General features: G+C 37.1%; 5 protein-coding genes across 5 annotated transcripts; 3 read left to right on the top strand and 2 right to left on the bottom strand.

The window, feature by feature from the left end:
- Window positions 1-9476: 9476 nt before the first annotated feature.
- On the top strand, window positions 9477-12968 carry LOC126793708 (AT-hook motif nuclear-localized protein 13). The gene is made up of 5 exons (XM_050520307.1): window positions 9477-10050; window positions 10136-10188; window positions 11343-11474; window positions 12043-12204; window positions 12391-12968. Exons 1-5 carry the CDS (start codon window positions 9504-9506, stop codon window positions 12664-12666), a joined length of 1170 nt encoding a protein of 389 aa, XP_050376264.1. The 5' UTR covers window positions 9477-9503; the 3' UTR covers window positions 12667-12968.
- Window positions 12969-13955: 987 nt separating this feature from the next.
- LOC126795106 (uncharacterized) lies at window positions 13956-15027 on the top strand. Its single transcript, XM_050521926.1, has one exon. It carries the CDS (start codon window positions 14450-14452, stop codon window positions 14840-14842), a length of 393 nt encoding a protein of 130 aa, XP_050377883.1. The 5' UTR covers window positions 13956-14449; the 3' UTR covers window positions 14843-15027.
- Window positions 15028-19643: 4616 nt separating this feature from the next.
- On the bottom strand, window positions 19644-21050 carry LOC126793545 (AT-hook motif nuclear-localized protein 23). Its single transcript, XM_050520096.1, has one exon. The coding sequence runs from the start codon at window positions 20859-20861 to the stop codon at window positions 19992-19994; it is 870 nt and encodes a 289-aa protein (XP_050376053.1). The 5' UTR covers window positions 20862-21050; the 3' UTR covers window positions 19644-19991.
- A 28535-nt stretch (window positions 21051-49585) lies between these two features.
- On the bottom strand, window positions 49586-57384 carry LOC126793193 (DExH-box ATP-dependent RNA helicase DExH12-like). The gene is made up of 4 exons (XM_050519646.1): window positions 57272-57384; window positions 54077-57051; window positions 53109-53498; window positions 49586-52919 (listed from the first exon to the last, which is right to left on the bottom strand). The coding sequence occupies exons 2-4, from the start codon at window positions 57029-57031 to the stop codon at window positions 49752-49754; spliced, it is 6513 nt and encodes a 2170-aa protein (XP_050375603.1). The 5' UTR covers window positions 57032-57051; window positions 57272-57384; the 3' UTR covers window positions 49586-49751.
- Window positions 57385-62237: 4853 nt separating this feature from the next.
- On the top strand, window positions 62238-62963 carry LOC126795536 (transcriptional regulator SUPERMAN). The gene has a single exon (XM_050522357.1). The coding sequence runs from the start codon at window positions 62238-62240 to the stop codon at window positions 62961-62963; it is 726 nt and encodes a 241-aa protein (XP_050378314.1).
- Window positions 62964-65238: the final 2275 nt, after the last annotated feature.

The raw sequence follows: 65238 nt of genomic DNA, 5'->3' as shown, positions 1-65238 counted from the left end.
CTTGTCAAGTAACAAAAAACCCAGTGGGAGAAAATAAAACATTGGTTGAGGAGAAAAGAACACAATGCACCTATTACATTTTGAGATATGTGTTAGACTCCCCATGTCGTATGCATCTCCCCCTGATATTTACATTAATCATATGAGACTTGATAACTTTTGCATATTAAATTATGTGTTTCATTTGGTTCGTATTTTTTTACGCCAAATATGCAACGACATGAATAGTATACATTCTCTTCATGTCGTTTTCTCTTTTCTTTATATATAGGGACTATAAACCTAAACCTTTAGGTATTTTTGTTGCATGGGCGCTAAGCTATACAACGAATGAGAGGTCGAGTCAAGTATATTGTGTTAAGTGCAATAATGCGTCTTTGCACTTGTATAAGGAATTTCATTTCCTAACACTTATTTGTCATCTTCCATTTAGATGAAACCGATCTAATTTTAAAGACTTCGACTAATCATGAGAGTTATAGATGCCTCACTTTTAACTTGAGTGCCTAAGCCGATTGGTGATCAATCATCAACTTTACAGTTCTCAAGATCTGTATCGAGACTGTATCTTCCCAAAGATCTTTTTCATTCTTGACTTCGGATTTACAATACATATTGACATCTCTTTAGTTCATTAAGAGACTATGTAAATCCATTGAATTTGCGATGTCAAAATTCATCTGATCCTAATCTCTTATTTCTCATACGCATCCTAATAAAGACATATGATAGGGTTTACACTTGCGATGTCAGCTTCACATGCCCAAATACCTATCTCTTTGTTAGTGCACATTGATTCATGCTGGATCACTTCTTTGCATTAGGCCAAAATTACTACGTTGGTATTTCTCAACGAAGCATGGTTCGATATCAAAACTCAAGATCATATATCCTCATGTGGTTTGTATTTGTAGAGATCTCTATATTTTCAAGGATTTGTTCCAACATCTGAGACATCCCCCAGTGTTAACCAAAATCTAGAAATTCTCATGAGGCAGATTTGAGATTATAGATGAATAGATCTAATTGTGCTAAACTCGCATTATTCCTTCAATCAAGTATATATCGAACTTAAGGTGATCTCCCACTCTTCCTTGGATAGCTACGGTCTATGACACCATGTATGCCACTTTATGGCGTCACCATGACACCATATATGGTGGCAACAGAATGCCCAATTCCTCCTTGGGTAGCGTCATGTCCTCTTTTTAGGACATTGAACCTTACAAGCATATTTACAGCTAATATCTGTGATCTCATCACTTTGTGCAATAGTGTGGATCAATATGAAACATAGTGGGGACAGACCACGACAATTCATGTCGTTCCACTTGAATATCCTTTGTTTTTATGTCCCCTTAATGACGAGAAAACTGTCTCATCAAAGTAATATTCCGTATATCTAGCAGAAAAAAAGATCGTTTGTCAAGGTTGTAATATGACGGACTATTAGGATGCTCGTTTCCAATAGCAACACTTATTCACATTAATTGGCTTCACTATTATGGGATGTGGTGTCGCGATTTGGCATGTAGGTTAATCTAGTTGAGCTTAAAGATTGTATATCTCTGTCAATCCTGGAAAGCTCAAGGATTTTGATCCTTTGATGTCATGGATTGTAATTCATTTAACAATGATGATGGTGATGGATGGTCAGTAGTGAATAAGAGGTTGTGTATGCAAAAATTATATTACCCTAAATGAAAATTTTAGTGCGCATTACCACTATTAAGACTATTACTATAGTCATTTTCCGTACGACTATATGGGTTTGTAACTAGCATAATTAGGATTAGTTTGAGTATTACATAGTGTGATGACACGTGACCAGCGTGTCGACACATAAACGAACACCATAAAATATTTAAAATATCCGCAAGTTGGTTGAATTAATCCACATAATTTTCGTTGGATTCAATCTTTGAACATAATGAAAATACATGTCCTTTGCATAGGATGATCTCAATCCAAATTTCTTTAAGAGATAAGCTTTGAATGATTAGCTTTACATACGTAATCATAATCGATATAAGAAGCATAATATTATGTTAGTGCATATATTTCTGCATCAAACATTTCATAGTTCCATCTGAGGGGAGCGACGAAATATGAGGATGAAATTACATCTTCAATTCCTCCATAAAAATAAATTTTAAGGATTTGTACAGCTTTTTATTTCTTTTGTTCTTGCTTGTATTTATCCAAAATATGAGTGTCCATATGTAATTCCTTAAATATACAGATGCACATATCACGACCTGGGTATCATAGTGAATCGTATCAAAGCCCAAATATGTCAAAATCTGAAAGGTCAAGTTCTTTTGATGTTATTGGATTCATTAAATAGTTACATTTAAGGACTAGATAGATATAAAAAATTCTCTATTACTCGGTTACATCCGCAGTCATTAGAGATAATGCAAAGGAAATCAATTGTAATCTCACTAGTTCTTTTCACATTAATCGTCGTTGACATAAATATTTAAAATATATGAGGGTTCGATTGTCTCTTATTGGTTCTTGTTACATAAAGTGCCAATGATGTATATAGTTAGGACATAAAAATGAAATATAAACCCAAATTCTTTAGAGTAATTTGATAGAATCGCAAAACGATACTTCCATCCCATAAGTTATGAACATTGTGAATCCCAAAGGAGTAGAGATATAGTACTATTATTCTTCATTACTATTACTGTGGAGATCACATGATGTGTTTCTTTACATTCAGTTATTCTGTCATACTAATATTCTGTGAAGTTACTTTATTTTATGTGGTACTTTGCAAAGTCAAAATATTAAAAATTAAACCACGTATATCTCGATTAATATTCGAATATTCTCAATTCATTGAGAAAAAATCATAATCTTAGTTATGTGTCAACGATTGTTTCAAGGTGTCGTCCGACCCAAAAAATACTTCAATACCGAAGTCTAATGAAATTTTAAGCATATATAATAATCATTACAATTATAATTTGAAACATTAGTGGCAGACTGTAACTGAAGTCTGAAACATTATGTCGTTCTTAAAATTGAGGAGCTTTCTCATTGTAGTTTGATATTAAATATACTTTTTCAAATCGTCATACTCTCATTATTCTATACTCTTTTTATAAGGGCGTTCCATTGCTCATGTCATATCCCCCATGCATTTTTCAAACCGTACATTATTATCAATTGTCATCGATCGGTTTGTATGAACCTACATGTTCATAGTATTTGTCATTTGCTTTAGGGTTATTACTTCTACATTATCCATAATTTGTTATGAGAAAATTTCTTTGCCTGAGAGACATTTCTTTGGCATTCAAAATTTTAAATATGCTTCCAAGCTACGTACAGGAAAACATGTTTGCATAATTCGATCATGGTTGAGCCTTGGTTGGCTTGTAAGGGAGGGTAGTACTCAAATTCTTCAGTCTAATATATGAAAGTCATGTTGTGTTGATTTAACCAATTATAGATAGAGTACAAGACGTATTAGTTTCGCTGTCGAGAACTCTTAAAAAACATTCGCGAAAACTAAACACACCAAGGTACATTATGGCTAGTTTGGAGCTCTGTGAAGTGACATCATCACATTAAATATATACAATTTAATTAGTTTTTCAGAAATACAAATCGGATTGCAAGACCAAAAATTGAAATAGTCGTATTTTTTGATGTTTCATGAAAATACTTTATCACATGAATATGTTTGTCAATTGTTTCATATAATGCTCATGAAATTTCGTTATCATAGCAATGCATATTGCATATAACATGCTAAGTCCAATTTATTTAGTGACCATTTTAAAATTTCATCCAATTCGGATCTCGTTTGACCGTCGGAATTTCCGGTAAACAAAAAACAACACGAAATATGCTATAAAGAGGGACTCGTTACCAAAATACGAATGCGGAAAGCTGTTTACATATTTCAAATCACCTAATTTTTGTCACCGATCATGTGTGGTCGTAACGAAGAAACCCAATTGGCAAAGTCTCGGTCAATGAGGTTTTATTATGGCAAAACGACTTTTTTTTGGTTGACCATATATACGGACGGTCAAATCATGTTTAAAACTGATGAAATTTGTACAAGGTCCCTAGAAATATATATATATATATATATATATATATATATATATATATATCGATCACATCTACTGATGTCGATCGACAATATTTTGAAACTATAATTTATTTGTGACTTTTTTTATATAATGTTTTATAATAATTCTTTTATTGTTTCAAACCCTTAAATTAGAATATTATGTTTTTTTAATACAAGCCCGTAAAACCCGGTTCGGCCCGCGAAAGCCCATAAGACCCGCTTTAAGTGGGTGAACTTGAATTTTCATATTTGTAAAAATACTCGGTCCGGCCCGTTGACGAGCCCTACTCAGTTCGGAAGGCTCAACCATGAGACATATTTAGGAACAATACACCGGGTCCTATAACAACACTCATATGAAACATAGTCGGTCCCAATTCCAAAACATTACTCAAAACTTTGGCCTAATTAGTTGAGCTATATTAGAGATAGTGAAGTTAACAATGAAGATTACGTTTCAATTTTATGCTACAAAGACAAATTAAAGTACACGTGGAACATCTCTTTCTTAAAGAAAATATACAAAAATAAAAATAAAAGACAACTTCATACTAGAAGATCATTACCTTCTTCTAAAAGTCAATTTAGGATTGTTGCAATATAAAAAACAATAAAAACAGAAAAATTGTTGGCCATATAAACAGTTATTCTAATGGCAGGGTTGGTTACTTAGCTAGTGGCGGCGACGGGCTTGGTGATGGTAGGTTTGTATGGCTTCCAACATTAGGATAATTTAATTGGTTAATCCGTTCTCTCTCTTCTGCCATTGTGGAGAAGAAATTATAAATGTGTTTGGCGCAGCTGTGACTTATAAGAAAAGCTGACTTATGCTTATTTCTGAATATAAGTTGCTGATAAGTAAAATAACTGAGTGTTTAGTAAACTGACTTTTTATAAGTGACTTTTAATGACAGATGTTGTGTCAAAGTATCTGGTAAACTCAAACTGACTTATATTTATATTCGTGAAATGACCTATTTGAACATCAAATAATTTTATGTCTTATTAACTTCATATATACAAATCCCATAACGTTAATCAATCCAAGTAGAAGAAATCATAGACAAACAAATACAATGAATATGAACATATTAGTAAAACGATTCACCTCCTTGAAATGTTTGGGAAGAACTCAATTAACCTAAATATAAGAAGGATTCATTCTCAAACCATTATTAGAAATAAACCCACTGTAAAACAGCTGGACAATCTGCAAAATTCTCAAACATGCAAATTTCTACAGGTTCCACAAGACTGTTTAACAAATGCAAACTATACAATCAATTTCACCACTCAGTTGAAATTATGTATACTTCCAATCCAAAGGAAACCTGTCAGATTCCAGTTCTAAAGGTCAGTATGCAAGATTTAAGTAAAAATTCCTATTGTATATCAATCAGCAGTCATAATTATGCATTAGAATTTAGAACCCACAAACTGGTTTCATTCAATTGGAGAACACATTCAATACAAATCTACTAATTAATACAAAATAATTAGAGGCTTAGAGCAATTGATCAAGATGGCGGAGACCCAATAATGTTAGCTCTGTCTTATTACATTCATATCATCCAAAATCAAACAATATTAGTAGAAGGGAGTCATAATTATCAGATTTTAACATTTGCTGAAAAGCTTTAGGATACAAGAACACCCAGAGAAATTAACTGAGATGAAAAAAGAAAAGGATATTGTTGGGTGTACATATGAAATCATATTCATAAACAACTCGTAACCCAATCTGGGTGGCCTCCATGATGAAGATGACACCACTATGGAGGTACGACGTCGGTGGAGAAGACACCGAATTGAAGAGGTGTAACGACCCCAATATTTTAAGCTTAAAAACTCAAAATTTCAAAGTCGTTAAACACTAAACAATCTCGATAAAATCGAAATCATTTAAAATGCCACAGCGGATCATCTCTGAGTTCAAAATACAACTCAGTCAAACCGATTATTACAAACCAAATTATAATTCAACATTATAACAAATGGAAATGTATAATCCTCACAACAACCTCACAAGATAGTCACACAAAATCCTCACACAAGCTGGAGATAAATAACTTCAAGTCCTCTGAGCGGTCAGTCAACTCCCGCTAATCCACACCTGCGGAGTTATCCACTACACCATCGAATTGGTGCACCGGGATTGTAAGCACAAACCCGGTAAGCTTTACAGCTCGTATGAGTAAAATGAAATTATAACTCGTATATTAATATATATATATATATACGAAAATCCACAAATTAAACAAATATAAATGCACTCATGAGTCAATGGACGGCCCATCTGGTTGTCCCAAAGAAATATGAAAAGAAGCGCTCATGAGAAATTAAGTAACCCTTCTGGTTACCCAAATGCATTTATAATACGGGTACCAAGAACGCTGGTACACATCTGTTACCCCTCTCGTAATACACCGCCGATATTGGATAGCCACCCGCTACCCAACATCCAAAACAATCTGAGTACCCATGAGCAGATAACCACCCGTTACCTCACATGCAGTACTACGGCAGACAGACTAGAGCTCTAACTGTATCGTAACTTTCGCCCGGCCAAAGGCTAGGTTCCGACTTGCCAAACACGTACAATAATCTCACATCATATTGTACCAAATCAAGTCCGAAGACAAATCAACATTTTAACAATCTCAATGTTAAAATCACGTACAATAATCTCACATCATATTGTACCAAAAATCAAGTCCGAAGACAAATCAACATTTTAACAATCTCCATGTTAAAATCACGTACAATAATCTCACATCATATTGTACAAATCAAAATCACATGCTCGATATATAAATCTCGTCATCAAAATGACATAAATCACGATAAAATCATAACAGTACATTATATAGCAAACTATATATATATGTACATATTTACCATTTAGACAATATATATATATATAATCCATTATATCATATACATGTCATATTTCATAAACACGTACGAAGACAAAACTCATTCGAAAACAAAACTCGTCCGAAGACAAAACGTTTTAACAAACACCATGTTAAAACCACGTACAATAATCACACCTCATATTGTACAAATTAAATCACATGCTCAATATTTAATTCTCGTCATCGAAATGACAAATCCCAATGAATTTATAACAGTATATAATATAGCAAACTATATATATATGTACTTATTACCATTTATACAATATATATGTAATTCACTATATCGTATACATGTCGTAATTCAATATTAAAAACTCTTGTAAAATCTTGAATCTCCGCAAGGGTAGATTCGTAAATATGTGAGATTTTACTCAACTTCTTTCCTGCGTGCAACTTCCACGACCCTGAAAGTAATTTCCTCACTGGTTTCGTCAGTCACCTAATAGCACGATAAATGCTTAGAAAATGATACTTAAAATATCAGGTGACGAATTCAGCACAACTAAATGTTTTTCATAAAACATTGTTCACGGAACACTGTTCGTGTCCACTAACCACTGTTCACAGTTACTGTTTTGCCAAAAACACTGTTCACAGTACTGTTTTACCCTGACACTGTTCACATTACTGTTACAAATCACTATTCACAGTTACTGTTACAGATTACTATTCATAGTTATTATTCGTGCGGAGTTACTATTCACATTTGATATTCATGCGGCGTTACTGTTCACCAACCGCCACCAATCATCACCAAATTTCACCACCACAACCTAAACAACATTTCCAACAACTTTCTAGTTGACATCAAGGTCTAAATCCGAGCCTAAACAGTCAAAACAACGAAGAACATAAAATCGGCACTATTCACAAACCCTAGAAATTAAAATTTTGATTCGGGTACTTACACTTCGATTTGGCTCGATTCCTTTTGTGGGAATGTTGTTGGGACTGAGACAAGCAAAACCTCCCAAGAATCTCGAGCCATGGTGGCCGGAGGAGGCGGCGCCGCCACAGCAGTAACTTCCGGCGGTTGCTACACCGTGTTTGGTTGTCGCCGGAGTGCAAGGCGTAGCCCAAAAGATGGAGCTCGTCGAGCCCGTCAGTTTGATAGGTGGCACGACACGAGGCGACGTCGGATGGTGGAGAAATCGGCCGGAGAAGGTTTTTGGGTTGGGTGAACAGTACCCGAGCTGATTTTTAGAAAAAAATCTGATTTTCTGATTTTTATTCTCATCTCCTTCCTTTTATACTATTTCCAAAATCGGAAACGAACTTCCGACGTTAATAACTTTCGCGTCCGACGTCCGATTCAAACGCATGACGTGTCCACGAATTCGTATCGATGAGCTCTACAACTTTCGTGAAGGAAGTTTTCGCAACCGAGCGACGGAATAAAAGTCGATCTATACGTTGCGGTAACGTTACGTTTTCTAATTAAACGATCCGATAACGTTTCCGTTTTCGTTTCGAAATGTCGCAAACCTCCAATTGTCGTATTGAATTAATTTCACAAGTTTAACACTTTGAAAATACTCGACATTTATTTTCTAAAAATTCGGGTTATTACAAGAGGAGAAGTCTCTTTGACTTCGAGGTAGACGTGTAATTTCTAAGCTTTCATGAGGGCACCCAAAGTCATTACAAAAATATCATTTAATCGCGATCGTCTCCGTGTTTCTATCGACTTACTTATTTTGAAAGGAAGTCATTGCTAACTTCTACTTATAGCTCAAAAACAGTCTTGGCTTATAAGAAAAGTACATTTTCATGTGCTTACCAAACACTCATATCACCTTAACTTATAAGAAAAGCAGCATATAAGCTGCACCAAACACGCACTATGTCTGGCTACATTGTTGATGTTCTTGGGGACACAAAACGCTAATTTGATCAATGTTGGTTTAGGGCCGGCTTCTCCTTGGATGGCAAACAATCTTTGTGGCGATATTGGTGGTGTATGTCGAGTCCTCAATCTTTGACACCGAAGACTGTTTTGGAACCCTAACAACATCCAATGTCGCACAATTGTCTTTAGAGCAGACAGACTCAGGGGCCATTGAATATGTGACGTATCGTTGATATTTTCAAATAAATAAATATCATTGTCTTATTTACCAACCACTATGTAAATCCTAAAAGTTCATGTAAAAGCTAAATATACCAATGTATGAAACAGTAATTTAGTACGGGCTCATAATACTCGATCCATCCCTAAACTTTACTAACCCAAATCCAAATTAGATCTCTATAATAATAACAACTCTAAACCCTAGCAAAAATCAAAACCCTTTACACTTTATATAATAAACCAACGGGGCCCCCATTTTTCTTTTTAACAAAAGTTAAGAGTTTTTAATTCCACCTCTCTCTCTCTCTCTCTCTCTCATTAAAACAAACTAGGTCTCAACTCCCTCTCTCAGCTCCACACTCCCCTCCCTCCCTCCATCCTTCCCTTGATCTCTTCCCCCCACCACCCCTTAATGGATTCACGGGAAGCCCCACCTCCGCCGCAGCAACAGCAACAGCAACAGCCCAACATCATGGTGGGCCCCAATTCCTACTCCTCCCCCATCCCCAACGCCCCCTCCATAAACCCCAACAACACCACCTCCGCCGCCAACAACAACAACAGCAGCAGCAATAACAATAACAACAGCTCCTCCGCGATGATGGGTGGGCCCAATTCGGGTCGGTACCCTTTCAACCCGGTGGCCCAACAGCCGCCATCGAAGCCACTCGATTCCATGAGCCCCAGCCCCTTCGACGGATCGCTGCGGCCGTCCGGCAGCGGCGGGTTTAGCATCGACTCTTCTTCGACTGCCTCCGCCGGGAAGAAGAAGCGCGGGAGGCCCAGGAAGTACTCTCCCGACGGCAACATTGCCTTGGGATTGGCGCCAGCTCAGGTTTCTGCGTCTGCTCCGGTCGTCGTTCATGGAGAGTCCAGCGCCACGATGTCGTCGGATCCCCCTGCCAAGAAGAACAGGGGAAGGCCGCCGGGCTCCGGAAAGAAGCAGCTGGACGCTTTGGGTGAGTGGCATTCTTGAATCTGTATTGTGTTTTTGAAATTCGGTGGTTGTAATGTGCATTGTGTGTTTTGTTTCCGGGTGTGAAGGAGCTGGTGGAGTTGGGTTCACGCCTCATGTCATTATGGTGCAACAAGGGGAGGTAGGTAACTTCATTGATATCAGGTCTTAAATGAGTGATTTGTGATACATGTTATTTTTTATCCAATGCTTCTTGTGGACTGCGATCAAGTGCGAGTTATTGTACTTCTCAATGGGGGTAGTCCATATATCTATTTATGTTGTTACTTGTTAGGATATAGAATGGGAAATTGGTGATGTGTGATTGCCCCATTGTTGGTTGAATAGTTGAAGTGGGTATTGATTTGCCCTGCAAGGAGCTCACTTGTAGTGTAGTCCCCCCATGGTGTTTGATGTCCCAAATGTCAATGTGTTAAAATGAAAATAAAAAGAAATGAGGTTATGAAAGTCAGAATCATTGAAACTTTGTTTGATCTAGCCGATTTTATATATCTATTTTGGTAGTAAATTTGTATAGCTTTATACCATTCGTTGATTACCAAATGAAGATTCCTCCTACATAGTAGTTTTTAAGAATGATGGTTTGTAAGAATGATTTATTATCCATACATTTTCCTTCAGTGGTTTGTGATTTTTTTTTCTGGAAATTCACTTTCTCACTGTGTGTGTGTGTGTGTGTGTGTATTTATTCTAGGCAATGTCTTTTGACATGAAGTTTGTTTAGCTAAAGTTTTCGTCTTTTCCCCAAAGTTGTAAGCTTTTCTGCATGCACATTGACCTTTGTTGTTTACAGGAATACTTCCTTCACTTAGAGTAGTTGTGTTAACATAAGTAAATAAACAGTACAGATATATGTTTTATCATCATTCCTTTCAACTTGTTTGCCCAATTATCTACTTTAGACTGGGTTGGTTCGTGATGTGCGAGATAGGTCTTCGCTCAAGTTGGAGTGCAATTGACTTAGTGATATAGAACATGAGCAATAAGACATGGCTTCATTTGGTATGCAAATTTTAACCTTACCCTTGCTTGGGATTAGTTGATATCTCCAATGATGTTTATCGATTAGAGTACTAGCAGAAGTTAAGTAATAGGATCCGCATGCATGATGCAAGTGGAAGTACCCCCAGAGGTAAGACATTGCTGTCTGCCTCCTGACAGAATCTGCCTAGATTGTTTATGTAAAATTTGCTGTCTGCATTTTGAAAATATTGAATATATGGGTTCAATGATGGTAGCCTGATATTCTAATTTGTATGTCCTTATGGTTTGCAGGATATAGCAAATAAGGTTATGAACTTTTCGCAGCAAGGACCTCGCACAGTTTGTATCCTTTCTGCAAATGGTCCAATCAGCAATGTTACCCTTCGCCAGCCAGCAATGTCCGGTGGTACAGTCACATATGAGGTAGCTTCAATATAGTTAACTGGATTCAAACTCTTTCGTGGATTTCAACATGGATTTGGCTATATATGTACATACTGTTATTGCAGTGCATCTAACATATATGAGTTCGATAGGGTTCTCAGAGATATGCAAGGGCAAACTTGTCATCATTATGTTCTTATCTCCTTCTCCTATTTTCACGTTTTAGCAATATGACACCCAATTTAGCAAAGAAAATACAAGTGAATGTGATGTCGTGCTGACCATTGAACTGGAAAAAAATATATCATGAAGCTTACGTTTATGTTATTCAACCCCAACCCCTCCAAATGTTTTTGTTTATTAGTTTAAGTCAATATGGGCACTTCTGTCTTGTAGAATGGGAACAGAATCTTCTATATGTATGACTGTAAGACATGAATAACATGCCACTTTAAAATAGAGTGAAGTAATAATTATGATGTATAGGAGTTAAATACATGGTACTACAAAAGTGATACTTGTTGTGCCTGTAATCTGCCATCTACACTATTTTGTATAAACATTTAAGTGATGCTTAAATCTGCTGTGTTTATTTTTCCTTTTACAGGGTCGATTTGAGATTATTTCACTGTCAGGCTCCTACTTGTTCTCCGAAAATAATGGTAACCGCAGCAGAACTGGTGGTTTGAGTGTGTCCCTAGCAGGTTCTGATGGTTCAGTGCTGGGTGGTGGAGTTGCAGGCATGCTATTGGCAGCAGGCCCGGTACAGGTACCACTGCTCTGAATTTCCTCATGTGTCAGATATGAATATGATGATATGTTCAACATCTTTTCTTGTTAAAAAGATTTGTGGGAAATATATATATTATAGAACTGTATTGTGAAGTTTCAACAAAAGCAACATCAATAAATGTATTCCAGATTGTAACATAACTTATTATTAATGGAATCCCAGGTAATTGTGGGTAGTTTTATTGCGGAAGGGAAAAAATCTAGCTCCAATCTGCTAAAATCCGGACCTTCTTCCCCACCACCAGCTCAAATGTTGAACTTTGCTGCACCTATGACAGCAGCTAGCCCTTCCTCTCAAGGAGGAGGCTCAACTGAGTCGTCGGATGAGAATGGTAGTAGCCCGCTTAACAAGACACCGCCTGTGCTTTACAGTAACCCTAGTCAACCCATGCATAGTATGCAGATGTATCAACTATGGACCAGCCAAACTCAACAGTGAAGATCCTGCTTCTCAGTTAAATTAGTACAGCGCATTGGAGTATTTGAGTGTTTGACTTCATTATTCTTAGTGGATGTAGCGGTCAGAGTCGAAATGCTAACATGCATTGCCCAAAATAATTCAGACGGGTGTTTATGCAAGTTCTTCTAGATTGGTTTTTTCTTGATGTCGTTCGAGGTAGTTAACACTTTTTCTTCCCTCCATATGATGGTTAAAACATGGCTATGTTGATAGCTGACAATATGCCACCTGTCACTTAGGTTCTCTTGAGTTCAAATTGCTTCATTGTTGAGTTCCTAATTTTTCTTTGCCCATTCCTTTGTTTCTTGGAGTATCTGGACTTGATGTGTAAGATTGTCGGAAGTATGAGATTACCTAGCAATCTTCAATAGATTTGATTGGGTTCCAACTTTTACAAGTTCCCTTAAGTTTCAGATGCCATGAGCCAGGTTCAACCGCTGTCTCTTATCTTACAGATGTAAATTGTTGCCGAGATGGTTTGGTAGGAGATATAGATCTTCGTTGGTGATTCTTGATTTGTTATATGTAGCATATTTAGATATGATTTGATGATGATCAGAGAGAAGCAAAAGCCGGTTGAATTGCATTAGAACTTTCAGTTGAGGGCAAGTTCAAAGCTTCATTTAATGTATCATCTATAATGGTTGACCATCAATGTTAATAATGGTTGTTCGGGCATATGATTAGTCTGCTTAGAACAAATACATTTGCTGATTTCTTGGGATAGAAGTAGCATCTGCACCACATGGAGAACCTTGATGATCACCTTGTACAAGACTTCCTTTCTCACTCGAGGCGAGTGGGATTCTGCATGTCGTTTTATTAAGGGTACGAAGAACAGAGATGATGGCATTGACATTACTTTCTAATGGATCTATATTAGAAAGTGTGTCCAACATTAGTGTTATCGACACCTTTATCCAAACTAAATTAAAACCACTAGAAGGTTAACCTTTTTCTCATTCACAACTCAAAAAAAAAGGTATACTTTCGCTGGCATACAAATTGCGCTTAGGAAGTAGGAAGAGTTGCTGGGGTCAGATAATTTTCTCGGTCACTTGCGAAGGTGAAAATTTCAACTTGGAGGGACCCGTCTATAATTCATATCTAATTAGCATAATATCGATATTATCTCAACATAATAACTACTAGATATCAAATTCTAGTTCAACACACATCTATTATATACTTAGTGTTAAAAATGCAAATCGAGACATGGAATTCTACGCTCTCCAACAAAAGTAATTCACCGCCATTTCTCTTGTCGACACGGCGTCACGCGTCAACAGCCAAAGGCCAGCAGTTTGAGATCGAAGGAGCCTTCTCTCCTCATTCGGCAGTCACAATCCAAATATCTAATATCCCTACCACCACCAATACATTATTCTTCCAACGGCTATTTTGCCAGCAACAAGGCCATGAGCTTCACCCAACTACATAATACACGCACACAACTACAAAATTTATCTTTTCTTATTACACAATAAACTCTCTCTCTCTCTCTCTAGCCGTTGGCTGGCCTATTTATTCAATCCTACTCCATCATCAGGCTCTTCTCTCATAAATTCCTTGCCTTTCACTCCCAAATCATCAACTACATCTCATCTTAATACACACACATCTCTCGCAAACCCAAAGAACCATCCTCAATACACAACCATATCGCTGCTATATATATATCGATACCCACTACACACATACTCTCATCTGGCTCATATATACTTCCTTTGCTTTCTTGCACCATTTCATTTCTGTCATTTCCATGGCCTGCTGCTTACCCCTGCAGATTTCCATGGTCCGAAAGAGGTGCATGGGGTCGCGGCTAGGCTACAGGCCCTTAACTGAAGAGGGGTTCGGCGAGAGGGAGAGTCCGGTGACGGTGGTGGTCGGGAAGGAGAAGAGGGAGTTCCTGGTCGATCCTTTTGTGCTGGAAGAGAGCCCTTTTCGGGTTTTGATCGAGACGATGAACAAGAACAGCGAGGTGGCGAACTTTAGTGATCGTCGACCGGTAGTCTATGGCAAGGAGAGGGTGGTTTTTGTGGATGTCGATGCTATTTTGTTTGAGCATATGTTGTGGTTGTTGTATAATGATTGCTCTTCCTTGTTTAAGCTCAATCTCAAAGAGATTATCGACTTCTATACTCAAGATTATTAAAGAGAGATAGAGGAAGAGACAGAGACCAGAGGTAGCCACATGAAATTGAGGTACCCTGCTCACTCTAATGCGAGCCCATCAGCCATAGCTGTAGTTCTTGCTGTAAAGGAAATAATTCACATGAAGATACATATATTTATACATGTCACATAATAAATTATTGTCTCTTAATCTTTTATCTATAAGTTGAACCTTCCATTCCATTTTCTTTTTTATTAATCTTCATCATCATCACTACTCGCTCCATTTTAGGATTTTAAGGACTAATGGCTCAAGGTCGCAAAATCAATTAACAGCTCGGCCAAGTATCACTAGTTTCCGGGAACTTTTTTCAGATCGATCATTTGCTTTTTTGTTCAAGAAATTTCAAAAATTATCTTCTAATAAGTTCTAACCAATAATGGAACAGCGTGTCACATATGTCGGTGCACCGTGCATATCCGAAGCGAGGTATCACTACATAATTTACATGATGTACCCATTTAATGTTATTAATTTTTTTTTCTATGTTTGTTTCTAATTGTTTATTCATATTCAAAATATTATTCACCACCTGCATATTTATCATTGGTTGTGTACACCACGTTGCACTATCATGTGTGTTCCGGATACACAGAATAATTCTTTAACTTTTTGAACGTGAACTTTGATTTGTGTAACGGAAACTTCTTAAACTATGGATAACGTGCTTATGTTTATTATGAAATGAAAAAAAAGTGTATAGGAAGGCATAAACTACATTACATTAGATCTGAGTGAAGAACAAGCATATATAAGCTAGGGGACCTTAATTGACCGCATGTCCTGTCAAAATTAACTTCTTTTACTCATCAAAGAAATTAAAGTTATGTAAGTTTTCATTCATGAATGATATTGAAAGAGTCTGATATTGCTTAGCTTCTGGGTAAATAATGAAAATTTCATTTAACCTTCATAGATTGAAAAAGTCAGTGTGATTGGAAACATCGATCTTTTGTTTAATTTCCAATTGACAAAGTTTATCATATTTCACTATCACAAACACTGCATAATGTTAGACTTATTGTCACTCCTTGATACAACAATAACGCGTAGCATTAGCTTTTTTGTAACATCTTACTGTCATCATGGTTGAAGACTTAAATATTACATTTGTCTATTCGATCAATTGCTTAAATTTCTTCCCTTCAGACTGAGAGGGACTCAACTGGTTAAACTGAGCTAGCTAGCTAGGTACTAATACATGAAGTCATGAGATAAAAAAGAATTTGGTGAAATTGGTAGGTACAATTTCGAACCCTGCTGCAATGTATACACACACACACACACACATATATATAGGTGTTAGCCTGGTGTATGTTAGGAAGGGCATGCATACGTCTTAGTGTTATATGCTAGCATTTTTAACCAATAATACACAATGTAGTCCCTTTGCTTTTCTCTTGTTTTATCTCTTCTTGTTCCTCGATCTTTAGTCTTTCTGGTTTTTCTTCTTCAATAAGCTTCGGTTTTCCATATCATCTGCATCATCCTATAGTTTTTTCTTCAATTCTGTGGTTAGGGATAATCCTCATGTAACTTTAAGATTTTCTAACATTATTTGGCTCGCCTCCGAATATAAAGTGTCCATTGAAACCTTTGAAAAAAGATTATGATCCCATGAAACTTAAAGCGTCCGGCCACCGTAGTACTTTGCCATCATCATTAGCTAGGTTTCTGTACACTACCATAAACAACTCGACCTTAATAAACTTATAGCTAGGTTTCTGTACACTACCATAAACAACTCGACCTTAATAAACTTATAGCTAGGTTTCTGTACACTACCACAAACAACTCGTCCTTAATGACCTTTACTTTGGTTGGTATGCTGTTTTAGTGTTTTATTAGTTGATTAATTTTATACAATCAACTGCTCTTGATCATTATCTACAAAAGTGACAGCTTAAACTAATGTATTCATCAAAAAAGACAGCTTAAACTAATGTTTGTAATTTGGTAAGCATATATAGTAGTATTTTATCCTCCATAGATATGACCTGGTCAGCTGCTCACATTTAAGACTATTGAGTTTTATATATAGGAATGTTAATCGTCACCATTCACCAACAAAACTACTTGCACTAGATTATTTACTTTTTATAGCTTAATTAGATGCTTTTTCGACCAAAAAAATAATAATAATTAGATGCTACTCGATGACATATTTCAAACTTCTCTCCAGGGATTAGAATTCACAATTTCTATTAACACCATAAATTAATGATGTAATTTCCATACAACGATCGATGGTCTGTTGAAGAAAATCATCAAAAAATAACTAAGAGAGGTATAGGCTCGATTGAGAGCGGATGTCCGCAGTGTACTAAAAGTGCGGACGTTAGCGCTTTCACCGGAATCTAACCAACACCAACGACGTCCACCACCAACGACGTTTCTCTTGCCGAATGAAGCCCAATACCATCCTAATGACATCACCAAGAAGATGAGGGCCAAAGAGGTTGACGTCAAAGGCCTAAGCAGCAACCTCACCGGAAAAATCATGCCCAATTAATGTCGAATGCAAATCGGTAACCGGTGACTCCACCGACATGCATAACCTCTTAATCGTGGCCCGTGCTTCATTCGACAAGAAAACCATCGTCAGAAGTGGCTAGATTCTGGTGAAAGCGCTGAGGTCCGCGCACTTTTGGTGTACTGCGGACGTTCGCTCTCAATCTATATATATATATATATATATATATATATATTAAATTGATAGAACAAACACGATGAAGTACAGATCGACGGCCTCATGACCCAATACAGATAAACATGATAATCCATAGATTGGATCATACTGTTCTACGTACTGTCACCGCACTAGGCGAGGGCTAAAATTCAATTTCTTAGTGTATCAGTGCAGGCTCCTACCAAATATCTAAGATGTTATATAAATGATAGATTCTTCCCCGAATTAATCTTTTAGAGGACAATGTTAGGTTTCCAGGCTGATGTATGTTCGTAGTACATGTATATATAATAACTTGAGAATCCACTTACCTGGCTAGCTAGGGGAATACATGCTTATGGTAAGGATATATCCATATGTTAAAATGATTTAAGGAATCAAATGCACTTCCCGTAGTTCTCCATATAATATGAGCACTACAATTATTTTCTGGAGGATTCATAGATGGGATGGGATATAGAGCGCAACATGTTTAAGCCACTATCTTCTTCTACAATATGTTGCATCAAAATTATTCGCCAAATGGAGATTTAATTTAATGAAGGCAATGGAAATGATCACATGCATGCATGCATGCAATACTATATATAGTTTTAGATCAATATATCTAATTCAATTCACTATGAGTATCCACATATACATGCATGTGAGGCAAACTAACATGATCGAACAACATTGATGATTACCAACATTGTTTGTTAGCGAATGATATATATATATATATATATATATATATATATATATATATATATATATATATATATGCACCGACTTTAACCTGATTAAAATAGTGGACAGCAGGGAAGTGGTTCCCAAGTGTGATTCCTTGTGTTGTGTCTGTGTGTGCTGCTGAAGATATATACCGAGTATATATCTTTGATTTATATATAGTCGAGCTAATCATCAAGTTTGGTTCGTTTCTAATTTTCCCCAGATATAAGAGAAGTGACTGTATATTTCATAACTGCAGGTGACAGATATAAATGAAGACAACCCTCAATAAAATAAAATAAAATAAAATAAAAACCTAGAGATGCATCAAATTGTTTGTTATAGATAAATAGTTATAAGTGGCGATCAAACTAGAGACCTGATACATGGATAAACTTTATCCCAGAAAATACAAATATCTAATCTTCCATTCCTACTAATTCTTTTTGATAAAAGGTTTATCAGAAGAATGAAGATGCCTATAATGTGTGGAAGTTGTATTACATACACGGAATAACTCAATAACTCAGTAATCACTACAATATATAATTAAGTAAACTATATAGGATGTCAGTATGAGGAATTGGGGCCTGTGCGTCTTACACAGCAATGCGCTCCAGGTTGCAAGCTGGAAATTAAGTATTTATACAGGTAGATAAGCAAAACGATTTTCGAGAACACATGCACATATGCAGACGTTTACTGGAATCTGAGTTAACCACCCATGGAGTATCGGTATCAAGTTAACTAGCTAGTATTATTCCAAGGTTGTTGGTAGTATGTAGACTCAACTGGATTAACTACACTAAAAACATGTACTAATCAAGTACACATGTATTACATGTACTAATCAGTGACAGCGTGTAGAGTCTGAGATTGTATAGATGTTGTAGTGACTAGCTTAGTTAAGTTGAGATAATTATCTTAGAAGATTTAGATAAGACATGCATGTGCGAGAGCTAAAACCTTCTTGATAGCCAAGTTCAAAGATGAGTACCAATTAATATACCAATTAATTGAATACTACTGTAACTTATGTGGAGTCAAAATGTAAAATACAACATATGATCCAGGGAGAGAAAAGCTCAAGGAGTTCAATATTATATGTGAAACAATTGAAAATCCAATGTTGTCTTACTGGTCTGGGATTCTAGTAGTTTGCGTGCTCTTCAATATTTCATGAAAGCATTGCACAGAAAAACAGATGACAAGTCACAGATCCTAAAAGATTTGGTTCGAACAGAAATGCAGTCCAGTTGAATAGTTGATCAAGTTAAGGAAGAGATCGAGGCCTAAGCTAGTGAACACTAAATGGTAGATCTGCTAGAGAAACCCTTAAATTTCAGGTATTTTGCCAACTTTCCAAACATACTAAAATGATTGCAAAGCTCGTTAAAGCTGAATCCTCAAACCATTCCTTATAAAGAAAAAGTAAGAAGAGTAGCAGTAGTTCCACTGTTTCCACCATCATCAACAAGAAGAAAACAACAAAAGAAGAAAAATAGGAGAAGAAACAACTACAACATTGATCAACACAGTTCTTACTAGATAGCCATAGATGCTAAAACATAGCCATTTTGATGAAGATGTAAATGAAGAAGAAGATGATGACGATACCTAGGAGTAGAAGTCCATGAAGTTTGCTGACCTTGTTTTGTCTCCAACGAAGCTCATCACATCCGTTAAGGCAATTAAATCAACCACAGTAAAGAAGTCAATATTGATGATCTAAAATGGCGGACGACTTCCTGGAGAGTTGTTGTTTCCAGCCCACCCGTCAATCGGTAGCTGAACATTTTGCATATTCAGCGGCAGATTGAAGAACGGGAGCCCCGAAGATGGGTCCGGAAAAGGGTTATTCCCCACACCGCCGCTGCCGCGACCTCCACCGCTTCCTCCGGAGCCCTGAGATCCGGCCTGGGGCTGAATCTGCAGCTGCTCGTCCTCCTCCAAGGGCAACCTCTCGTAAGCAACGTTAGTAAAGGAGGAGGCAATCACTATGACTGGTCCTGCCGCGGTCAACTCCCCCACGACGCTGCCTCCGACCACCTGACCCTGCCCGCCGGCCAAGAATATAGTCAAACTTGTCGCGCCAGGCGGGGCCGGTGGAGGCAGAAAGGATCCAGAAAGGGAAAGTATCTCAAACCTTCCGTGGAGGGTAACCACAGCTCCTGCAGCAGCTGGCTGCCGCAAGCTGACATTGGTGACGGTGCCGCTGCCGCTGAGTATACAGATCCCACGCTGGCGTCGCCGTGCGTACGTGGCAACGCAGTCGAAGACGTCACAGCCGTTGCCGACCTCGAGAATATGAGCTCGGAGAGTGTTTGCACTTTCTCTTGTTATGATGACCGGCGGTTTTGGCCTGTTTTTGGATCCAGGAGGGCGCCCGCGGGACCTGCGTCCCACGATGTCTCCGGGGCCAGGATTGACACCGCCGCTGAGGTCGAGACCCTGGTCTTCGCTGGAGTACTGACCCTGGTTGATGTCGTCTTCGTTATCATGATGGGATAGTTGTTGATGTTGCAGGGGTCTCTGGAGCTGGTGCAAGTGATCTTGCCTGTTGAGCTGGTGAACGTAGCCTAAATCCAAACCAGCCATAGATACATCAAAAAGAAAAACAGAAAACAAGGGGAAACAGAAATTATTATTAAAAATGGATTTTAGTAAATAATAATTGTAAGGAAGGAACACCAACACTTCTGCTACTAAACTATGCAGAAAATTCAAAAATACTGTTTGTTTTTCTCTGTATCTCAAGTGCTTTGTATATTTTATGGGAGGGGGAAAATATATATATATATATAGAAAAATGGGATACAATGGGGTGTGTGAGAGGGAGAGAGAGCAGTTCTCTGGTACTTGAAGTTTTAATTTTGGAGTTGAATATAAGAAAAAGAACGACAAGAAGAACAAGGATCGAGTGCAGAGAAAGGGAAGGGACGGAAAGAAGAAGATGGGTGATTAGATAGAGGAGAGAGAGAGAGAGAGAGAGAGAGAGAGAGAGAGAGAGAGAGAGAGAGAAGTGGGTGTGGGGGTGGGAGGCGACAACGACTCTAAAACGCAGTCATTTCTCTCACCCTAAAAGTTTAAATATATACGACTAAATATTCATTTTGCTTAAAATTGTTCATGTGTTTTAGTAAGGTAAAAAAAATTATATTTAAGTTATTTTATTTAAAAAAATATTTTTTTTAAACCATACACTCTAATATCCGAAATTCTAAAACCCTAAATCATAAATCATAAATCATAAACCTTAAACCATATACCATAAACTGTAAACTCTAAACCCTAAATTCTAGTTCAAAATTATAAATACCCATAAGGTCATTTCATAAATAATAAAAATATATAAATCATAATTTTGGTGTAATAAATCTATGTGTCAAAATATAACAAGTGAGTTCGAAATTGCCACGTGATTCTCCCAGAGCACTAAAAAAAATTTCCAGTATGAAAGCGTGGCTTTCAAAACTACGTAAGGGGAGAAAGAGGTATTCATTTTTGCTATTTTTGTTATGTAAAATTTGTGATTTAGGGTTTAATATTATTGTCTAGGGTTTATGAGTGGCTAGGGTTCTGGCAAGACTGGCATTAAAATTGTTCCTGAGATTTTATGAGTTTTATTCCTGCCTAACATTTGTCATGCACAAGGCTGGTCCTGAAAATGCAGAGCCTTGAGCGAAATTTAAAATGTAGCCTAAATAAATTTCACTAAGTAATATAATTGTATATAAATATCAGTCTCGTTTATACGCTCAGTGGTTGACCATGGAATTCATGCTCAACCACCATTGGATGTAAATCAAAGGGTGAGGAGAATCTTTTTTAAATTGAGTTATTTTGTTTTCAACTTTTGGATTTACATCCAATGATGGTTGAGCATGAATTCCTTGATAAACTATTAACCGTATGAACAAGACTGATATACATATAGTGTGTGATTTCTTACTATATAATACAATTATTGTAAAGAAAATTATTCAAGATGTCATTGCACAAAACCTAGTCCATCAAATCACGCCACTTATTGTCCAAATCGAGTCATATATAGGGTTCAACACATCTACACATTAAAAAGGGGGTATTGAAAAAAAGTCGTTTCTCCTAATGCTATGAATAAACCTTTTTTTCTAAAATCTCGTCTACTAATCTAATGTGAATTAGTGGATGCTACCAATGAGAGTGGTGATGCCATACGCAAAAGAATGACAGAGGCAAATAGAGCTTTTGCACATTTTCGTTAATCCATGAACATGATCCATAGAGATACATAGACCCATGGATCTATACATTTCAATCGGAAAAGAATCAATATAAAAAAAAAGAATCGGAATTGATCGATATATTTCTCAAAACAAACTAAAAGGAAACGAATGATGAAACATAAATCGTTGATCAACTAAGCCCTCTCGGGGACTTATTTAAGAATAAAAAAGAGGAATCTCATGTAAATACCATCGGATTATTCAATTCCAATGGATCATCCCAAAATGGTTTTAAGGTTATGAACTTATAATCTGATGATCGAGTATATAAGCTAATTATTAGCTTTTAGGTCATTCTTCGTATAACATAATCTTAGATATATTGTATAACATTTAATCTTATATTATTTACTTATCTTCCATCAATTTACATGTGGTCGCAGTATTCACATCCAAATTTCAAGCAATTTAACTTACTAATCCTTTATCAGTTTCCTTCAATATACAATGATTATTATCATTTCATGGCAAGAAAGATCACATTGTTGGAAAATGCAATGGATTTCTGCACTTGAGAAAGAAAAAAAACAAAAGAAATAAAGTTTGGAAGCAGGGTGTGAAACCCTCAACCCGTAAAAAATGATAGTAAATAAAAGGGTAAATTCCTCCTATGGTACCTGATGTTTGGCTACTTGGATAATTTAGTACCTAATGTATGAAAACAGACAATTTGATACCTAAAGTTCTCAAATTTAGGTCATTTTGGTACTTATGTCACTTTTGATCATATTTTCAGGGTTATTTTCGTCATCTTTTCTCTACTTTACTTCATTTTTTCATAATACCTTCAAATTGCCTCTAAATTATCACTAAAAATTTGATAACTTCTCCACTTAGTATCTGTGATGATTTACGTATATAATTTTTCATAATGTAGCTATTAATCTAACTTTTTTTAATTATAAGTAATTAAAAAAATATTTTAATAAAAAATTACAATTGCATAAAGACAATTTATTTCCTTTGCATCAAATAATTAGGACATTAAGTATATTAAGAAACAAAATTATTTTTGATATATGCGAAGTAGATTCTAAGTGGAGTAGATATATCAATTTAATTATCTCCAAATATGCCACAATTATTGGAAGAAATGAAGAAAAATGTGAATTTAATGAGTTTAGGGCTAGAATGATGAAAATAACCCTAAAAATATGATCAAAATTGATAGAGGTACCAAAATGGTTTACAAATGAGAACTTCAGGTATCAAATTGTCCAAATAGCCATATTTTTTAGGTACCATATGAGGAATTAACCCAAAATAAAAAACCAAAAAAATATTTAATTTGGAAGGGTATCGAACCCCATACCTCCTTGTTTGGTATTCTAAACATGTCAGCAAAAAAGGCCACCTGAACTGGAATGCATGTAACAAAATACTTATTAGAGTTTTAAAATATATTACACATGCAGAAATTATAAACCCAAGGGCCTTCGCCGGATTGGAGGCCTTATGCGGCCGCACAAGTGGCACTCCCCTATGGTTGGCCGTAGTCATGTATATGAAAAAGACATATTTCAATGCTTGTAATGTTCCTCTATGTTTAAAGGACTACTCTCGAGCTTTTGATTAGATGAAATTTATTACTCATATCGTTAGTTAATTGAGAATGCAGTTTTAATTCTTAAACGTAGAAACTTTGTGTTTATAATTAGTTCGATCGGGTTATTTCATTTGTAATTGCCAAAAAGATTGTAGATCGATTTCATAGCTAGCCAAGTTAATTAGAAGATTATTCTTATAACATGAAAATATAATGAGTTGTGCAATGTATAGTTTACTTGCAAAAGAATTATGTACTCGCCTACTTGCCTTGTTTTATGATATTTTATAATATTAAATTAGACGTTGCTGCAGATTTTGAAGTCCTTTATCCATACTTTGATGGAAGCCAATTTCTTTGCCAATGCCCAGGCCAATGTCGGTCAAAGTTCCATGTTATCCCGTATAGCGTCAACGGGTCGGGCCGGCTTATAAGTGGGGGGTCCGGGTCGGTTCATATTAAATTTAAATAAGTGACGGGCCGGGTCATATATTTTTACAAATATGAAAATTCAACAAGCCCGCCCACTTAAAATGGGTCGGGTTGAGTCTTGCGGGCTTTTATTGGTCGGGCCTTGGGAGCTTGTATTAGAAAAAAATATAATATTCTTATTTAAGGGTTTAGAACAATAAAAGAATTATTAGAAAATATTCTCAAAAAAATCACAAATAAATTATAGTTTCGAAATATTGTCGATCGACACCAGTAGATGTAATCGATATATATATTTAGGGACCCTGTAAAAATTGCGTCCATTTTGAACATAGTTTGACCATCCGTATATGTGATAAAAAAAATAAGCGTTTTGACATAATAAAACCTCATTAATCAGGGCTTTGTCAAATGGGTTTGCTCGTTTCAACCACGCACGATCGATGACAAAAAATCGGTGATTTCAAATATGTAAACAACTTTCAACATTCACATCTTGGTAATGGGTCCTCGTTTATGGCATATTAGTGGTGTTTTTAGTTTACCGAAAATTTCAACGGTCAAACGAGGTCCGAATTTAATGAAATTTTAAAATGGTCACTAAATATATATACTAATCACATCGGATAGTATCGATCGATTTCAAGAAGTTTCCTTCATTTACTCACTTGATAATGCGATGGTTTTATTCTAAACCTAATATAAAAGTTATGATACATTAGTGGACACTTAGGCGATCGACAACTCCAATTTGAAATATGGTCAATCAACACCAGCAGATGTGATCAGTATATATATATTTAGTAACATCGTAAAAATGTCTTCCGTTTTGGACATGATTTGACCTTATGTATCTACGGTCTTTGTTCGAAATATCGGTGATATCGCCGATATATCGCTGATATTTCAATTTTTGTTTAATTTTTTAATATTTATTTCTTGTTTTTTTTTTAAACTTATATTTTTTTTCATTTTTTCATATAAATTTTTAATTTATATAAATTTTAAATATATATGATGAATTTCAAGTCTAAATAATCATTCTTAAATACCTATTTTTATTATTAGATGTCATTCGTGTACTTTAATTGTCATTAAATCAAGTATTTATTTTCTTTAGTTTACTTAGTACCGTTTTTTTAGTTTATTTGGTACATATTGAAGTATAATTTTATAAATTTTATTGAAAATAAGCAAATCCGATAAAACCGATATATCCCCTGATATATCGTTTTACCTCTCGACCGATACGATGCCGAAAACAATATTTAGACCATTGTCTACGGTCTACCAAACAAAATGCATTTTGACATATTAAAACCCCCATTGATCGGGCCTTTACTAAATGAGTTTCCTCGGTGCGACCGCGCACGATCGGTGACAAAAATAAGGTGATTTCAGATATGCAAACGGTTTTCCGTGTTCGCATCTTGGTAATAGGTCCTCTCTTAGGGGATATTAGTGGTGTTTTTGGTTTACTATAAATTTCAATGGTCAAACGAGGTCCGAATTGGATTAAATTTTTACATGGTCACTAAATATATATACCGATCACATCGGCTGGTGTTGATTGATCCCGAGAAGTTTCCTTCATATATTTGTTTCATAATGCGATAGTTTTATTTTAAACCTAATATAAATGTTATGATACATAAATGGATACTTAAGCGATCGACAACTCAAATTCGAAAATGGTCGATATGCAGTAGCAGATGTGATCGGTATATATATTTAGGGAACCCGTAAACTTTCGTCCGTTTTGGACATGGTTTGACCGTTCGTACCTACGGTCAACAAAAAAAAAGGCGTTTTGACATATTGAAACCTCATTGACCGGGGTTTTGCCAAATGGGTTTCCTTAGTGCGACCACGCACGATATGTAACAAAAATGATGTGATTTCAGATATGCAAACGGTTTTCGGCGTTCGCATCTTTGTAATGTGTTATCCCTTAGGCCATATTAGTGGTGTTTTCGGTTTACCAGAAATTCCGATGTCAAACGAGGTCCGAATAAGATGAAATTTTTATAGGGTCACTAAATATAAGTACAGATTACATCGGCTGGTGTCGATAATCCCGATAATTTTCCTTCATATAGTCACTTCATAATGCAATAGTTTTATTTTAAAAACTAGTATAAATGTTATAATACGTTAGTGGATACTTCGGCGATCGACAACTTTAGTTCTAAATACGGTCGATCGACATCAGCAGATGTGATCGGTATATATATGCAGGGACCGCATAAAAATTTCAACCATTTTGGACATACGTTCACCATCCGTACTTACGGTTAACAAAAAAAAGCATTTTGACATATTAAAACCCCATTGACCAGGACTTTGTTGAATGAGTTTCCTCGGTGCGACCACGCACTATCGGTGACAAAAATTAGATGATTTTCAAATATACAAATGGCTTTCGACGTTCGCATCCTAGTAATGGGTTATTCCTTAGGGCATATTGATGGTGTTTTCGGTTTACCAGAAATTCTGACGGTCAGACAAGGTCCGAATTAGATAAAGTTTTAACATGGTCCCTAAATATTAGTACCGATAACATCAGCTGATGTCGATTAATCCTGAAAAGTTTACTTCATATAGTTGATTCACAATGGTACAATTTTATTTTAAATCTAGTACAAAGTTATAATATAAAGAAATTTTAAATTTTAAATCTAGTATTATTAACATATATAATATTTTATGTATAATTATTACTAAAAAGACGATTAATATATGTATAATATATTATATGCATGTATAATATTTTATTTATTTACGGGCTTTTACGGGCCGGGTTTCACACCTCTATATTAAGCCCGGCCCTCTACTAACGGAAGCGGACTTTAGCATGATTTCTCGCAGGCCGGGCCAGGTAAAAGCTCATGGGCTTGCGGGCATGCGTGACCTTTTCGGATCCGCGGGTTAAATGACGAGACCTAATCCCGTAGTTGGGAAATAAATTTTCTTCAAAGTGTTGTAGTTGTTTTGAATTTTGATCTCTTTGGAATTGGCTACTCCTGAGGTTTATCTTTGTAATCCAGTCATTTTTGTATAAAATATAAATAAATGAGACGTGAGAGTATATATTGGAGCTTCTACTTCGTCGTGGGCGTCATCTTGGAGTTCGTCTCAGTTGTCTAGTGTGGGGGAGTTTGGGTTTCTCATGGGTTTCGGAAGTTCAGGTTGTATGGTCAATCGATTCTTTTCACAATTTAGGATATGTTTTGGCTCGATAACTTTATATTGTTAATTGAGTTTACTTTTCTCTTGTATTATTTCCTTTCTTGACAGAGTTTGTCCGCCTCGTTATAGATTAATAGTTTGAGTTCTAATCTGGTCTGCACTGATGATTTTGTATCATTCTCACGGGTATTGTAGCTGGTTCATGTTGAATAAAAGTTCAACTTGATTAAAATGAAAAGGTCAGATGCGAGAGCATATACTCCCTACTTAAGTTTCAATCTACATTGAAATGGAAAATTTTGCAATTGTGGAAAGCAAGGTGTGTGTGTGTGTGTATAATGTGTGTATAAGTTTAGAGTGAAGCTAATTGGGACAAATAAACAATCTGTCATTTCATCATAAAAGAGAAAAAATATTGAATGAGATGTTGTACCAATAAAATTATGGTGATGTTACTATTAACACACATTTTCTCACATGATTTTTCTAAAAAATGATATCATGATATACAATTTCATGTGGAAGAGGTGTGTTAATAACAAAAAATTGTGTGTTAGTAACATCACCCTAAAAATATATGATTAAAAAGTGAGTCGTCGATGACAAATTAAGGATGAAAGGGAGTGTGGGCAAGTACATTAATTAAAAAAACTCTTGTATCTCTGTGTGGAAAAGATCTTAAGATCGGAGGAGCAAGAAGAGGAAGAGGAAGAGGAAGTGTGTGGGTGGGGTTAACTCATTTCAAGTTTTCAACATTGAGTTGGTCAAGTGCGGTGAGAAACTAACCATGGTTGGGTTGGGTTAATTCCTAAAGTTGACCAAGCTGGTTGGGTTAACCTGACACGTGAGGGGGAAGACGAATTGGAATTTTAGAAAAATTACAAAAACGAGGGAGGAATAGGGGGGGGGGGGGGGGGGCAAGTGGGAGATGGTGGTGCTGCGGCGGCGGGTCCCCCTTTTGTCTGTTTCCTCCTACCAGGACGGCCCTCCTTCTTCTCCGGTTTGGTGTGTAGCCACTCGCTGGCTCCAGCGGAAAACACAATTTGACGACGACGAGCAATTATATCATCGAAGGCATCGATGATATTGATCTTTGATGATGCCAATTTTCCATCAACTCTAGGGCAAACAAACAAATATGAAGAGGAGGGGTTTGAAACTCTTTCGTGTATTGATCGCACATAGTAAGAAATAAGTGTAGCGAAGATCAAGTTCTATTGTTGGAAGAGATGTGGATGTAGAATTGCTAGCGTATGGATTTAGAGATTGTTTTAAGAGAGTATGAGCTCCAGGAATATATTGAGAGGTAGTAATGTTCTTATTTTTACATCTAAATATCAATCGGAATTCGGGAGAGAGAATATTCAGCTTAATTAGCAGATGATGAATATAACTGAATCAATATGGTAATTTGATAATAAATCTAACATCCATTTTATGTTAATTATCTTAGTATCATATTCAAATATGTTAACTACCGTTAGTGATTTCATATACTTAAAGAATTTTTTCAAAGAAGCGGGCCCAAGTTTCATCCATTAAATCAACAACATCACTGTATCAGCCTATAGAAATTTAAAATCCCTCATCAAGTGATCAAGAATTTACATAGGTTGACAACTGAGAATCTCTCATAAAGAACCTATCAAGTTTGCACAAATTAAGCAAAGTGTCTAAACTAAAGTCTACAAACACGTACAGTACGAGCTGTCCAAAGCAGCCAAAAATTATTAGCAGCAACAAATCTAGAAACCTAAATGAACTAATGACAAACTAAAGAAAGAAAATTAAAATTTCCCTAACTCTCTACCCGTGCCAAATGAAAATGAAACCAGAGTCTTGAAGCTTGACACCCAACCTCATATATAAAGTATCATATACGTACGTGACTGAAACTGTTCAAATAATTGTATTTTTCAACTGGTATCGTTTTAACTTGTTAAATGACTTAAATGAGTAGTTAAATACTAATAGTATTACGGTTGTAAATTTGCAAACTAGTTCCTTAGTATGATTGTCTTATATTTTGTTCCGAAGTTAGGTGTTGGAAATTAGGACCCTCAATCAACAGTAATGTAAAGGTACCAACAGTTTTGGTTTTTCTCAGGGAGGTTGTCCCTGAAAAGACATAAAGAAGATTATTGAAAACGTCAAAAATATCAAATCCAATTGTTGGATCCACGTAATAGCCTCTTGAAGCGGACTGAGTCAGGTATACCCGTTTTCATACAACTAGAAAATGAAAAGATAATAAGGAGAAGCATAAACTCCAAAACTTGTAGGGAAGTCGAAATTTCATCAAGGAGTCGAGAAGGGGGCCGCTTTTCGTTCTTTCAAATATAATTGCTGAATAGAACCAAATATATGACTAAATGTACGTGGTCTCTTCAAAAGTGTTTGATCAAGCTTGCTTAATTTGGGTACCATTTTTCCTTCTCTTTTGTTCCAAGGAGAGTATACATCATATTATTCATATCATATATATAGTTGACTCGTTGATAAATCTGGTGTAACCTAGAGTTGTTGTCGTCAGTCGTCACCAACTCACCATGCTCTACCTGGAAGAAGAGGTCGAGTCATAAATAAGAGTTTATTACCAACTACTAAACAAGAAGAAATGCGGGTCTTATGCAAACGATAGTGCTAGCATATTGAGAGAAAAGTTTCGGACATTTGCGATGAAATCGTCATTTTTAGTTTATTACTAACACTTTGTTGAAACAAATATGCGTTAGATATCTCAAATTTAAACTCGCACCTAGAACATGACCCTTAAAACCCTAAATTTCTTCAAAATTAACTTATAAACTCTACCTACATGTGAAAAAATACAGGTGAAACAGTAGCGTATGGCACCCAAAGAGAGCAGCACAGTTGATGCAGAGCCGGTGGGTCTGATGGCTCTTTTTTTTTTTTTGGTCTGAAGGTCTGATGACTTTGCGGTGAGATCTAGGTGCAATTATGGTCAAAGGATTGGTCAAATATTCTCTCATATGGGGTTGATGGGCAATAGCCAATCGGAGAGAGAGAGATCACGTGCCAGTGTTCTGAGAAAAATTAGCAGAAGAGGTTAAGGAGGCACCGTATGGCTGTCGGCCACGTCTTCGGGAGTTGGTCGCAATATCTTACCACCCCTTAAACACCGGAAGCCTCTTCTTTTAACATCCTGCACTCCACTTCTGTTCTTCTTCCTCTTTTGCCACTTAGGGCATAAGGGAAATTTTTCATAATGAAAGTCTAAGGAAACAAAATATAACTCTAGGCATATTATATATTCATTCATCACTACGAGAAATTTTTCAGTGCTACCGTAATACCACGTGACAATGTCTAGTAATATTCCATTCTAATCACAATTTGACATGTAAAATTTACTTTTAAAAAAATTATATTTAAGTTATTTTGTTAAAGACTATTTTGTGTTACTTTCTAAAACCCTGCACCCTAAACCCTAAACTCTAAACGTTAACTCTAAACTCGAAATCATAGTTCAAAATCATTAATACACATGAATGTCATTCCACAAATAATAAAAATATGTTAAATTTATGTTTGGTGTAATAAATCCACATGTCGAAATATAACAGATAAGAAGGACTATTAGTTATTGTCATGTGGTACTACGGTAGTATATAAAAAGGTCGAGAAATTTTTCAGTCCTGCTAGAGAACCATGTGGGAATATCAAGTGGTCCTTATTTCTAATCATAATTTGACACGCAAGATTTAATTAGAAAATTCATATGCAAGTTATTTTGTCAAAGACTATTTTGGGTTTTTTTTTCTAAAACCCTACACGGCTACACCCAACACTCTAATACTCTAAACCATAAACCCTATACTATACACCCTACACTCTAATACCCTAAACTCTAAATCATAAACTCTAAATCTTAGTTCAAAACCATCAATACTCATGAAAGTCATTTCACAAATAATAAAAATATGTAAAATGATAATTTTAGTGTAATAAATCCACGTGTCAAAATATAACAAGTGAGGAGTACCACTGAACATTGCTACGTGGTCCTCCGGGAATATTGAAAATTTTCTCCCTCACTTATGAGGCCTGAGGGCGAGTGGCCGACTAATATTCTATTTGTAGGGCCCTGTTTGGTTGACAGGAATGTGAAGACATAGAAATGAATTAATTTATTTTCCAAATTAATTTGGAATGGAATATGTTTTTTGTATTTCTATGCCGGTGTTTGGAAGATATAGAAATCTAAAATTTGGAATTATTTTAGTAAGTCATTAGAATGAAATGTTCAATCAAAATTTCATTAAAAGTCATTTATAAGGAAATACGATACAATTTAAAACGATAATATTGGCGAACTTCTTCTCATTTGGGGTGTTTCGTCATCAAAATATGCGTTGTCTCATGGTGCTGTTGAATGGGCGATGAAAAGAGTATGCACGGTCCGTGAACTAGGGAATTGTCGCAGTAGTAACGGTTGGATTTGACGAAGCATCATGGTGTTCGTATATAAGCATTGTTTTACGGATGGCATAAGCGCATAGCGTTGGCATTATAAACATATATACTATTGTATGGCTGTTGTTGTAGACTTGTCATTTGTCCACGAAACGGTGGCGATTGTTGTGTTGAGTTTTCTTCTGAGGTTGCGACTCATTGAAGCAATTTTATGGCGAATGATTGCGGCGATTGGAGTCATGTGCCCCTGGCGTAATGCTAATAGATGATCCGGGCTACCGTTACATAATTAAATGCATAAGAATATATCTATTTTCTATGAATTATTATTGGTGTATCACTATAATTTTCTTGTTCATCTAAATTACAGCGAACATATGTAACAGGCCTATCCCGATAATCAGATTGTCTAGTCCAGGACTCCAGGCTACTAAAAGTTATGAAGTTGTTGGTGTTTGATGCATATATTTTCAAATTGTATTATTTTCTATGTTTGAGAATAAAAAAAATTAATTTTACCTATAGTTTGAAAAAAGAAAAAGAAAAAAGAGCTCTACCCTATATGTTTAGGGCACCGTAGAATTTCTCTTGTTTCGTAGTCTTTCTTTTCTTCTTTTTCAATAACAAAGTCTTTATGGGTTGCTTCTTTCTTTCACTTGTTTCGTAGTCCTTTACCTTTTTCTTTCAATTTAAGACATTATACCCATTGTAGAAGGAGGTTGCCTACATTGTAGTGTTTTTTTTTTTGAATCAAGCCTACATTGTAGTTTAATATTCCAGTCTAAACAGTGAAAGCTGATTGGGTTCAGAAAGATAGGGTCCTCTGCCACTCCTGCTCTCTTAAATTGGGGCAGAGATAATGCCATTAATAATTTCCTACAACCGTGCCCTGTCCTTCTGATTATTCCTAGCCTCCTTGGGAAAGTCCCCCCAATTTTAGGCTCCCTCTCTGTCTTTCTCTGATCTCGCATTAAAAGTTCTGGAAATACTGGGCAGGCTCTCACTCTCCCATAGATTTTAACCTAATTAAACTGCAACCTCTGCAGGCCACAACTGCTTCTACTGGGTAACTGAGCGTCTGGTGAGCGTGGGGGTATATATATATATATATATATATATATCTCACACACACTTAACACTTTGATGTCATAAAAGACAAACCCACGAGGGTTTTCCGATCTTTAAAACAAACAAAGAGGCAATCATGGAGTACTGTAAATCCTTGACTTGGCGATAAGAATAAAGATTAAAGACCCAGCTAAGCTTTAAGCTCAGCGACCTCATGAATGACAATGTCGTCCTCGACAAGATCCACCTTAGTGCCTTACAGCTCTTTCGTAGCTTCATACCCTGCACCCCCATATCTCTCAGGTCCTTCCCACACGTCAAACACTCAATCTTATTCCTTCTTTCTGGGTTTGAGTACTCCTTTAGTATAGTTGAGTCTGATCTGTGATGCTGAGCAAGTTTGAATTGACTGCTGATATACGATGAGACATGGGATTTAGGAAGCACGCCTTCCCTTGTAGAAATTAGATATATCGATGAAGCCCGCAAGACAAGCCGTGAGTCATTCACTCTTCACATGCGCTACCTTAGCCATGAGCCGATGACATCTCAATTATTAATTTCAAGTACTCTTTTCAAATTTGTTACGCAATTACAAGCTGCTGGCTCGGGGCGGTGCCCTGAGTTTGGACGTACGGGGTCAGCTTGTGTCTTCCCAACATGGACTAACTACCTAATCTTCAAATCAACTTTGGTTTCCTCAAGGATCCACCTATGTATATAAAGAGTGACTAAGAACGTAACAGAACTTGGCTCCTTCAAGATAATAATGCTTGAACAACGGTCAAACCGTAACAAAGTATGCAGAGGCGCCGAAGGTTGAGACTAGACCATTTCTGTCGGTTTACTCAATCTTTACACTTTAGCAGTTTAGTGTGTTGAATAATTACAAAATTACTGTATATACGGTATGTTCGCAACTTCGCATCTCTTGACCAACTCAAACTATAACCCCCCTCTAAACTGTGATTGAAAAATCACTCCCATGGCTTGTAAGTACGTGACCGAGTTTGTTGTATTTTATTACATTATTTTTGCAAAACCATTTCGGTAATCTCGATGATTACATCAGATTCAATCTCAATCAGTAGTGGATTAGCACATCTTCGGACATCAAAGATTCAAAGAGGTGATAAACTTCCTCTAATTATAATGCTTGAATCCGAGGTGCGCACAAGCTTTTTGATTTTTTAACAACTTGAAATTTGTAATTTCTTTACTCTTTAGCACGTGTCCACTTGATTCAAGTTGCAGAGAATACGAGTTATAAAGGTATGAATAATTATAGTTGGTTTTATTATATAAGAACCACTAAATACTTTGGTTCACCTGATTAAAGTTAAATCTTAATTACTAAGAGCATCTTCGACACTTTGTACATTTTAGAAAAACTAAATAGAGATTTTTGAGAAAAATTACTAATTTTCACTCAAAACAGTTTTTGCATCTCATTATCCAAAATAGAGAATGAAACGAGAGAGATCGAATAGTTAATTATCCAATAGAAATTTGTATAAATAGGTAAAAAAAATTACAGGTAGAAATTTCACAAATTCCATAACTCAGTCTTTAAATAGAAGTGCAATTGCCCAATGGCTATCTGGTCTCGTGGCAAGTGGAATTTCATTACTTATGATCAGAAGTTACAAGCAGATTGTTTCACTACCTTATGCGTATAAGATAAATGAAAATAAATGACAAGCTTAAACACCATATTATTGTGAAACATGGGTGTCCTGGGTAATTTCTATGTTGTTTTATGCACAAGTTTGGAACAGTTAGAGCAGTTGGCTTGTGCACATTAGTTTCGCTGATGCAACATATTGTGCATTAAATGCACCGTTGTGCACTTAATGCTCAATCTGTTGAAATAAGATTTGACTCCATCTTCTCTGATTGCTGGTTGCTCAAGTGATTTGATCTCTTCCTCTTGTATATCCTTAATTCAAGGTCTCGCCGTTGTAATTTGTTTTTGGTCTTTTATCTTTTAGATATATAGTTGGTGTAGTTGGTAGTCAAGAGTTGTATAAATACCTTTGTATTTCTCTGTTTTTTTAGAAGAATGAAACAAATTCATTTGACATCAAGTTGATATGAGCACTTTGTGCGATGTTCTTAACATGTTTTTACCTCTATTTGTACTTTGCTTAGCCCTTATTGTTATACTATTGAGTCATTGAGTTGTAGTAAGAGTTTTGGGCGGTATTGGATGCATTTTTGTGTTTACATGAGTGAAAAACGCAGAATTGGTCTAGAGTCCTAGTTTGAGTAGGAATCCTTGTAGGACTAGGAAACCTAGTTGGATTAGGAGTCTTCATCTTTCTACGTTTTGGTCGCATTGACGATATTTTGAGAGTCCTTCTTGCACTAGGAATCCTTGTTAGGTTTCGAAACTAATTATCTCTTACTTATGATTTTATGTTCATATTTTTAGATTGGATTTAAGAGATAATACTAGAGGAAAACAAGGAGAACCCATGCACATGGAGTTATATCATCAACAAGTCATGCAACAATTAAATAAAAGAGATAAAAAAGTGGAGATAATTAAGAGATGAAGTCCTTGCCATGGGAAGAAGTAAAGAAGAAGGAAGAAGAAATAAATGTGAAGATTAATTAAGTGAAAAGAAGAGAGATAGAGCCATGCATATGCAACCTAAAAGTTAGAAGATGATCATTAAAGAAATAAAACATGACATGATTTAGGGAATAAAACATTACATGATTTAGGGAATAAAACATGTCAGGATTTAAGGAATAAAACATGTCATGATTTAAGGAATAAAGCATAGCATGATTTAAGGAATTAAAACATGACATTATAATAGGAAGAAAGAGGCAAGTTCTAACCAAGTATATCCTCCTTATTTTCTCTATATATACATGGCTTCAACTCATATCCATATCATTTCTCATTTGCATTCAAGAGCCAAAACTCTACCAAAATACTACCTCAAACATCCTTCACCAAAACAGCAAGCCGTTCTCCCCCATATACCACTTCCATCTCCACTGAAATCACCATTGAAGACATACCTTCAAGGTTCCTACAACGTGTGATTCTCACAACTCATCTCCATAGATTTGTTCGTTTTTGATTTTTTACAATACTTTGTCTATGAAGATTGTAGTATTATGTTTGTGTGGGGTTATTGTTTTGTATTAAGAATCGAAATTTTCAGATTGTTTTATTGGATTTTTGGATCTTTGCCGAATTTATGGTTTCCTATAATTAATGAGTTTGTATTTCTATTGTTGTGTTATAATCATCTTTATCATACTTTTAGATAATTTTCATATATGTGTATATGAATTTAGTGCTTGGATGCAGTCCCTAAGATTGTGTTTGAGTGCTAGATTCATCAACCATATTGACACAAATCGAATCATGCCCTAAGTAGGTTCAGTTTGTGTTGATTAAAAGTGGTAAAAATTCTGGAAATTTGCATGTGAAACTATGGTAGGTGATGACATACATGAAACATGTCTCCAACAAAGATTTAGTGCTTAAATGTAATCTTGTTTGATTTCTACTCGAAGTGTTATTGAATTCGATGACATGCAAATTTAGATTAGACCCTAAGTCAATCTAAATGTGAATTGAAATCTTGCATGATTAGATGATCCCCTAAGGCTCTAATTGTATTGGTATCTAAAAAGAATGTAATTGGTCAAATTAGAATGCATGATAGATTCGAATTTCTAATTATGTGGTATAATGCTAAATTTGGTTTAAGTTTGTTAAAGAGAAGTCGATCATGTAAATAGTAATTTAGGTTTTATTTTAGTAGTTAATAATCAATCTCAAACCCCCCTATTATTTGTTAACACTAAAAGTTTAGAGTTCCTTTTAATTCCCCAGAAAAAACGATTCCTGCTTATTCTATATTAGCGATGATGTTTTACATGGTTTATTATAGACGTTTTAATTAACGATCTATCACCTTGATGGCAACCAATGCCACCTTACTCTTCACAGACGACCCTCGCCATGAGCCCAACCATGGTTTTACTCAAACTAACAGTAGTGTTATGTTTGTTTCTCATCGTCTCCTATCATAGATGTGGTTTGTGAATTATAAAGAATATATGAATACCCCAATTTCAAATGAATTGATGGATAATTTAAGTTTTGCGGATCTGATAAGGCCACAGAGGCCCGTAAGCCCGATGGACATTTTTTTAAAAAGGCATGGCCTACGAGAAAGTCCGCCAAAGCCTAGTTCCGCGAGTAGAGTGCCGAGCTTAGTTTAGAGGTGTAAAACCCAGTCTGGCCGGCCAGAAGCCCGCAAAGTAATAAAATATTATATATACGCATTCAATTAGGTTTAGAATAAAACTATCACATTATGAAGCAACTATATGAATGAAACTTCTTGGAATCGATCGACTCCAGCCGATATGATCGGTATATATATTTAGTGACCAAGTAAAAATTTCATCCAATTCGGACCTCGTATAACCGTAGGAATTTCCAGTAAACCGAAAACAACACTAATATGTTCTAAGGGAAGACCCATTACTAAGATGCGAATATCGAAAGCAGTTTGCATATCTGAAATCATATAATTTTGTTTGTAACCAATTGTGCATGATCGCACCGAGAAAACCTATTTAGCAAAGCCCTGGTCAATGAGATTTTAATATATCAAAACGCCTCTTTTTTGGTTGACTGTAGGTACGGATGGTCAAACCATGTCCAAAACGGACGAAATTTTTATGAGATCTCTAAATATATATACCGATCACATCTGGTGGTGTCGATCAACCATATTTCAAATTGGAGTTATCGATCGCCGAAGTGTCCACTAATGTATCATTACCTTTAAATTAGTTTTAGAATAAAACTTTCGCATTATGAAACGACTATATGAAGGAAACTTATCGGGATCGATCGACACCAACAGATGTTATCAGTATATATTTTAGTGCCTTGTAAAAATTTCATCCAATTCAGACATCGTTTGACCGTTGGAATTTCCAGTAAACCAAAAACATCACTAACATGCCCAAAGGGAAGACCCATTACCAAGATGCGAACATCGAAAGCCGTTTGCATATTTAAAATCACCTTATTTTTGTAACCGATCATGCGCGGTCACATTGAGGAAACCCATTTGACAAACCCTCGGTCAAAACATGTCCAAAATTGACGAAAGTTTTACGGGATCCCTAAATATATATATCGATCACATCTACTGGTGTCGATAGACCATATTTCGAACTGAAGTTGTCGATCGCTGAAGTGTCCACTAATATATCATAACCTTTATATTAGGTTTAGATTAAAACTATCGAATTATGAAGTGACTATATGAAGGAAACTTCTCAGGATCGATCGACAGCACCGATGTGATCGGTATATATATTTTGTGACCCGGTAAAAATCTCATCTAATAGGACCTCGTTTGATGGTCGGAATTTCCGATAAACCAAAAACACCACTAATATGCCCTAAAGGAAGACTCATTAACAAGATGTGATGTGTTCAAATCCTATATTTATATGCATCATATCCTTTGTCTATATATTTAGTTCTCTAATTTATTATTGATTTATGTCATTTTAGTGTGTTTCTATGTTTGTGTCAAAGAGAGAATAAACAAGGCTAAAATGAGTTAATAAAGATTAAATGCCGATTATATTCTTTATTGTCAGAATCTTTCTGTGTAGAACATCCAACTTTGCCGACGTTTTGAGAGAGTTCTAGATCAAATCAAACCTTGACCCTTATACCATTAGAAAGATACGGATGTCTATTTTATGTAGGATTTTACGGCTTGATTTCAATACTCTAAGAGGAAGTTATGATCGTTTGAGTGACAAAATGTCAGAGATGAAACATGCCCGGGTTTATTAACATTCACGAAGAACTCAAGTTTCATAGCACAAATGCAGGAATTTCAATACATTAAGGTCAATGATTCAAATGAAGATGCATATAGTACATGGATTCCTACTTTTACAAGAGATATTTCAAGGTTTTCCCATTGCATATCAAAATAGGAGTATGAAACCAAGTCTTACAAGGAAACTGAAGTCAAAGATGAGCAATAATCTTTTCTATATAAGGGAGCACGAATTTCATATAAGAAGAGATATCCGGAGCACAATGTAGACGCCAAAGGAGCAGAGACCATCCATCAATCTTCACAATTTCATTCTTTTATGTTTTTGTTTTGTTTTCCTTGGTTATAATTTGTTGATGTACTTTGATGTTTTATTGATGAATTTATAGTTTCTTTATGATGAATTCTTAGTCATTATTTGAATTGATGCTTTATGTTTAAGTTCTTTGATTAATCACCTTCGGCCTTTGCATATAGTAATTCGAAAATAAATTTGAAACAGAGATGTAATATAATTTATGAAGCTTCTTTTAATAAAGTGTGGTGAATTACATTGTTAATCGAGAGAGAATGATGATTTGCTTGGTTTCCTTGTTTTCTAGATCATAATGAGTCCTGCATGTTAAATTTATACCTGATAATGATAGACTGCATAGCTATAATATACGAATTTTACCCGAGAGGGAGAGCATCATATACTTCAGGAAAACTATGGTCTAGAGTACCTGAGAATGACATAGATACGGGAATTGTCATCTAGAGATACGAAAGAATCCATTAGTTGCATCAATACATAAATATGATTATGAGTGGTTGATTCTGATACCCTAAGTTTTATCTTGTTTGTTTGTTACTTTATCTCATTTGTTATACGAAAATATTAAAACAATATCTTGATTGCTTTTGTGTTCTTAGATTAGATTAATTAAGTTAGGATTAAATCGATTCTCAATCCCTAGTTGGAACGACCTCATATTTGCATAACGATTCGTGCGTTTGCGAGTTTTAATTAAAATTTTACAACAAGATGCAAACACCAAAAGACGTTTGCATGTATGAAATTACCTCATTTTTGTCACCGATCGTGCGTGTACGCAACGAGGAAACCCATTTTGTAAAGCCCCAGTTAATGAGGGTTTTAATTTGTCAAAACGCCTCTGTTTTGGTAGACCATAGATATGGAATTTGTAATAACCCAAATTTTCGAGTTTAATTTTTGATAATTTCGTGTAAATTATTATGCTTGGTAATTCGAGTAAAATCACATTCTACACCTTCTCGTCGATGTCTTTACGAAATGAAAATGATTTCGGAAATTTAAGGTTGAAAAACGTTATGTTTTCAATGGCTCAAGAGTTGACTTTTATTCCGTCGCTCATATCTGAAAACTTCATTCACGAAAGTCGTAGAGCTCGTCGATACAAGTTTTTAGACACGTGACATGCCTTAATCGAATGTTGTATGTGAAAGTTGTTAGCAACAGAAGTTAGGTTTCCGATTTTAGAAGGTTATAAAAGAACATTTTTGGAAACCTAAAACTAAAAAGAAAACCAAAAAGGAAACCGAGATGGTCGCGTGACCCGACCACGACTCCATCACAACCGAGCCTTTTTTCCGGCGATCTCCTTCCTCTGGCCGCCATGTTCGACACCACCAGTGTCGTTGAAACCGCACGGCCAAGCTGCATCGACCAGTGGTGGTGGCGCAGCGCAACTGGACACTAATCAGCCGCAGTGATGCCTTCCCATTTCGGCAAGTTTTGTCGCCATCGCCATCTCCGTCGCCGGTGAGTTCTAAGCTCATAGTCTCTTGATTTTGACCATCTAGGTTGGTTTATCATTGATTTAGAACTCAAATCGAATGTTTAATCAACAGAGATGAAGCCTGGATCTTCCGAAACTTTTCGGCGACGTTCCGACCACTTCCCGGCGATTTGAGTCTTAACGCATGTATGGTTATATTCTCCTCCTTGTGATCTAGGTTTTTGATGTTGAAAGTTTTGTGATTCGATGATGTTTTGGGCATAGGAGTTTGTGGTACGCGTGTCGCCACCTAGGGCGGCGCGTAGGAGGAAGTGGGTCGGTGGTGAGTAGGTTTTAGGCCCTAGGATTGTTGTAGGAAGATATTTGGTTGGTTTTGGTGGTTGCAAGGGAAGTCACACGTGGTTGCTTTGAGCGGTGCGTGAGCATCACGCGCGGCTGTGAGAGGGTGGCGCGTAAACAGTGTTTGCGTGAACAATGTTTTTAACTGTAATCAATATTCACATGTTGTTATGCGAATGGTTTTCTAAGCACGTTGTTATATGCCACTAGGTGACTAACGAAACGGGTGAGAGAATCTCATTTAGTGTCGTAAAGTTGCACATAGGATTTAAGGTGAGTAAATCTAACTACGACAAGTCTACCTTTGGCAGCGACATTTAAGGTGAGTAAATCTAACATTGAGTCTTGTTAAAACGTTTTCTGGTCTTCGGATTTAGTGATGGCATTTAAATCGGGAACCAAGCCTTTAGCCGGGTGTTGGTTACAATCCGTTAGAGCTCTAGTCTATCTGTCGTTGTACATCATGAGGGGTAACCAGATGGGCTGCCTGGGTCTCATGAGTACACATGTTTTAAAACTGTTAAACGTTACATTTCCTTATTATGCGATGTATGTTTAAATGCTGGTTTACTCATACGGGCTGAAAAGCTTACCGGGTTTGTGTTTACAATTCTGGTGTAGGAGATAGTTCTACAGGTGGGGATTAGCAAGCTCGGAGAGCTTACACGGAGGATTTTTTTAGGGATCCCCTCATTCGTTTTTAGTGAGGATCTAGCGAATATTATATTTTCCAATTGTTTTGATACTTGTGTATATAAATTGGTAATGTATTATTCAAGTTGGCTGAGTCGTACTTCAACTCAGTTTCGATACACTGTTGTTGTAAGATGGTTTCAATATATTTGAGATTCTTTTAGAGTTTTCATGGTTTCGAATTATAATTTTTATCATTTGAATTTTGGGGATGTGACAAAAATTTTACAGAATCCCTAAATATATATACCAATAACATATGCTTGTGTTGATCGACCATATTTTGAACTGGAATTATCGATCGCCGAAGTATCCACTAATGTATCATAACCTTTATATTAGGTTTATAATAAAACTATCGCCTCATGAAGCTACTATATGAAGGAAACTTCACGGGATCGATCGACAGCAGCCGATGTGATCAGTATATATATTTAGTCACCCTGTAAAAATTTCATCAAATTAGGACCTCGTTTCACCGTCGGAATTTCCGGTAAACTAAAAATATCACTAATATGCCATAAAACTATCGCCTCATGAAGCTACTATATGAAGGAAACTTCACGGGATCGATCGACAGCAGCCGATGTGATCAGTATATATATTTAGTGACCCTGTAAAAATTTCATCAAATTAGGACCTCGTTTCACCGTCGGAATTTCCGGTAAACTAAAAATATCACTAATATGCCATAAGGGAGGACCCATTACCAAAATGCGAATGTCGAAAGTTGTTTATATATTTGAAATCACCTAATTTTTGTCACCGATCGTGTATGGTCGCAACGAAGAAACTCATTTGGCAAATCTCGGGTTAATGAGATTTTAATATGTCAAAACACATCTTTTTTGGTTGACCGTAGGTACGGACGATCAAACCATGTCCAAAATGGATGAAATTTTTACATGGTTCATAAATATATATATCGATTACATTTAATGGTGTCGATTGATAATATTTCGAAACTAGAATTTATTTGTGACTTTTTTTTAAAATGTTTTCTAAGAATTCTTTTATTTTTCCAAATTCTTAAATAAGAGTACTATGTTTTTTTTATAATACAAGCCCGGAAGGCTCGGCCCATAAAATCATGCAAGACCCGTTTTAAATTAGCGGATTTGAATGTTTATATTTGTGAAAATACCCGATCCGGCCCGACTTGTCACTTATCTAAAAATACTAACACCATTTTCACTCGATATGTCCCATTCTTCACAGCAAAAGCTTTCCAATAGATCTGGATACATAATGTTGATTATCTATTTGTTTTGTGATGATTGGGATAATGGACTTGCCGAAAACTAGGAGATTCGTAAGAACCAATCATTACAAAATAAGGGCTTGTATCATCTATAATATTCATGCAGACACTAGTCCTCTTAGATGTTTCTACGACAAAAAACTAGTAGTTGTTTTTCTTATTCGATTAGATATATCGTTTCACTATACATGTTTATAACAACTCTTGTCGATCTTTCATTAGAAAAAGATATGATGAAATGATGAATTCGATGACTCTTGGATATAAAGACACTCAGATATAAGAATCATTTCAAATAATTTACGATTTTCTAAGAGTTAAATTATTAGTGAAATGATAAACCAGTAAACTTAGATCACAGGAATTGCAATAACTGGTTTTGGAGGTCTGTTTTTTTTTTTTTGTTTAAAACTGGTTTTGGAGTTCAAGCTTTATATCTACTAAAAGAAGAGATCGTAACTAGTCATTGGATAATATTTTCACATGCGGGAAAGAAAAAAAGAAAAGAAGAGCTTGTTCAAGGAGACATAAAATGCCTGCCCACCTACTGCTGTGGCATGTGCTGTGGCATGTGTTGTGGCATGTGGGAGAGGATCTACAATTAAGAATTCGAAGTTTAATATATACCATATTGATTAGAGTAGTCATGAGTTTCCAACAAAGTACTCAAGATTTCACAACCAAAATTGATTGGTAATGGCTAAACATAAAAAGAATGATACTGGTGTAAAACTGATTGATTATTCCATTCAACGTGAATGATACAATATATACAGGATAGGAGAGTAGTTAACTCCTTGATTCCAGCTAGCTACTATTAAAGAGAAGATTACGTATATGTTACAATGAATGAAAACATATCGACTATAACTACTTAGGATTAGTTTCCGTAGATGTCTCAATACTCCCCCTCAAGTTAGAGTGTATGTTGATTACACCGAACTTGCTTAACAGCTTTGTAAACTGTTTAGGATGCAGTGGCTTTGTAAAAATATCAGCAGGTTGCTCTGCTGTTCGAATATGTGCAGTTTGAACAAGTCCTCTCTGGATCCTTTCACACACAACATGGCAGTCAATATCAATGTGTTTTGTGCACTCGTGGAAGACAGGATTAGATGCAATATGGAGAGCAGCTTGGTTATCACAAAATAGTAATGCTGGTTGTGTACCTTTGATGTTCAAGTCCCTCAAGATATTTTGCAACCATGTAATCTCACAACAAGTAGAGGCCATAGACCTATACTCAGCTTTTTGCACTTGATCTAGACATTGTATTTTGTTTCCTTGTTTTCCAAGATATAGGTACATTACCAAGGAAAATACAATAACCAGTAGCAGATCTTCTGGTATCTCTGCATCTCGCCCAATCTGCATCACAATAAGCTCTTAACTGCAAAGTACCTTTAAATGGTAGAAGTAATCCTTGGCTAGGTGTATGTTTCAGATACTGAAGAATTTTGTGAGCAGCTTCTAGGTGTGGTTCTCGTGGCTTGTCCATGAACTGACTGAGGATATGAACACCATACACAATGTCCGACCTTGTGATAGTTATGTAGATTAATCTTCCTACCAATCTCCGATATTGTGACGGATCAGACAAAAACTTTCCTTCTCCTTGTGTTAGAGTACTATTGTACTCAACTGGAAATGCGGTAGGCCTTGCTCCAAGAAAACCTGAGTCTTCTAGTATCTCCAACGCATATTTTTGTTGGCTCAGGACAATCCCTTGTTTGGATCGAGCAACTTCTATGCCAAGGAAGTACTTTAACACTCCCATATCTTGTAGCTTGAACTTGTCAGATAGGTACTTTTTCACACTTGATATGTCATCAAGGTGGTTTCCTGCTAGAATAATGTCATCAACATATACCAACAAGACTGTGAAACGACCTCTATGATTTCTTGTAAATAAGGAGTAATCTGACGAGGACTGTTGAAAACCAGCTTCTTTGAGAGCATTGGATAATTTGATAAACCACTGTCTTGATGCTTGTTTAAGTCCATATAATGACTTATGTAACTTTCAAACTCGTGTCTCCCCCTTTCCTCCGAAACCAGGAGGAAGCTGTATGTAGACATCCTCATATAAATCCCCATGAAGGAAAGCATTGCTGATGTCGAGCTGATGAAGATGCCATCCCTGGAGAGCAGATAAGCTGAGAAGAATTCTGACTGTAGTAAGCTTAGCAACAGGCGCAAATGTCTCACGATAATCAATTCATTCAACTTAACTGTAGCCTTTAGCAACAAGGCGTGCATTGTATCTCTCCACACTGCCATCAGGATTGTACTTGATTTTATACACCCATTTGCAACCAATAGGGTGTTTATTTGCTGGCAACGGCACGAGGCTCCAAGTACGGTTAGTCTGCAATGCACATATTTCTTCTTGCATGGTTGTACGCCATTTTGGATCAAGAACTGCTTGGGAAAAAGATGTAGCCTCACAGTGCATGGTTAGAGCAGCAATAAAAGCTCTATGTGCAGGAGATAATCGATCATATGATAATACATTTGATATAGAATGGGTCGTACCTGAGACCTCGGTCGGTGAAGAAGATGAAACAGTACGTGAGGGGAGAGTTGCCTCAATGTGAAAGTCTTGTAATAGGCTTGATGTTCGTGTCAGGCGAGTAGATCGACGAAGAGGAGGCAGAGTATCAGACACAGGTGTGAAAGGACTAGGTAAAGAATTTGTGCTTGTGGGAAGAGAAATAGTAGTGTCTGCGGAAGAGGTAGGTTGTAGAACAGGGGTTGAAGTGGTAGAAGGTGAGCCTAAAATCGTGCTATCAGGGAGGTTGGAAGCAAGATCTTCTGTGGAGGAATGATGAATAGTTTTAGAAGAAGAAGAAAGAGAGTTTGGTGCGTGATTTGTGCACGTGGACTTGACAGAGTCATAGGAAGATGAATGAGGAGGAGATGGTGGAGAAGAATTAGGAGTGTTTGAAATTTTATCTTGATAAGGAAAATCAGTTTCAAAGAAAATTACATCCCGAGAAAAGAAGATTTTCTCATTCTTTAAGTCATAAACTCGATAGCCTTTCTTACTATGTGGGTACCCTAAGAATATGCACTCAACTGACCTTGGATCAAATTTGCTTGGGTTGGATGGATGTGTGGAGGCAAAACATCGACAACCAAATACTCGGAGGTGAACATGTGTTGGTTCCTTTGAGTAGAGCCTTGCAAAAGGTGTTTTCCCATTTAAATTTGGGGTTGGTGTTCGATTAATGAGATAACTGGCAGTCAAAATGGCTTCCCCCCAAAACTCTTTTGGCAAATTAGCTTGGAAAAGAAGAGCACGAGCCACATTAAATAGGTGGCGATGCTTTCTTTCTGCAACTCCATTCTGTTGGGGAGTATTGACACAAGTGGTTTGATGTTCTATGCCTTTAGAAGCATAAAATTGAGGCATGGAAAACTCTGGACCATTGTCACTTCAAATGACTTTGACGTGTTTATTGAATTGAGTTTCAACCAAATGGACAAAGCTAACAAGAAGGGAACGTGTTTCAGACTTGTGTTTCATGAGATAGACCCATGTACCCCTTGAATAATCATCAACAATGGTTAAGAAGAATTGTGCACCAGTGAGTGAAGGAACATGATAACCACCCCAAATATCAACATGAATCAACTCAAAACATTCTTTACTGGAAGTAGTACTTAAAAAAATGGTTGTCTAGTTTGCTTGGCCAAAGGGCAAATTAAGCAATTATTTGGTAAGCAATTGTTCTTGGAAAAAGGTAATAATGAAAATACTCGTTGTGATGGATGTCCCATCCTTTGATGCCAAAGATTTGGCGAATGAACTTGAGCCACATTACACGTTCCTCTCTGGTGAATGTCCAGGCAATAGATTCCCTCCCTCTCAGTTCCTGTCCCAATCGTCTTCCCCGATCGTAGGTCCTGCACAATATAAATTCGTCTTAGAAAGATGGTGATGTAGAATGAGTCATAAGCTAGCTTGCTAACAGATATCAAGTTCAGATAAAATGAGGGCACGCATAGCACATTCTCAAGCTTTAATTGTGAGGGAAACACGACAGTTCCAATATATGTAACATGAGCAGTTGCACCGGAAGGGAGTCGCACATTGTAATTCATGGCAAGTTTCTTTGTAGTAAGATATTTATCATCACAGACTATATGATCACTGGCACCACTGTCAATAAGCCAAGTTGGTGTATGACAACAAGTATTGGCTAAGGAAGTAGCCTTACCAGAAAGTTCCTCATAATTGGTAATTTTACCATCTGGATTCACTGATGACTGACTTAAAGATTGATCTTCTTGAAGGAGTTCCAGCAATTGTGCACGCAAGGAGGATTTGAGAGATTGATTCTGATTTGTGCAGTGTGTTGAGATGTGATTCACTTGGCTTGAACCTTCTCCAGTTCGCATGAATCTCTTCTTTTTGTTACATTCTTCAACTACGTGGCCTCTGTAGTTGCAGAAGGTGCAGCGCAAGTGAGCCTTGCAATTATCAGCTGTGTGCCCTTTATAGCCACAAGTGTTGCAATGCAAATGTGTCCTGCAATTTTCAGTGGTATGATTGGATCGATCACATTTTGTGCATCTTGGTCTGCTGTCATTGCTGCTGGAACCACGTCCTGCTTTGCGTGTGTAACCCACGAAGGATTCAGAAAAGGAGTCGTTCGTATGTTGCTGCTGAATATGGAATGCAGTTGCTTCAGAAGGTTGCATTGTGGATTTATTTGCTGCAACTGCCACTTGCTTTTCATGTATGATACAAATGGAAAACACTTTGTTTAATGAAGGAAGTCGATCCATTGCAATAATGTGGCTTCGAGTAGTGGCAAATTCATCGCTCAATCCCATCAAAAACTTCATGATCTTTTGAGTCTTATCTTCTCAATGGGAGCTCAATTCAGGCACAATTCATGTCCGGTTGGGGGACTCCCTTGTGTAATAGCTTCCTTACAATAGGCGGTTCTCAATGTTCATGTTTCTTCCAAGTGCCATTGATAGCCTTCCAGCTTTGGTTGACAGACCGAGTTTCTTCTGAGCAGAAAAGATCGACATATTCCCACAGAACGTGTACTGTTTGGTAGATTTTATCCCCCAGTGTAAAGTCACATCTGACTTTACTGACGAAGATTATTCAGTAAGTTATGAGCACAAGAGGATAACATTTTTCCGATTACTAGTTTCTAGTCGCTCAGCAGTAACTATAATCTTGATTACTTTCTATCAGCTAATACAAGTATAATGATGGACCCTGACGAGAATATGAGCGTGTTCAGTTCTGAAAGCAGAATTATAATGGCAGTTATAGATAATTTTCTTGAAATATCACAATGCTATTTGGAAGACATTTGAGTGTGGACTACATTGAGAATTTTGGGTGTTTGATGATACCATGGCCAAGCATTTAGGCCAAGTCCAATATTAAATATTTTAATCCACTGCTTTTGTAAAATAGCTATGTATTGAAGATTTTTCAAAGCAGTGTGAAACACTAAAGATTAGATGTCAAATCTCACATTCAGCTGCAGCATCAGCAACGCAGTTTGCTCATGCCTGGCCACCACAGGCTAAAGCTTCAAGCGCCCCCGAGTGTACCATACTGCAATTCATATCCAAAAGGACATCAGTCGCGCACCCCAGAATCTTCATCATCTTATGAATATCAAAACTAAATTGATAAAATAAAACACATGAAGGTCTGCAAAAAACATAACAAATTAAACGGACTCGTACATATGAACATTAACCACAGTATCGTGCATCAACAAAAAACTTGTTCCTTGTTAATCCGAACACACCAAAGAGGTAATCAGAGATATGCATCTGCCATACTAGAGTTCTATCAAGCTTCACAACCAAACTTTGGGGCTCGATAATCATTAATCAGTCTCAACAGAATAGTTTACTGCTTAGTCATGTCATTACGCTATTCATTCTAGGCAACCGACAAACGACCGAAATAGGGGCTGAAGGAATAAGTGTTTGTTTCTCGGCTTAGCAATACTTCAACGTGAACAGAATTGGACACTGTTGCTGATAATTCGTAACAGCTGCCACTTGAGGTCAATGATACATATCCTCATAGTAGACAGTTTATAAGAATGATCATGCATAGAAATAGAGGCAGAAAGACTCACCAAGTCATACCTTGCTAAGTTGCTATGAGTAAGCGCTCTGCAGAGGGTCCAGAATAACAATACTGCTGAGTTTCCTGTTTCCCTAGAATAACAACTCCTTAAAAGGTTGAGTAAACACCACAATCAACATAACCTAAATAGAAGAATAAAAAAACACAACCTAAATTCATGCCAAGCAACCTCAGAAGTCACCCCAGAGTGGAGTTACTTCTAAACCCTACACCCCAGAATAACAATGGTAAAACCCATAACCATAGACCTAAGTCACATAACCTAATAAGAGTAGATAATACATAGAAAGCATGTATTTGGAAAAAGAAGAAAACGAAAACAAAAAATTATGCCGGAATAACGACTGCCTTGAAACAGGCAATTCAACATCAGTAGAGTGAAGCCTTACAAACCAGGGAGCACTATAACATATAATTGTTGAAACAGTTTGGAAACCAAAATATCCAAAGGAAAGATTTCAGAAAAGTAAAAACATTTCATTCTCCCCCATCGTCTTCCTGGCTCTACTCTGCTCCTTGGACATCAACAGTGAAACTGTGTTCCTCATCACATCCCAAGTACGAGTCACACATGAAGTAAAGAGTATAAGTCTTCTGTCCAGCTTCTCCAGGAGCCGCAAATCCAAGCTTGACCTTGGCCTTCTTTTGCGGTGGAACTCTCTTGATGGCAAGAAGTGAGTTAGTCTTGGTATCCCCAACTACCAGCCACCACCCCTCTTCCTTGGTCTTGGGATACCTTGGAGCATCAACAGGGCCAACCCGTTCACGTTCCATATCAACTTGCAAAGTGATTTCTTCCCCAGCCACTACATTCTCACTGTCCAGCACCTTAAATGTCATTTCAATGTTGGGAAACCTTTTGCAATATTGTTCAACATCTTCAATCTCTGTCTCTGACATCTGAAGTATGTCCTGAAGTAGTTCACGCCTCTCATGACTCTCCATGTCCACCAAGTCAGAAACCCTCTCTATGCTCTTTTCAGGAAGTTCATGGCATCTCTTTGCCAGCTCCTTTGTGAAGTGAGGAAGCTGCAGAAGCATTGAGTCACGATCCCACATTCCCTGAGTTACCATTTGGCTGACTTCCATTGCTAGGAGAGCAAGGTTTAACCACCCATTGCTGCAAATGACATCAACCATTGCCTGGAGCAACCTACTTGCAGAAAGGAGGACCTCTCGCTGGTCCAATGCTAGATTACCAGCCACATGATGTCTTGCAAAATGGGCCTGAAGCAGAGCATTTGCTTTAACGTGAGGATCTGTGCATTTGGGGTTCTCAAAGGAAAACCTCTGGTGGTTCATCAACCTGCGAATAACTTCTTCCTCCCCAGGTCGTATAGGAAGTTGTGAATACTCGGAAGCATGAGTTAGAATCTCAAGAAGACCCTTCATCTTTGTTTTGGAAGTTAATGAAGAACTGAAACGCTCAATTGTAGTATAACTGATGTAATAATATGAAGCTATCATGCCAAGATTCAAAGGGGAAAGATCAGTCTCATCCTCAATAGCAATACACTTGCTTGTCTCCAAGTCACTCAGAGTGTTTTCAACAAGCTCTGAGAGGTAATCAGAAAGATGCCTCTGAGTAACTCCCTGAAGATTATAATAGTTGGGATTCTGTGTGAGCCTCCTGTACAAGAAGGTCCAAGTTAGGTAATCAACGGCATCTTGCTTGTTCTCAATAATTTTCGCAACAACTTCTGCATTCATATTATCATGTAGGTAATGGTGTAGATGGCTTTCAACAGGGAATGCTTCGTATAAGAACTTCATGTAGTATTCTTTACGAGGAGCATGGCAGAAGATGACACATTTCCCAGAATTATCAAGCTTAGGGCGACTGGCATGACCCATCATCTGCAACAGATCAGTGACAGGGTAATCAGAATGCATGTTCTCCCGGCCATCATAATATTGGGTACCCATCACAACCACCAAATGAGCAGACAAAGGCACTCCCCAACACATTGTACCACTCATGACACACACTTGAATGTACCCAGCTTCATAAAGAGTTGACACAATGTCTTGATCGACAGCTGTTAAGCCCTCATGCAGGTAGCCCACTCCATTGAGCAGTGTCTGTGCCAAAATTTCGTCACTAATATTCTCAACAAAAGGCTCTATCTCTTCTGCAGATCGCAATAAAAATGTCTGTCTCTCAGCTCCATCTGTACCTGAGAATGTCATCAGATCCAGAGCTGTTAAGCGGGCATGTTTCCTTGTAGGAACATATACAAGAGCCGGTTTCCCATTCTTGGCATGTTGAACAATTGCAGTGTATGTTGGTTTTACCATTGCTTGCATCCTTGCTTCAAAATTTGCTAAATCCACCCCTTGAATGTGTATTTCCAGTGGCACTGGGCGCACACCAGGTGGAAAATTGAAAAGGCCATGAGAGGTAGCACCTATCCATTCTCCAAGATCCTTGGCATTTGCCAGAGAAGTGGACAAAGCCACAACACGAATCTTGTTCTCACCTTGACTTGCTATATATCTCATCCTAGAGACTATCACCTCCAAAGTAGGACCACCCTGACCACCAATCAAGTGGACTTCATCTATAATAAAAAGGCTAACCTGTTGAACGTGTTTTCTCTGCTTCCAGCGCCGAGATAAAGCATCCCACTTCTCTGGAGTGCTTATGATAATCTGACCTTTCTCAAGCAGTTTCATGTCTGTGGTCGTCTCCCCTGTTAATTCGACAACACGTAGATTGAGACCCTTTGGACCCATTCCAAACTTCTTCTGCCAGTCTGTGTACCGTTCCTTGGCCAGACCTTCAATCGGTGCAATGTACACAACACGCATGCCAGTCTCAGAGGCCTTTTGATGATTCCTCAGTACAGCAAACTCTGCACATATGGTCTTCCCACTCCCTGTTGGTGCAGCAACTAAGACGTTGTCATCGGAATTATACAGAACCGTGAAGACCTGCGTCTGGACAGGGTTGAAATGCTTAAAATCGTACAGAGCTTCATACATAGAATTCCTCAATGCTGTTACAGGAAGTGGTTGCAAGTCCAACAATTCCGTAGGAGGAGGGTACTTTTCAGGCAAAATAAGGTGTCTGAAAGAAACAGGTAAAACAGCTTGTGACCCAAGCCACCTATCAGACACGACACGGATGAAGTATTGAGGTGGAAGGGGTTCGTAGATCTGAACTGTAAAGTTCAAAGTATGATCCTCATCGATATACTGCTTCTTCAACAGAAAATACTCATGATGAAGAATATACTCTCCATCATTATCTTCCACTATTACCCAAAATGGCTCTACATATCCATGAACCTTGTCCTCCCACTGAAAGTCTGGTGTTATAGTGAGTTCAACCCTTAATACAGTGCGAGTGATTGGCTGCACATGTGCTGCAAGGTTTAATTTGGGGAACTGATGGATGAATTTGTAGAGTGTTCTTCCCATCTTTGGCATACGTATAAGCTCCCCAAGTTCCTGTGAGGAGAGGTCATAATACCTATCCCAGGCCAAATCCTTCTTCTCCAACTTGATTAAAATATCATTTGTTATTCCATGGAACTGACGAAGTGGGGTCTGGACGCTCCACATCCTCTTGTTAACCATTTTACACAAGTTCAAAGCCTTTTCTGCTAGTAAAGCCCATCCCCGTTTCAAGACTATCTCAAATAGAGCTCGTAGAAGACGCCCGGCACTCTGACCAAAAGAAAACAATCGGTAAGTGAAAATCTGACAAATAAACAAAGGCAATGAAAAAACAAATAAACTAGTTAAAGTAAAATGTTATGCAGACTATAGACAAAGAAACAATCTCAATATAAGAACTAAAGCAAGCTGCTGTATTATCTAATAGTGTAGCAAAAGTAGTAATTAAAACATACAAACCTGAGTGATATAGACCATGTCAGATGTCAATGAGAGCCCTTCAAGCTTCAGCTGAGAAATATATGCCTGCAACAGAACATTAATCTTTGCACTAGGCTCTTCAAGGCTTTCCTTCACTGGAATTGGCACACGATCTAATAACTTTGCTAGTTCCATCTTTTCATCCTGCCGAACAGTGACATACTTAAATTCTTCACTGAGAGAGAATAATCTACATAGCTCAATGTCCCCCATTGTTGGCTTCAAATGCTCATTATATGTAGATATTGTTCCGTGAGTTATGTAGTAATAGCTAGCAATTCGTCCCAAGTCTGTAACTTGGAAGTATCCGCTTTTCCTATCATACTTAATCAGATTGTTCTTGTCCAAAATGGTTGCGGCAGAATGAATCTGTAAATAAAGAGATTTTAAGACAACATGAGATACCATGTGAATGCCAAACAGCATAGCATGAACAAAATAAAAATAAGTCAGCAAAAAGTGAAATCAGATTGTAAACTGGTAAGAACAGAAATAAACTACTTCTACCAAGGCCGAATTACATATATAACTAAGGCACACACACTATTCCAATGATCATCCAAGAGACTCAGATATCATCATTTAGAATTACACAGAAATTTTTGTATGGATATTATTCCCATTAACAAAGACTAACCTTCAACTTTTCTTATTTAATTGTCCCCGGTTATTAATGTCTATACGTGACATGTCTGAAACCAGTATATGTAGGAAACAGCAATTAACTACAGAAGAGTAGACAGCATATGTACCAAGACCAAAGGCTTACAGCTAAAGACACCGGCAATAATATCAAACAGATATATTTTGACGCTAAAGATTGGGCAACAGATGCATTCTACTAACAACAAATTGCAACGGAAGTAAAAGACAAAAATGGTAAACGAAACGACATAGATGGTCCAAACAAAATCCAAAAATAAACTAATAAAGTGAATAATGATTACCAGATCACGTCGCCTATCCTCCAATAAAACATCTCTTGTGAGAATATCAGCTTCCAAACCATACAGCGTTGGATTACGTACCATACGAACAAACAAATATGTGTATCCTAACCAATGAATAGCTTCTTTGGCATTTTGGACCGTACCAAGAACAATCTCAGCATTCAATTGATCTGCCAATTTAGACACAAACTGACTTTCAATAGGAAGTTGTTGGTTCATCAAAGAAAGGTAGTACTGTAGTTCATTGTGCCCAGTAATGATGATCCCTTCTCCATACGAATCATACTGAGGTCTTCCTGCACGACCCAGCATCTGCATAACATCAAGCGGGCTTAGTTCAGTCCATGCTCCCTTTTCTGGATCATAAACCTGAGTTCCTTTGATTATGACAGTGTGAGCTGGAAGATTCACACCCCAAGCCAGTGTTGCAGTAGAAACCAAGACCTGTACATGCCCGTCAGCAAAGAGATCCTCAACCAGTTGACGATCAGCTCTATTCAGCCCAGCATGATGAATAGCAAAACCATATGGTAGAAGGTCTTTGAGATCGTTGCTCTTGACCAATTCAGTATGAGTATGAAGAATTTCCCTGCTTGCACTGTCTTCTTTCAGAAATCTGCCAAGGGTATCATTAGCAAGTGCTGTATCTCGTATAGCACGAGCTGTTTTGGCTGTTTCCTTCCTCGAGTGGACAAAAATAAGAACTTGATTTTTTCCAGCCCCAGCCATCACCTTTTCATAGCAGAGATCATTCATCAACTGAAACCTCTGCAATGGCTTCCTTACCATAATTCCAATATACTGCTGAGAAAGAGGGACAGGTCTGTAACTATTGTCAAAATGAAACAGACCCTTAGCCTTATCAACACGCAAGAAGAGTGCCACATCCTCAAAGTTAGGCAGCGTAGCAGATAAACCCACCAACCGAATATGTTGTTTTGTGGTCTCAATCTGCCTGACTGTCCTAGCCACAATGCTTTCAAGAACAGGGCCTCTATTATCATGAAGAAGATGAATCTCATCAATTATGAGAAGTGTGACAAGTTGGGTATAAGTACGATCTCCTGACTTTCTGGTGATGATATCCCACTTCTCAGGAGTTGTGACAATAATCTGGGTCTCTTCGATTTGTTGGCGAGTCATTGACTGATCACCACTTAGTTCCCTGACTGTGACACCATAGTCCTGCAAACGATTAGACAGATTGCCAACCACTTCAGCAACAAGAGCCTTCATAGGGGCGACATACACAATCTTATAAGCATTGTGGTTTATAGAACCATCTTCCTTATTCATGTGCAGCGCAAACTGCTGAAGGATGGTTAGAACTGCAACATTAGTTTTCCCTGCCCCAGTAGGAGCACATAGAAGGATATTTTCCGCTTCATAAAAAGCAGTATTATAGACTTTACTTTGCACCCTGTTCAACTGAGTCATTCCTTTGAAAGCTGGTCGAGCCCATTCTGGCATGGCAGATATTTTAACAAGTTTTTCATCAGCATCAAATGGTTTAGGCTTCAAAGCTGGAACATGGACTTCTTCATAACCTTTACTGGCATGTCTAAAAGACCCATCTGGAAGAACACACTTCTTTGACACCAACAATCTACTTTGCTCTTGTGCGAGGCTGTCAAGATCAAGCAGCTGAGACTGGCTCTTCAACCACGCATCATCAGCATCTCCATCCCCAAGCCCCCTCCTAGACCTGTCCCCGTCTCCACCACTCTCATCCTTCAACCTGCGAGCCTCCTCTCTAATACTCTTCTCCAAGTTCTTTTGCCTCTCCTTTGCACTAGCCCTTGTTGCATGTAACTGGTCCACAATTGAGTCCAAATCTTTACGACCCAGACGCAACATCTCCTCTTCAATGTTCTTCCTCTCATCTTGATCTTCAGCCCTCGCCAAACGAGTGCACCAGAAAATCTTCAGCCGGTTTCGCAACAAGAACTTGATAAGACTGAACTTGTCAAACTGAAGGTGCAACAATAGCTTGGATTCAACGTCTCTATCATCACCTTCAGGAAGGATCTTTAACACCTCTTCAGCAAGTCTCTGGCATTGTTGTGGATCAATCTGTTTCTCATAAGCTTCAGATATCTTCCTCTGAAGCCAGTAAGCATCAATGTCCTGAACATTAAGGCTCAGACCCTCATTGGCTTCCTGCATTTCATCATCATCAATGCCACCTCCCATTTGCATAGCCCCAAACTCATGCCGTTCAGCCACATCATCGTCGTCCTCTTCCTCCTCTTTAACCATATCAAGATCGCTCTCCTCCTCATCGTCCTCATTCTCTTCAAACTCAACTGCAACACCCACATCATCATCAAGAGCTTCATCACCATTAGCCACAGCCGACCCAGCAGCATCACCCCCGTCCTGGTAGTCAGTAACAAGCCTCCCAATCTGAACCAAATTATCAAACACCGTGGTGGGTATAGGGTTCAACAACTTCTCAATCTCCTTCTTCTTATCAGCATTCTTCAAGGTCTCATTCTTAAGCACGGCCAAAATCTCATCCGCCGCGCCACTCACTATATTCAACGGCTGCCCGCCCAACTGCTGCTGAATCACACTAAGCATGGCCTCATATGCGGCCCGCGTCTCCTTCGTCTTAGGCTGGTAAACGCCCTCCTCCGTGGCAGTCAGCACACTCTCCTCATGGAGCCGGCGCCTCTTGCTCTGCCGAGCAGGTGCAGGCTCCCCACTGAGATCACGCTCCTTCTTCTTCTTCAGCTTATCATCCAACTCCGGCGGCCTTCCGTGGTACGCCTTGTCGCCAAAGCTATGTGGATCAATCTTCCCCCACAGCGATTCCGGCTCGCCGGTGGGCTCGTGCGTGTCACGTGGCCTCGAGTCTGTAGTCAGAACCAGACTCGAGTTGGCCCTATACTCGTACTGCTTAAAGCGCGCGTGCGCCTCCGCACCGCCGCCTAAGTTCTGCTGCGACATGTTTGAGATCTCGAGAAACCCTAAGAAAGCAACAGCTACAAGTCAGCCTAGGGTTTTCGCACTACTTCTAATCTCAAATTAATTCTGTCAGATTGAAATTGCGAGCAGAGAACAAGTATAATTGAAATTGCGAGCAGAGAACAAGTATAATTGAAATTGCGTAAGAGATTTGCGGTAACTGAAACCATAGAAGCTAAGAGACATTGAAAGAACAGAGATGATTAAGATAGAGATTCTCACAGTTGAAGGTGAATTCGTTCTTCGATTCCTGGGCTTTGCGAGAGTGAGGTTTTTGGTGGTGAGTGAAATCGCAGTAGGAGCCAAGCCCTAAATATTACTTGGGCGTTTTAAGCTGACCTTACTCTATTGCCGACTTGAAAAGAGGATATATGTAAACGATTCAGCGGTTTCACTTGGGCCTAATATGGGCATAGGCCGGGGTAATGGATTTGGGCTGTCTACTCCATGCAGCCCAAATGTCGCAAGTCCATCTCATAGTCTCGTGCTCGTGTAGGTGAAATTTTAACAACATGCAATACATGAAGTATGGGCAATTGAGAATAAGATAATTTTATAGTAGTTTATCACGATATTTGAAACCCGACACACTTTTTCATACTCGTCTTTAGTAACCTCGTGAATCCCATGTCATCATTCACATTTTAGACAGTAAGATAATTTTGTATTCGCTCTCTCTCACAGTAAGAGAGCAATTAGTCTCTTTAAACACAGTCTCTTAGCATTTAGATGAATATAACTACGTACGTGCTTACTAGTCCATTTTACTTTTCAAACAACACAAAGGACAATTGTGATAGAATTCATATATCAGAAAAACATAAACATATATATGTCGTCACTAATCATTTAATCAGAACCAAATTGTAATCAAATAACAATTTACAAGAAAAAAAACTTAAGCAAGTAAAGTGCTTTTGGAAACAATTTCGAACGAAATTGCGCGTTTGAAAACCAAATTAAGCGGTAGAAGAATGAAAGTAATTCAGACAACAATCGACAATATTTGACCTTGAAAATTTAACAAATCTTGGTGAGCTTTTATACAAGGTACACTTGTATAATAACCTATTTTCATTTTTGAGTATAAACTCCATTACGTTGGGTCACGTTATTTGAGATGCTTATGTAACTTTAGACAACAGTCCAAACTAATGTTTGGAAGGGGTGGCTAGCATACATAGTGCAAATAATCAAGATTCTAAAAGTTGGCGCCGAGCCCCGCCTAGGCGCTGACTAGTCACTAAGCGTAGAGGTGCCGCCCCAACTTTGGACTAATCGTTTGCATTAGGCATTGGTTACTTCAACGGGCGCCCAGGCGACACTAGTTGGTCTAAGCGGAGGTTAGTCGGGGTTATATGGGTTGGGCGATGCTCATTCAACTATGGTTCTCCTCAATGAAACCGTTGTCAGAGTAATTTTGTTAAAGATGCATAAGATAACTAAACGCATCTTTAATTAGAGGTCAAAATCTCGTGCTTTCTGGAGGAATTTAATCCAATGAAGTCGAATTAGAGGTCAGAATTTAATTGGAATTGATCGATGGGGTTAGGCTTAGATCATACTGGGATTTTGATGAGAAAGAAAATGTCGAAAGAGAAGGAAGATGAACAGAAGCAAATGAATTGCATATTGCGATGTGAGAGTGAATGAGAGAGAGAGAGAACACGTGGTGTCTTCATTCAGGAAGACGTGATGATAATTGTATTTTTATTTTAAACAACTGATTTTAAAATTAAAATAGATACAAATAAATAATGAGTGTTTGGATAATTTGAAATGAAATATTTAAATATTCAGCCAATTAAGACTTAATTGTTAATGTTATATATTAATAGAAAAACAAATCAATACTAGAAAATGAAAACCGACTAGTCCTCCGATTAATCCTCTACGCGCTAGTCTCTGACATTTCGCCCGATTAGTGCCTAGTGACTTTTAGAACCTTGGCAAATATACACCGCATGGACATGTCGATGATCCCAAAACTATAATGTAATTAGATCCACCACCATACTAACCACAATCGGCCTGCCTCCACCGACAATAGTGAGAAACCTATTAAGATAAAACTATAATGTGATCACTTCCTCGTTTTTTCTTAATAGGTGTGACACCAGAATTATGTTGATCTTTCTTTTCCCGGTCATTACGTCTCCTTGTTTTTATCTTGACTAAGCTTCTTATCCTATGATCGACTTCTATACACCTTTTTTTTTCGATGTTGAAAAACAAAGAATGATTTCTATACAATTGATCAATGGAAGAAATTGTGATATCGACCATGCGTCAGGAATATCCTATCCTATATATAGAATTATTAATTTATGATAACAACAAATTCTCATGGAGTGAGGATTGTGACAGATATCTATGCTTTTTAATTTCCAAACCTCGAGTTACTCGATCACTAGATAAAATATGCAGAAAATATTGGACATTTCAAGTACTTCAAGTTAAACTAGTTATTAGGTACTTCAAAATTCTTGCTTAATTTCATCCAGTTAGTAGGATATGGTAGTTAATTAACAGATAAAATAAGCAAGTAGCTAAGCACGAAGATCATGATCGAATGTTTTACAAGTAATTAATCAGAGCGCGCACCTCTGTCGGAGCACTTGGTGGCATGGATTAAAGACGATGCAAACAATGCAATGGAACAAGTAAGATAATTACGTTTATTGGTTTAGTCGTTGGTGGAAAAATCTATGTCAAACACTTGATCAACTTCGGCTTGTTGGAGACAGATTTGGTTATCAAACACTGTTAGTGAATTATAATAAGGTAATTGGATGTGTCAATGACTATTATATGTGTGTTTAGACGACAAAAAGAACGGTACAAAGAAGAGAATTTAAGAACAAGGAGACAATTAAGTGCAGTCACTTAATTTATTTTATGACAGTCAACATCCGAGTGGAGTGTGTTGGAAATTTCTTTGATTAAGCTAACTTGGGAACTCTAGGCAATCAGCTGGCCTCAAATTGAAAGAGATCGAAAGAGAAAACTTATATTTATCGCGGGTATATACGACTTTTAAATTCTTACTATATAGCTTGAAGAGAAGTTGATTGTGTTTGCCTTTTGCATTATGAAGTATTGTCCTTACACAATGGATTAAACAAATATATATATATATATATATATATATATATATCAGTCTCTATCCAGAGTGAAGGTTCACTCTGAAGTTTCAGAGTGAAGTTCCAATTTTAACACACTTTTCGGTCAAATTTTTTCACCATAAATGATTCAATATTTAGGTATGCTATTCAAGATCATCTCTACAAAATTTCATCTAATTCGGACATCGTTAAGGTATTGAAATTAGATTAAATCAATGAATGAATTAAAACTGTTCAACGTGAACAGTTCGTGTAAATCTCAATTTTGAAAGCTCAAATCATTGTCAAATTGGATGAAACTTTATAGAGATGATCTTGAATAACATATATAAATATTGAATCACTTATGGTGAAAAAATTTGACTGAAAAGTGTGCCAAAATTGGAATTTAATAAATAAATTAAGGCTCATTGTACACATATTGTCTGCATATCGCCTAAGCATGCCACATAGGATTGTAGCGCCGAATATGGCACTATATTATGGCGCCCTAGCAGTGCTAATTACGGGAATATTTTGCATTACCCCGTAACGAAATCCATAAATAAATTAAGGCTCATTGTACACATATTGTCTGCATATCGCCTCAGCATGCATACTCTCTTTTTTTTTTAATATAAACGCCTCAGCATGCATACATAGTTGAACATATGTTAACGCTGCATATTAGCTAGTTAAGTAATAACATGAAGAACAATTAAAAGTGAAGGTTTAAATTGAAGTCATGATCGATCTCTTCCTCTTGAAATCACATTGAGCATGACTCTTATGAACAACCTAGATATGTGTTTATTGAATTATATGGTCATCAAGATCTTAATTAAGACGTACTGAGAATAATTTCAAGCTAGAATGAATTTCAACCTCATAATTGGAATCGGACGAATTGGAATATATACATGAATTGTTATATATATATATATATAGTCTTTATCCAGAGTGAAGCTTCACTTTGAAATTTCAGAGTGAAGTTCCAATTTTGACACACTTTTCGGTCAAATTTTTTCACCATAAACGATTCAATATTTAGGTATGCTATTTAAGATCATCTCTACAAAATTTCATCTAATTCGGACATCGTTAAGGTATTAAAATTAGATTAAATCAATGAATGAATTAAAACTGTTCAACGTAAACCGTTCGTGTAAATATCAATTTTGAAAGCTCAAACCATTGTCAAATTGGATGAAACTTTGTAAATATGATCTTGAATAACATACATAAATATTGAATCGCTTATGGTGAAAAAATTTGACCGAAAAGTGTGCCAAAATTAGAACTTCACTCTAGATAGAAACTATATATATATAGATATATATATATATCCATATGCCTAGGACGGATCAACTAACAAAATTAAGATCATTTCTCATGGTTTACTTAATGGCCGGTGTGATGATGATTGGTCGATCTAAGTTGAATGACAACTATTTTTCTTGAATTTTACCCGCTTTAATTTTTAAGCCACATGAGCTGCTGGGCCAAGGCTATATAGAAAATGAACATTTTGTCATTTGATAAAGTCAGTGATAGAGCTATGAGTACTCTCCTGACACAAACTCATCGGTCACCACATGACACTAAGCTCCAGTCTGCTTTCCGATTTCTTTCAATTTACTTGCACGTATTAGTCGTATAGCCTTGTTACCTAAACTGAAGATGTAAATGCCCGATCAAAAAAAAAAATACTGAAGATGTATGCATATCTGTGTACTCTGTAAATCATGTTCTATAAAGAGATGGAGGACTTAATTAATTAATTACTGTACGTATTAGTTAATTTGGTGTAGTAATTGAGCATATACATTGACGTTGAAGCCAAGGCAATCACGTCTTGTGTGTATAAGAACGTAGCTAGTGGGGGAGGTGGCCAAGTTATAATAATCTCAATTCTACAAAATTCCAACTGGGCGTTGCTGAATTTTGGTGATACACTCGGTGTTAGGGTTTCATTTTGTCTCTACTCCCCCTTACCTATTTAACCCATTTCTCCATTTTCCCTTTGATTCCACATCAATTCAATATCATATCTCTATCTTAAATGTTAGTAGTATTAGCTCACCATGGCTGAGCTTGGCCTTCTCTCCTTAACCCAGCACCAAAAATTGGCTCTGTCACAGGCGCAAAATCCTCAATTAAACCATATATCAGTCTGGATGTGGAACCCTAAGCAGGCGCAAGAACAAGAAGATGACTCATGGGAAGTGAGGGCCTTTGCGGAGGACACTGGAAACGTGATGGGCACCACGTGGCCGCCGAGGTCTTACACCTGCACATTTTGCCGGAGAGAATTCCGGTCTGCTCAAGCCCTCGGCGGCCACATGAATGTGCACCGCCGCGACCGGGCCCGCCTCCACCAAGTGCAGCACCCCAGCTCCATCTCAATCAACCCCTCTTCCATCTCCTCTTCCAGTTCCTCATTCATAATCCCAACTCAAGAGTTCCTCGCCGCCAACGGCGGATTGTGCCTTCTTTACCAATTGCCAAACCCTAACAATGGGGCCTTCACTACTAGTACTGCCACAGCTCCAACTGCGCCTTTGCTTAACAATACTGTTGATTCTTCTTCTTCAGTACCCTCCACTCTTCTCTCCATCTCCCCCAATCCACCACACAACTACTTAATGACGTCATCATCTAGTCTTGTGGGGCCTCACGGAGTTTCCAGTTCTAGAAACAGTTCCCATTCTCAATACACAAAACGATCAGCGGATGAAGATCAACCTTCGAGGTCTGAGGTTGAAGATATTGAAGAGCTCGATTTAGAGCTCCGGCTCGGTCCTTCTTGAGATCATGAACCAGAAAGAAGGGAAGGATCGATCAACAAGTCGATATATATACAATGGTGCTTCTGCAGATTTTTGTCATAAATTGATGTGTAAGATACAAATCTACTTAGCTAGAAAGCTTTCAGGTACCCTGTTTGAGATTGATTTTTTTTTGTTAGCTTTTTTTCTTTATAATTATTGGTGGCGGTCTGGTGGATGATATATATGGGAGTTCTTTTTGGGTAGCTGGAATTGGAAAGACAACGGAGCCATAAAGGGCAAAAATATCTACTTTCTGTTCTGATAATAAATTTAAAGAGAGCAGGTCTTTCTAATTTAAGCTTAAGAAATTCATTTATTAATTAAACTTATGGAGTAATATGAAAATTAGGGGTTTTGAATTTTTGAGTGATGGAGAGAGTAAGATAAAGGGGTTGCAGTGCAGTGTCATTTTCTGTTGCAGGTTTTCTGAGTAAAAGGGTATCTATGCTGCGGTCTCTGTGCATACATTTCCGTGGGGATTACTTCTATCACGTATGGCTCGCTCTGTGATTCCTCCTCTTGCTAGCCACAAACCACAAATTTGCCACTGCAGCTACCTATCTATCTCCAAATATTCAAAGGGAACGGAATGCTAACTACTCGATCTGAGATTTAATTAGTTTGATCGGTCTATTCTAATAACATTCATCAATCATGCTTTTTCTAGTCTCTGAGTGAAATTTTTGGAGAAGATATCTATTACTGTCGACCATAAAAATTAACTGTTATTATCGAGTTAAAAACTAGATGTTACTGTCGACTTGGAAGACATATGCTACTGTCGACTTAGAAGACACCTGCTACTGTCGACTTGGAAGGTACATGTTACTGTCGACTCTGAATCTAACTGCTACTGTCGACTTGGAAGGTATATGCTACTGTCGACTATAAATCTAGCTGATACTGTCAATTAAGAAACTAACTGCTACTGTGATTTTTTGTGAGTAAAATTCAAAATTTCTCAAAACATATAAAATATGGTACTTAAATGAAAGCTCATGACATAAAGAACAATTTTATATATTGACTAACCTCTAAATTGCCGATGGTTTGGCCAAGAAACTTAAATTTGCCGAAAAAAAATTAAAAATGAGGAGATATAAATTGTTAGATCTATGAGTGACATTTGGTTATTTTCACGAAAATAAAGGTATTTTAGATATTTTGTATTAATTATTAATCAGTTTTGTTTTACTTATTCTTTGAGCTTGAGCTTTTGTCCTAATTTGTATAAGAAATATGAAAAGTGAGTTTTTAGTTAATTCAAATGTGGTCTAGTACCACTAAATAATTTTCTAAACATAATAACCCCATATTTTGAAAAACCTTGTTCACATGAAGATTTAGTTACTTCTTTAGTTTCCATTATGAGTTTATATATAAATATAAATATATATATATATATATAGTCCATATCCAGAGTGAAGCTTCACTCTTAAATTACAGAGTGAAGTTCCAATTTTGATACACTTTTCGGTCAAATTTTTTCACCATAAGCAATTCAATATTTAGGTATGTTATTCAAGATCATCTATACAAAATTTCATCTAATTCAGACATCGTTAAGGTATTGAAATTAGATTAAATCAATGAATGAATTAAAACTGTTCAACGTGAACCGTTCATGTAAATCTCAATTTTAAAAACTCAAACCATTGTCGAATTAGATGAAACTTTGTAAAGATGATCTTGAATAGCATACCTAAATATTGAATCACTTATGGTTAAAAAATTTGACCGAAAAGTGTGCCAAAATTAAAACTTCACTCTTTAATTTCAGAGTGAAGCTTCACTTTGAATAAAAACTATGTATATATACACACACACTCGATAATCTTTTTCCATTATCATAAGAGCTCACAATGGTGTATTCACACTCTTTCAACAGTTTATTTTATGGACAATAATCCTATTTTTACTTAGCCACAAACATTCATCATCTTCTTCTTGTTTTAGTAGGAGATCTAATTAATTATCTTACCTAACTAATTAAACAAGTAAAAGGCTAGTTCTCCCCCAAATATAGGTTTATGAATGTATATCTGCCTGCTATGCGTGCTATATATCTCTGTAGTAAAAAAGTAAAAGTAAAAGAAACAGTAACATTAATACTATGAAGTATGAATTAATACTACTGATAGGAGCACAAAGTGTGACGTTCTTAATGTATTTATGCCCTATTCTTATGCTTTGTTACTTCTTATTTAGTTGTTTTAGGTTCATAATTATCATTTGGATGTTCTAAGTAGAGCTA

This window comes from Argentina anserina, chromosome 5, assembly GCF_933775445.1.
Source record: "Argentina anserina chromosome 5, drPotAnse1.1, whole genome shotgun sequence".
In the NCBI taxonomy this organism is placed as follows: Eukaryota; Viridiplantae; Streptophyta; class Magnoliopsida; order Rosales; family Rosaceae; genus Argentina; species Argentina anserina.
Note: the sequence above shows the minus strand (reverse complement) of the source record. Positions and strands in the feature narration are given on the sequence as shown.

Excerpts from the sequence above, each read along its gene's own strand:
- LOC126793708 (XM_050520307.1), top strand. The coding sequence starts at position 9,504 with ATGGATTCACGGGAAGCCCCACCTCCGCCGCAGCAACAGCAACAGCAA. Across the intron at positions 11,475-12,042 it reads GTGGTACAGTCACATATGAG|GGTCGATTTGAGATTATTTC; the intron begins GTAGCTTCAATA and ends TTCCTTTTACAG. Across the intron at positions 12,205-12,390 it reads TGGCAGCAGGCCCGGTACAG|GTAATTGTGGGTAGTTTTAT; the intron begins GTACCACTGCTC and ends ATGGAATCCCAG.
- LOC126795106 (XM_050521926.1), top strand. The coding sequence starts at position 14,450 with ATGGCCTGCTGCTTACCCCTGCAGATTTCCATGGTCCGAAAGAGGTGC.
- LOC126793545 (XM_050520096.1), bottom strand. The coding sequence starts at position 20,861 with ATGGCTGGTTTGGATTTAGGCTACGTTCACCAGCTCAACAGGCAAGAT.
- LOC126793193 (XM_050519646.1), bottom strand. The coding sequence starts at position 57,031 with ATGTCGCAGCAGAACTTAGGCGGCGGTGCGGAGGCGCACGCGCGCTTT. Across the intron at positions 53,499-54,076 it reads AGGATAGGCGACGTGATCTG|ATTCATTCTGCCGCAACCAT; the intron begins GTAATCATTATT and ends CTTTATTTACAG. Across the intron at positions 52,920-53,108 it reads ACATGGTCTATATCACTCAG|AGTGCCGGGCGTCTTCTACG; the intron begins GTTTGTATGTTT and ends TCTTTTGGTCAG.
- LOC126795536 (XM_050522357.1), top strand. The coding sequence starts at position 62,238 with ATGGCTGAGCTTGGCCTTCTCTCCTTAACCCAGCACCAAAAATTGGCT.